The following is a 62,669-nucleotide window of genomic DNA, read 5'->3' as shown; positions in this document are numbered from 1 at the left end:
ATATATATATATATATGCTGATGATAATGGGGTGAGAAAGAATCCATACAAATTGTATCATCAAAAAATCAGTAGCAAAATGTTCTTCCTTGAGCTTTCAGATAGCAGCTTTGTACTTGATGATAAGGTTAGATAATTCGCAATGCATTTATTTTCTTTATTCTTAATTTATCATTTTTTTACTTATTTTATGACTGATAGATTTGTTTTATTTTTTGCCTTTTTATGAAGCATATTGACATTGCCCTATATTATCTGAGAAAGAAGGAATGCTACCACCCTCGCGACCATCCTTTTCGTTGCACAACTACTGATATTCTTTTTGATAACTATATGGTGCTTGGGTATAAAGATTTCAGTGAAGATGCTACTGATGACTTTTGGTGTGCTGGTGATAATCAGTTGTTTCTGACACCATATGTGTGGGGGGACAGCCGTAGATGTGGAATTGCTTGGACAGAGGTTGACAAAATCTTTTATCCATGTCGGTTTCCTTTAGAAGATGATAATGCTGTGACACACTTTCTTTTGGGGGTATTGGGCTTGAATCAGAAAAGATTGATGTATACGATTCCATGTATAGTGAGCCATATGAGGCAGGAATGAATCACATGGAAATCTATGCACGCATGATCCCCCACTTGCTAAAGTTCTCACAGTTTGACAAACATCACAAGTCGTTTGGAAATGCCTTCAACAAATTTGATATTCAGTGGCAAAGATCACCACACCAAACTGGATCGTACGTGTTGTTATTTGTTATATTATTTGTATGCAATTTAGATTTATTGTTTAACTCACTGCATATCTTACATTTTTCTTAGGACTGATTGTGGTGAATTCCTGATCAAATATGTGGAGTTGCTGATGATTGGAAAGGATGTGGAGAAATTCCAACCTGGAGACATAAAAGACTTTAGAAAAGAACTTGCCGCAAATCTTTGGGCACATGGTGAGTGGAAAAGAAATTCTGATTATGATACACCACCAGAAAATGTTGGCGATGATTATGAGAGTGAAAATGAAACTTGTTGTCCAAAGGAGTTGTAGTTTAGCTGTAAAGAAAGTTAGTTGTGGTTGATCTTTTGTATAAAATTGCTGTAAAGGATACATATGAATTCTGCAAGTTCAGAAAACTTCTGAAATATTCTGTAAATTCCTCAAAAGGCACTTATATTTTGTTTGCGTAGCATTATATTTTGTCACAGCTATGCAAAATTACAATTTCAGAAGTAATATCAAGGCATTATGTTATTAATTTCTTTGTTTCTCTTAAGTGTTGATTTGTCCATTGAGTTTGTTAGTATTAGTTCATAACTAAGTGTAATTGAACTTCAAATTCAAAGTTAAGGACCAAGTGTCCTTAACTTTTGAACTTTGAACACAAAGTTAAGGACTGCCTGTCCTGAACTTTTGAATGTGTAATTCAAACTTAAGGACTGCCTGTCCTTAACTTTTGAACCTGCATGTCACACTTAAGGACTCCTGTCCTTAACTTTTGTAAAGTTAAGGACATGCAGTCCTTAACCTTTGAACTTTGAATTCAAAGTTAAGGACTGCCTGTCCTTAACTTTTAAACGTGTAATTCAAACTTAAGGATTGTCTGTCCATAACATTTTAACCTGCAAGTCAAACTTAAGGACTCCTGTCCTTAACTTTTGAACTTGAAACTCAAAGTTAAGGACAGAAAGTCCTTAACTTTTGACCTTGAAACTCAAATATAAGGACAGACAGTCCTTAAGTTTTTAAGTTTGAACTATAAGTTAAGGACTGCCTGTCCTTAACTTTTGAACTTGAAACTCAAAGTTAAGGACAGACAGTCCTTAACTTTTGAACTTGAAACTCAAAGTTAAGGACAGACTGTCGTTAAGTTTTGAACTTTGAAATATAAGTTAAGGACTGCCTGTCCTTAACTTTTGAACCTGTAACTCAAAGTTAAGGACAGACAGTCCTTAAGTTTTGAACTTGAAACTCAAAGTTAAGGACTGCCTGTCCTTAACTTTTGAACCTGCAAGTCAAACTTACGGACTCCTGTCCTTAACTTTTAATCTTTGAACTCAAAAGAAACAAAAAGAAGGTAAGCAGAAAGAAATTTTGAAAATTCAGACATCTGCTCAAATAAGATAATCAAAATGAATCCAATTTATAGCAAAAACTTAAAAGAGTCGATAAACTTAAGTGGATATATCTACTATTCTCTATGCTTTCTTGAAAATGGATGGACTACCGGAGAATATATACAAGTTGTTCTATTATGACCAATTCTTCTGCAACAACCACATTTGAATGTTATTTTTTATGACTCAGTAGCTGGAATATGCCTTTTCTTCTGCCTTCTACCTGGTGGCACTTTGAAATCTGGAGGTTTAACAATTTGTGACTTAACACTCTCTGGTACAATCCAAGAATCAGTATGTCCTACAGGATGTATTTGTCTTTCATATGTTTTCAGCCAAGATTCCTTTAAGTACCAGTGTGAACAAAAGTTGGACTTCTGGATGTTTCTCTTCTCGATAGCTGCAATTGCATGTATGCATGGTAATTCATCAAATTGAAACTGAAAACAATCACATGTTCTTTTGTTTAAGTCCACCAAGAAAGTTATTCCTTCTTCTTCAACTCTAGAACGCCATAAATCAACAGGGAAGACCTTCAATGTTGAAAAATTATAAGTTAGTACATTATGTTAAATTATATTAAAATCATAAGCTAAACATAGAACATAATACTTACATTCAAAGTAAATGCTAAATCTATTTTTTCTTCAATTCCTCCTCTACCCAACAAGAAACATCATAAAAAGTTCCTTCTGCTTCATTTCTTCTTTCATAAAACCAACGTTGTAGCTTCACTTGAATGAAATCCATCATTCTTAATATAGGCAGCTCCCTTGCTTCTAATATGACAGAATTCATTGACTCAACTATGTTTGTTGTGAGCATGTCATATCTTCGTCGTGGACTACAAGAACGTGCCCACCTTTCCGGTGGTTCTTCCATCAAGTAGTCATAAGTCTTTTTATCTACTTTTGCTATATCTGACATGTATAGATCAAATTCTTTGCGCATGTATACTCTTGCAGCACTTTGGAAAAGTTTTATGACCTCACTTTTCACCTTCCTTCGCTTTAGGTTCTGCTCCAAATGATAGATGCAAATCCCATGATGGCTTTCAGGATATACCTTTGCAATGCCATATGCAATAGCTTGATGCCTGTCTGATAAAAATATTAAATTCTCACGGCTCCCAATTGCATTGCGGAGCTGACTAAAGTACCACTCATAGGAATTGTTATTTTCAGATTCTACTATTCCAAAGGCGTGGGAAAATTTGGTTATTTGCATCCTTTGAAACTGAAATCATTAAAACACCACGAAATTTTGACTTCAAAAAAGTTACATCAACAGCAATCACTGGTCTACAATGATTCCAACTAGATAATGATGATCCATATGCATAAAACATATAAAGAAACCTGAAAATATAATATAAAACAGGGTTAACAGAAGTTTAGGACAGGTAGTCCTGAACTTCAGTGTCACGATCCCAGCCCCGATCGTGATGGCACCCAACACACTGCTAGGCAAGCCCGACCAATTAAATAACCTTAACCATTTTACCCAGTTCATGAATTAATTAACACAGATGATTACCAAGTCAAAATACTAAAATCCGTGAATAGAGTTAAACATGCGGAAATCCCAAAATATAAAATAACTACACAGCCCGAAGAATCCGGTGTCACAAGTCTGAGCCTCTAATACATGAGTATCAACCTACTACATATCGTTCTCTAGAAATGCAGAAATTAAAATAAATAAGATAGAAGGAAGATCAGGACTACGAACGTCAACTGCAGCTACCTTGAAACTCCTAAATATGATGCTAGGCAGAGAAGTCCTCACTCAGCCTCAGTAGTACCTGGATCTGCACGCATGGTGCAGGGAGTAATGTGAGTACTCCGACCCAGTGAGTAATAAACATAAATATAGACTGAGAATAAGAAATCCTCAATAGGCACGAAGCAATTCTATAAATACAGCAACTTGAACCCAATAGCATAAAATCAATAAATCAGTGAAAACAATTATAGAAATATCACAACAGATAAATAAGTAAATGACAATCAAACTATGCAATGCAACACATAGACCGGTACTCTCCAGTACCCGCTGCGGCGTGCAGCCCGCTCCATTTATTTATCGTCGACGGCGCTCACTGGGGGTGTGCAGACTCCGGGAGGGGCCCCTTACGGCCCAAGCGCAATAATAAGCCATCTCGTGGCATCAACTAGGCCCTCGGCCTCATATCAATATCAATATCATACCACTGCGGCGTGTAGCCCGATCCCGTGCTCAGTCCAAACTCACATAAGCCCCACGGGCACAATCATATAGAAATATTCAGCCCAAACTTCATTAGAAATATTATTTAAGTTCCAAGTTTTGAGAAAAAGTGGCTGAGTTTGCAAAACAATATTAAATACTAGGACTGAGTTCAATTATCTGTAAATACGGTAAGAAACCAGTAAAAACAATCCCTGAAGGATTCAAGCGGTTGGCACGAAGCCCAATTATGATAATTAATTCATTTTTATAAGGATATCTACTAAGCTGCAATCAATTAGGTAGTAATTTTATTAAGCGGGACGGACCAAGTCACGATCCCCGACGGTGCTCTACCCCACGCCCGTTATCCGGCGTGCAAGTCACCTCAACATAGCACTACAATGTGCAAATTCGGGGTTTCAAACCCTCAAGATATCATTTACAATCATTACTCATCTCAAGCCGGCCAAAATCCTAGCTCGCTATGCCCTTGCCTCTCAAATCGACCTCCTCGTGCCGAATCTGATCAAAACCACAACGAATACGTCATAATATGCCAATGGAACAATACCCAAGCGAAAACAATCGAAAAATAGCTGAAATCTCGAAATTAGCAAAACCCGAGCCCCAGGCCCACTACTCAAAAATCAGAGAATTAAACATCAACGGATTCCTTATCTCGCCACGAGTCTATACATATAAAGATTACCAAAATCGGAGTCCAAATGACCCCTCAAATCCCCATTTAAACTCTCTTAAGTTTCAAGCCCTAACCATCATTCTAACTCCTTATTTCCTTGGTTTTTCAGTCTAAATTCACAATAAAAACGTGTTTTTGGTTCTTAGGACTTACCTCCAATCAATCCCCGTCGAAGTCATCTTCAATTCCCGTCCAAAAGCTCTCAAGGTTGCTCAAAAATGGTGGAAATAAGACTTGGTTCGCGGATGAAATATTATTAAAACCCTTCTGTCCATGCCTCTTTTCCTCTATGCGATCGCAGCCCCAGGCTTGCGATCGCAATGCACAAAATTCAAACTCCAAAATTTAACACTACGCGATCGCGTAAACATCCCTGCGATCGCAATGACCAAACATTTTACCTTACGCGATCGCAGACTCACCCACGCGATCGCGATGAACAAAAATCCAAACTCCCAAGATTCCTCTATGCGATCGCACTGACACTCCCGCGATCGCATTGCATGAACTCTCGACTCTACGCGATCGCGAACACAACCATGCGGTCGTGTTGAACAATTGACCATCCCCAAAAATCCTTCTATGCGATCGCGAAGCCTCTCCTGCGATCGCATAGAGCAAAACTCTGCAGCACTGACCTGCAATTTTCTGCAGCATCCAAAGTCCCAAAAACCTTCCGTTGGCCATCCGAAAATACCCCGAGGCCCCCGGGACCTCAACCAAAAGCATCAACGTATCCTAAAAAAATCATTCAAACTTGCTCCAATCATCAAAACACCTCAAACAACATCAAAACAATCAAAATACATCAGATTCAAGCCTAAGTTCTTCTAAAACTTCCGAAACACGCATTCGATCGAAAACACAACCAAATCACCTCCGAATGACCTGAAATTTTGCATACGCATCCCAAATCACCTAACGAAGCTACTGCAACTCTCGGAATTCCGTTCCGACCCTCGGATCAAAATCTCACCTATCAACCGAAATTCGCCAAAATACTAACTTCGCCAATTCAAGCCTAATTCTACACCGGACCTCCAAAATCACTTCCGATCACACTCCTAAGTCACAAATCATCCCCCGAAGCTAACCGAATCATCGGAATTCATATCCGAGCCCTCTAACACAGAAGTCAACGTCCGGTTGACTTTTTCAAAACAAACCTTCCTTAAAGAGACTAAGTATCTCATTTCCTTCTAAAACCAATCCAAATCAACTCGTTCACACAAGACTCTTATAATGAAGCATAAAGAAGCAGAAAATGGGAAAACGGAGCGGTTCTCATTAGACACGGGTCGGGGCGTCACATTCTCCCCAACTTAAACAAACGCTCGTCCTCGAGCGTACCCAGAGTTGTCCTAGAAGCCAACCAATAGTTGAATGACCTTACCAAGCATATACCTGGGGGTGATCCCACGTCACTGTGAGCACGTGATTTTTGCCCTATATGAATTACTCCCATCAATTCAAAACAAAATGATTTCTTTCAGTGTTTGCGATTCTGTGGAATTTTGTGGCATTTTCCGTTAATTGTTTGCATTTCTGTCTGTGCATTTTAATTGGTCAAAAATACAAAAAATATGATGCATATGCATTTAGGAGTTAATTTTGCATTTTTATAATTGTTTAGTAATTAAGTTGTTTTAAATAAAAGAAAATCACCAAAAATTAGGTTAATTTGCATTTTTCATTCCAGATTTTAATTTAGAGTGATTTTCCTTTTAGTTGTCTGATTAATTAATTTTGATAGTTCTTATTTAGGTTTAACTAGTGTATTTAGTTCATTTAGGTTGTAGCAATTAATTTAGTTTTTATTATTATTTCTGGAAAAAAAAAGAGAGGAAAAGGAAAAACAAAAAAAAAGAATTGATTTTGGAAAAAAAAAAAGGATTTTGATTAAGGATTCAATGAAAGAGAGTAAAACATGTCTGGGCCGTTTAATAGATTAAATTCCCCAGCCCAGCAATACCCGTTCAAACCAGGCCCAACGTCCTCCCCAAACCCGGTCCAAATGGTCAGCTGTGGAGACTCTTGAAACGACGTAGTATGGGGGAGATACTACGTCGTTTTGAGTTCATTAGGTTCAAATCAATCCCACCCCTTCATTTTCCCATCATCCAACGGCCAGGGGTTCGTCTCCAGTTTTAATTAAAATGTCTGAATTAGAGGAGACTTAAACTGAATCGCTCCTCGTATCTCACCTCTCCATCTCCTGCCACCGCACACCGCCGCCGGAAATTGCCCTACGGTGGCGGTGAGTCTTCAATTTTAACCAAAATCACACCACGAACTCACCGTGACCCCCTCTCCCCAAATCTCAAACCAGCTTTCATCAAATCCAGTTGAAACGTCTCGAATCTTAGATCCAAAATTCCAGCCCTAAAAGTCAAAGTCAAAACCCGTTCATGCAAGAGTACCTCTCCAGTGTCTAGGAGCATCCCAGGTTGGTTCTATCACAAAGCGATATTATTCGCCTGTTCTTGACGAAGAACAGTTGATTAATATCTTTTTGTGATTCAAAATCGGAGGGTCAGTTGAGGTCGGGCTTAAGCTTAGTAAGTGCTCTCTTCTTTTCTCTTTCGTTTGTTATTTTGGTTTCTCAGTTTTGTCCATTCCCTCCTTTCTTCTTTTTCGGTACGCACTTTAAAAGTTTGGAGAATTTTAGATAGAATTGATTTCTCCCTATTTTGTTTACTTTAAACCTTTCTCTTCCTAAGTTTTCGTTCTAACTAAGTTTATCGGCTGATTGTTTAAGTTCGTTTGGTTTAGCTTTGTTAACTTTGTGTTCCTTATTTGGATTGTTTCAATTTAGTTTGGGCTTGGGGGGGGGGGGGGGATTGTGTGTTGTTTGGGCCATAAGTTCATTTCACAGTTCTCTCTAAAGGAATCCGGATCAATTTGTGAGCCCAGGCCCGGCTTAATTGTTGGGTCAGTTGACCTGTGACCCATTAAGTTCTTGCAGTAATAACAGGGGATTGGAAGGGTGTTTTAGAAATTTTATTAGAGGGAATATTTTAGCAACTGATTTGGAAGTTTCTAGGGTGGGGTTTTAATTTGAATATCAGGATTTAGGTGTTTAAACTTGGGTAGCAAGTCAGAAAATCAGGGGCTAAGTAGCTATTTTGAAAATTAGAGAAGGACTAAAAAAGAAGAATAAAACCCCTAAGGCTGCCCTAGTAACTTGCCTATAAAGGCATAGTTACTTGGGGTTCAATGGAGGGAAGGAGCTGAAAATCCCTGAAATTCTCTAGACGGCTAAAGCTTCAAATAATACTGTTTATTTGATTTCTTCTACTAGTTTCTGAATTGCTTTTGATATTGAAACAAGTTCTGATTAGCTAACATTGGAAATGGATTAAAAGCAAGCTTGGTTGAGGTGTTTTGGTCCATTGTTTGGTTTGAATTTGAGTTTTGGACTGTTTAGCTCATTTTCTGGTTTCAAAATCTGGTGTTAAACTGCTGATTCTGCTGCCCTGTTACTGTTGCTGGATTTCTGATTATCCTGCTTTCTTTCGTTTCATTTTCCAGGTACACCCCTTTGTAACTTTGTTGATCATGAAGCTCGAATTTGAGAAAATGAATTGACGTGAAGAATTGAAGCATGAGATTTCTTTTGCTTTGTTTCCTGATTTGTTCTTGATTTACTGTGACCTTTTGCTTAATTTAGGCTTATATAAGTGGTTTCTAACTATTAGCATAAGCGACAATGGATTCATAAGTTAACTTTCATGTTCACCCTCCCCTGATTTCTTCAAGTTTTGAATGCCTTTTGCCCACTGGTAGTGATCTGATGAATTAGTTCCATTGTTATAGTATACATCGACATCATGTGTTGGAATACAGTCCATAAATGTCTCTATTAGGCTTTAAATGAGGTTTGTTCATGCAAAAGAAAGGTTTATGTTCAGGTTTATGCCTATTCGTGGTTTGTATGACAGTACGTGTTACATTTCTGGCTGTCAGCGTAGATGTATATGATTGTTTAGTGAAAAGGGAAATTCAGGATTTTAGTATTAATGGCTTCATCAAATTTGTCCGTTACTGTTTTGGATCTATCGCTTTGGGGTTGGAGTAATGTCAAGTATGTCTAGTGTGAGTCTGCACTGGTGATTGCAAGCATGCTGTTCTTTGTAAAATCTAGGGAAAACAAAGTATTTCTTTAAAATTTTGTGTCCTAGTTGTTGCGTTCTTTCACTGGTTAACAGAGAGTGATTTCATACTATTATGTTAGTCTCTATCTAAGGTAGAAAATATGTTTCAATGTGAAGAGTAATATGTGCACATGACACAATTTGGTTTAATCGCAATTTGATTTCAAATTTGGGCAGATTTCCTTTACTGATTTTCTTATTCCCGTACCGAATATTTGAATGACAAGTCAATTAAAATAATCAGTACCAAATATTTCTCCCATTTCACAATGTGTTTGAGGAATGAATGGAGTCGGTTGGATCATTGGAAATAAGCATGTCCAAAGTTATATTAGCTTGATCCCCACATACTGTACATATTTTTCTCTTGTTTTCAATTTGTGTATAAGTCATGGTTCTCATATATTGTAGCTTAGCTAATTAAAATAATGTTCGTAGAAAGCCTTTAGGGCCGATTAAAACACGATTGTGATTGCGTATACGTTCGCGTAACATCATCACAATTCTAAAAATCAATTTGGAGTATGCGTTCGCGCAACTTTGATTAAACTCTTCTTAATAGTAAAAATAGGTTTTCATGGGCTGTTAATTAGTTTTTATGGCCCTCGTACTAGCCTTATAACCTAGATATTAAAAATGACTAATATTTCGTAGAATATCCTTTAGGGCCGTTTAAAAATACTAGTGTGATTGTGTATACGTCCGCGTAACACAATTATGCTTCTAAAACAAAAACGGAGTATGCATTCGCGCAACTTCGGCCCAAACTTTCTTAATAATAATAAAGCGTTATTAATCGTGGACACGTTCGCGTGACATAATTTCTGACGCGCCAAACAAGCGGGTATACGTACGCGTAACCCGTTTCAAGATAATTTTCTCAATTAAAAGCGGAAAGCACATAGGTTCTAAAATCAGTAATTAAATAACTTAATAAGCCAAGTAGGATCAAAGCGACCGTGCTCGAACCACGGAACTCGGGAATGCCTAACACCTTCTCCCGGATTAACAGAATTCCTTACCCGGATTTTTGGTTCGCAGACTATAATAACAGAGTCATTCTTTTCCTCGATTCGGGATTAAAACCGGTGACTTGGGACACCATAAATCTCCCAAGTAGCGACTCTGAATTTTTGATAAAATGAATCCCGTTTCGATTGTCACTTCAAGTTGGAAATAACTCCCTTTACTTATACCCTCTTTCGGGGGTATAGTAAGTAAAAAGGAGGTGTGACAGTCACCCTATCTCGCATAGGTTCGATAACACAACATAGCTGAAATTTCACAATCCATCTAGTCCATAAACCATAGAACCACATTGCACTTTCTGAAATCATACACAAGATCAGAACCTCACATCTATACTCAGAATAAGCCCGAACCAACTGTAATAACCCATACCTGCAACCTCAGGTGCAATCATATGATATACTACATAACCCAAACACTCGAAACGATAACTTCTATTCACAGCAGTTGCCCACAACACCCGAATACCGGTAGAAAACCTCTTATCAACTAAGGTCTTATTCCAACACTTTCATATACTGCCAACGATAAATGAAACACGCAATAAACCGTAACCATTTCTCAGATCAACCATTCATGAAGCCACTTCCCTTTTGACTAATACCACAGCAGATTCCGAGCCGAACCTCGATATTATCCTTCCAACAAGCTGAAATCAAATCCGTTCGTATTCATTAGTGACCCCAATGATCACCTCGAATCTAACACACCACTCTGGTGATATGACACCTCAATACAGGCCTAAGCCACAACTTGCATAATACGCGCACCAATAAGAAACGGTCTGAACATACTCAAATCATGAAAAATGACTCAAACGAAAGAGCTGTACCTCAAGCTCATCGGTGCCATCACAACACAAGGCTGAGACCCCGTCTCACATCATAGAAATAGAACACCTGAATCTACCCCGAAAGGTCATATCTCCACGTGGCCTCGCTACAATGCGCGATCCTATCCAAACACTGTTACACATGAAACACCTCAAGTCACTATGCTCAAAATCGACAGCCACGCACAATTTGATGTCTGGAACCAAAGCAATTCATTACACCCACGGTGAAACAAATAACATACGCCACACAACCCGATAGGTCATAACCAATGCTCCATTTACCGAGCAACACCCAATTACTCTTCCAGCTCGACTTTCACTATGAATCCCCAATAGAACCGCACCACATGTGCCCATAACCAACAAATCATAACGTCTTACAACACCGAAAAGCAACTCATAGCTCTCCTCAGATCACTAACAAGCTCAATAACGATCGAATCAACCTATCCCTCAACAATACAATTCGGGGCCAACCAAGCCAACTCAAGCTAAACACGTATCCACGTCAGCCTACCAACGAACTCATTACCAAGAAAGCCTGAAGCTGCTCCTTCCGCTACTATAACTCCTGCCGGAGCCGTACGATACGGTGCCCGACACCAAATCAATATCGAAATCCACAACCTCGCCCGGCGACATGCCCGGCCACAAGAAACACATCCGAAAAGTCCCTTAACACCGGAACAGAACCAATGGTAGTAACCTATGCACTGACATCCATCACGAAGGCCCAACTAAGAAAAGCAATCCTTCCCAGCCGTCCCCTGGTCTTTGGAATACAAACCACTCTGCTAGAACAAAATCCGATGCACCTCGCCACGCAACCTGTGGCATTTTTCGGCATAGCCCATAGCACAATAGTCTAGAATAACCCAACACTGAGACAACCAGTCTACACCCCGATATCGTATCCAAAAATCTAATATACCAAGCAAAGAAAGATCCACTCGGGCCTCCAAATCCCAATAGCCGCTAAACGGTGCCGATACACACGATCCACAACCACTACATAGTTTGTACCTGAGAACTCCCAGTCTCCAACTCCATATAGCACACGAATCACTGTACCTGATCCCAAATTCCGCAGTATGAATACATATTACACCTCGAGTACCCAATCATTCCACGAAAGATATTCTAAAATTCCACTGTGCCATCAAACAAACTCAGACATCAGCAGTCGATCTAGCAAGAAAGCACCGCAATACTAACGTAGTATCATCAGTCTAATCACATTACCCTTTTTCCGAGACATTTACTATCGTCAAATCACTTCTGTTTAGTAGTATCATTTCCTTGATTACCTGAGGCTACCCGTTGCCTAAGAATTTTTATGAACTCCTTTTCAGAACTGAACTGTAACTCCTCTAATCAAGAACTTCCGTTGATCCCATTAGGAAGAAGAATCATTACACATTCCACGCTTCGCATGCCTGTAGAAAGATATATATACATCTCCAAACCACGGTAAAACCCAACAAGGACATCTCTGCCAATTCCATTCGCACAAGCTAAACTGCCAGGACTGAATCCTTCTATCCAAACCAAGCTGAGCAAGCTGTGAGAACAAAAGAGCATTGCTGCCAAATGCCTGTAAAAGCTCATTACCTCGAACACATATGAAGAATTAATCATACCCTTACCATACCGATTCGATCTACTATCAAGCTATTCCATCTATCTAATTTCCCTTCTGATTCATCATCAACTTGATATTTCTCCCTCGCTGTAGCATCACAATGCCTCAATCCAGGCTTACCACACGAGACTCGAACATAAGACCACACTGTCTAAGACCCATAGGCCTCTGAATACTCTCTCAAATGTTTCCCAGAAATACCACATTCCAGAATACTCTACTTGAAGAACTTCCTACGAATCTGAATTCGCTTCCTTTACTTTCCAGATACCGACACATAGGATCCCATAATCACATAAAAATACCACAAGCCTCGACATTTTCCGATGAAAACACGGTCTCTAACCACATACACAACCTTAAGACACCTGATTGTTACATGTAGAATCTTGAATACATTAAAATCATTCTCGAGAGTCATTTACTTCTTATTCAAACTGCAATTCACCTGATCAAACGAACATAACCACCCGTGCCTCATTAGCACTCTGACACCGCAGGATATGACCTCATCCCAATACAAACAAACATCTTCCTTCTCCATGCCCGAGCATTCTTTACCAACAACAGCTTAAGACATCCTGTGATTTTCACACATCTACGAAGCACCATATAACCTTTGTCAAAATTTTGCTTCACTCGTGCCATCCTCGGCTCAATTTCCACAACCAGAACTGATCCGCTAGCATACCTCGAAACGGAACCAACATAGCACATAACCGTGCGATCAGCTAATCAACAGTAACCTCCCCAACTTGGCTCGAAGCCATATATCAGGACACACTCAACAACTCATAATGCTTCTACTCTAATGATGCCACCATATCATAGTGAGATTGAACTCAAATCATCTACTAGTTTGTGAAAACACAGATCATCTGGTACTGTAATCCTCTACAAATCTCGTATTCATCCCCACATCAGCTGAGTCCACTCTCTTAACGATCCAATTTAGATGTCAACACATTTTCTTCACTTGTAAATGAGATCTTCTAATAGATAACATAAGGATCACACAACTTTAGAACACTCCGCAGGAGATGACCCACCTGCTTTGCCTCCAACTACCATTTCTGTATACCTTCCACCGTCCTAAACTATACACAGTCGCTTAGTCTTTCTGAGTCTGAATTCATACCGCAACATAAAATTTTTACTTCACTCTCAACTAGAAACATGAAAAGATTCTTCACACGCCCATAACTCGGGCTATACCTCGAATCGCAATGGAATTCAAACACCTAATAGTTCTTCTATCATCCAGTAGGCCTTCCTCATCACCTCCAAGTCACATAGATGCACCTTGCAGCACTAACATACTCACCATGTAGCTAACCAGCCATCACTCCCACTAATAGGGGCAATGCCGAACATATAAGTTCGAAACACTTGCTCACACAATCAGCACCTCAGTGCTCGAGCCATAGGAAAAGATCCGGCCTCAAGTCCTCCAGACTGGCCCAACATAAACTCACAGAGATTACATCTCGCCCCTCGATCGGGGGATCACAAGCCATCAAGGCACATCAGATACTGAGTGCTCACGCGCGCGTACGAACACGTGGAAGGAATTCCAAGAGTTTCTTTTTAAGCTGAATCAATGATGCACGATAAGAATTCAAGAATGTGAAGTTTTCCTAAAGGTTCTGCAGCCTCTCGAGGATAAGTACAGACGTCTCCGTACCGATCCACGAGACTCTACTAAACCGGCTCATGACTCGCTAGACCAAGTAACCTAGGCTCTGATACCAACTTGTCACGACCCCAACCCCGGTCGTGATGGCGCCCAACACACTGCTAGGCAAGCCCGACCAATTCAACAACCTTAACCCTTTTTATACAGCTCATGATTCAATTAACACAAATAATTACTAAGTCATAATACTGAAACTCTGAAATATAGTTAAAACATGCGGAAAACCAAAGTAGAAATACTACTACACAGCCCGAAGAATCCGGTGTCACAAGTCTGAGCCTCTAATACATGAGTATCAACCTACTACATATCGTTCTCTTGAAATACGGAAATAAATCAAATAAGATAGAAGGAAGATCAGGACTGCGAACGTCAAATGCAGCTACCTTGAAACTTCCAAATATGATGCTAGGCAGAGAAGTCCTCACACAGCCTCAGGTGTACCTGGATCTGCACGCAAGGTGCAGGGAGTAATGTGAGTACTCCGACCCAGTGAGTAATAAACATAAATAAAGGCTGAGAATAAGAAATCCTGAATAGGCACAAAGTAATTCTATAAATACAGCAACTTGAACCCAGTAGTATAAAATCAGTAAAATTAGTGAAAACAATTATGGAAAATCCCACAACAGATAAATAATTAAATGACAATCAAATATGCAATGCAACACATAGACCGGTACTCTCCAGTACACGCTGCGACGTGCAGCCCGCTCCATTTATTTATCGTCGACGGCGCTCACTGGGGGTGTGCAGACTCTAGGAGGGGCCCCTTACGGCCCAAGCGCAATAATAAGACATCTCGTGGCATCAACTAGGCCCCTGGCCTCATATCAATATCAATATAGTACCGCTGCGGCGTGCAGCCCGATCCCATACTCAGTCCAAAATCACATAAGCCCTTCGGCACAACAATATAGAAATATTCAGCCCAAACTTCCTTTAAAAATATATTAATTAAGTTTCAAGCGAGAGAAAAGGTGGCTGAGTTTACAAAACAATATTTAAAAACCAGGACTGAGTTCATTAATATGTAGAAAATGGTATGAAACCAGTAATAACAATCCTCGAAGGATTAAATCAACTGGCACGAAGCCCAAATATAGCAAGCAGCTCAATTTAAAATAATAATAAATGAATTTCAGTCAAATACGCAGTATATTCATCTACTGGGGTGGACCAAGTCACAATCCCCAACGGTGCTCTACCCACGCTCGCTACCCGGCGTGCAAGTCACCTCAGTATAGCACTACGATGTGCAAACACGGGGTTTCAAACCCTCAGAACAGCATTTACATCTATTACTCACCTCAAGCCGGCCAAAATTCTAGCTCGCTATGCCCTTGCCTCTCAAATCGACCTCCTCGCACGTCGAATCTGACGAAAACCACAACGAATACGTCACATTATGCTATAGGATCAATACCCAATCGAAAATAATCAAAAAATATCAATAATCCCGAAATTGACAAAACCCGAGCCCCGGGCCTACTTCTCGAAACTTAGAAATTTTTACAGAAAAGTGTTCTTCATCTTCTCCCGATTCCGTACATATAAAGAACACCAAAATCGGAGTCCGTTTGACCCCTCAAATCGACCCCTAAAGGTCTCATAATCTCAGGCCCCAAAATTCTATTTTTCTACTGTTTTTCATGAATTAAAGGCTGGGATTATGGTCTATAATCACCCATAAACGAGTTTTAATAATCAAATCACTTATCTCTGTGATACCCACTGATTTTCTCTCTTAAAAATCGCCTCAGAAGCTTCTTCCCGTTCAAAAATTGGAAGAAAACTCGACCTGCTCATTATAGGTATACTGTTCACGCATTTTACTGATCCCAATGGATTCCTTGTGAAATTCTAATGAATTTAGGCTTTTGAATCACTCAATTTGACCTTATAATGAAGGAGATATGTAGGTTTTAAGATTTGCAAATAGTGCAGATTTGTAATACGCCGTCAGGGGCAATTTCGTCATTAACTTGAAAATCTGGGCAACCTTGGTAAAATGGCCATAAAATCCTCATACGATGTCCAAATTCGACGATTCTTTTTGCTACGGGTCCGTAATTACGATACGGATCTAATGCTTCATTCAAAACAATAATCGGAGCTCATTTGTTCAATATGATATCATTAATGCTTGAAGAAACGACGTCAAAGCATAAGAAAAACGAGCACGACGCAGCCCAAACCTATCCGAAACTCACCCGAGCTCCTTGGGACCGCATACGATCATACTAACACGTCACATATGATCATTCAAACTTATTTGCACTCTCTAAACACTAAAACTAACATCAAAACACCAAATTTACATCGGATTCAAGCCTAAGTTCTTCTAAAACTTCCGAAACACGCATTTGATCAAAACCCCAACCAAATCACCTCCGAATAACCTGAAATTTTGCACACACATCCCAAATCACCTAACGAAGCTACAGCAACTCTCGGAATTCCATTCCGACCCTCGGATAAAAATCTCACCTATCAACCGGAATTCGCCAAAATACTAACTTCGCCAATTCAAGCCTAATTCTACACCGGACCTCCAAAATCACTTCCGATCACACTTCTAAGTCACAAATCATCCCCCGAAGCTAACCGAATCGTCGGAATCCTCATCCGAGCCCTCTAACTCATAGGTCAACATCCGGTTGACTTTTCCAAAACAAGCCTTCCTTAAAGAGACTAAGTGTCTCATTTCCTTCCAAAAATTAACCCAATTCAACTCGTTCACACAAGACACTGATAATAAAGCATAACGAAGCAGGAAATGGGGGAAACGGAGCGGTTCTCATGAGACGACGGGTCGGGTCGTCACAGTAGTTTAGGACCCACATCATGCCTAATTTGAAAGTATCTCTTATTTAAATTGCCACTATGATCATTCATGATATGCTACAGACTTAATGGAAATATGAAGTGAACGTATGAACTTGCTAAGCCTTGGTAAGAGCTTCCTGGTATATGTATGAATCTTCGTGTGCATTCTTGATATTTTCTTGATATATATGGATCGGGCCGATCGCCTCGGTGAGAATAGATGCATCTATGGTTCGTGCCGTTCGACCCTCGGTAGTGCACATCTTAGTTCTGTTGGAACGGGCCGTCGACCTCGGTGTGATTGCATAGGATATATATATATATATATATATATGTATATATATGTATATATATATGCTGATACTTGAACATGACATGCCTACTTGCTTAGAAATTGAAAATGAAAAAAATGGAAACTGAAATAAGGACAAGAACATGATTATTGCTCTTTGTTATAACTTGTTGAATATTGGTGACTTTCATGCTTAGAATAGCATAATTATATTATATTATCTTGACCCTAGTGAGTATCAAGTCGACCTCTCGTCTCTACTTCTTCGAGATTAGGCGGGATACTCACTGGGTACATATTGTTTATGTACTCATGCTACGCTTCTGTACTTAAATGTACAGGGTCTGAGGCAGGTGGATCCGGTTATTTCTCTGGTGCGCATTCGTGAGCAGGCTTGGGACTTCTACGGTGAGCTGCTTTCCTTCCATGTCGATCCGCAACCGAAGAAGTTTTTCTTTTGTATTGTTATTTTCTGTCTATTCGGATCCAGACAGTAGGGTAGTGTGGTATTCTTTTGGATGTATATTCTACTAGTTGCCCGTAGCTTGTGACACCAGGTTCTGGCACACACTTTGGTAGACGATCATTTTTGGGTTGTGTAGTCATATTATTACAGTATTCAGTTCTTCTGGTTTAAATTCCACTTTGAGTGTTTATTTCACTTATTTTTAATTAAAAGCAACATAGGTATTTAGAAATGTTTCCGCAAATGGCTTGCCTGACAAGGGTGTCAGGCGCCCTCATGACCTATTGTGAAAATGGGTCGTGACAATTGGTCACCATTTTTTTTAACTTAACCATCCCATTCTTCAAATTTATCAATTAATATTACGGTCTAAGCAGCAATGCTCAAGGAAGCAGGGTGCAACAACTAGGGATTCAACAAAAGGATCAAGGCAAAACAAAAGGCTACATGCTCAAAGGGCTAACTAGTGGTACAATATCTGAAAAAGCAAAAATTCACAAGACATATCAAAGAAAGCCTATTATCATCTTCTAAACAGAGCAACACTTTTATTTCGCTTCAATATCATGCAGGGCAAGTTCTAGACTAAGATGCAAAATATGGAATATATGTAAGAAATCCTCACCCCACATGGAACAAGTATCAATCAAGATGGATCAATTCCACTCAAAGACATACAGGATCATCGCGAACCACAAAATAAGAATAAGTTATATACAGAGTCACAACTCTGAGTTTGGGTGTCAGAAAGTCTGCTATTTATTCATTACTCAAGCACTCAGAGGAAAGTACGACTCAAGCTTAGGCCTAAATATGCTAGTATCAAACAAGTAACGATAGTTTTTTTTTCTTCTCCCTCTTTTACTAGTCCTAAAAAAAATCTAATCCTAAAAATAAAAAAATTTACCCGGTTCAAGATACATCCCGTGGAAAAGAACCGATGCACAAAGAAAAACCAAGGGGGATTATTATCTAACTAAAACTAACTAGAAACAACAATTAAATTTTTTTTTGATTTTTTTTATTTGACCTTAATCCCTCAAGAAACCTGTCCACAAAATCCATCGTCGGAAAAAGTCCCAATTTTCTAAAAAAATTTCTTTTTTCATTTTTTTTCGTTTTTTTAATTTTATTTCTTAACACAAATAACTACTCTAAGAAAAAGTACTACAACAAATCTAGGATAGCATAGAAAATCACCCAGACAATCTCCTCACCCCACACTTAAAACTGTGCAATGTCCTCAATGCACTGAAAATAACAAGAGGGTAAAAGAAACTCCCTGGTAGGCCAAAGGCCGAAGAATTAGCAGCTCACGGGATACTCAGACTTCTCCCAGGTATGATCCCTTGTGCGGGTACCTCACACTTAGTTTCAACCACCTGCACGCTTTTGCACATGCCTATTGGCTTTGACTCCATGCTCCTACTCCTACAAAACACAAAAATAATACTACAAAATAATAAAAATAAATTAAATAAACAAAAATAAAAGAAATCAGTAAAGCCGGGTTGCCTCCCAACAAGCGCCTCATTTAACATCGCGACACAACGTAAAACACTTTTTGCCTCCACCTTGAACTTATGAATTGTACCCCTAACATGGCATCCAGTCTGTGGCTATGCTCCTTTGGTGGGTATACAAAAATAAATAGGCCAAGTAACAAATTTTTCACTCTATACTTCTCGGCCTTTATACGAGGAATGTAATTTTTTCTCTCTGGCACGACAAATCCAAGAATGTAAGCAGCTTGTTCCTCTTCCATTGACTCCTCCAGAAGCTCAGATGACTCGATTTCCATGTCATCATCCAAACACAACGTCGAAAAATATTTAGAATGAGGACCAATACGCCCCAACTTTGGAATTGTGTTACTATTTATATCCTCGTCATATTTACATGCACTAGAGTCTTCAAATGTAACATTATCTACTCCCTCATATGACTCTAGAACACTCTTCCCAACATTGACATCCTCAAGAAAAATATGGTCTAATGATTGGTATTCTCGTTTTAGCTCTTCAATTTGGTCTAGAAGATTTTTTTCTGCTTCACATAACTCATCATTAAATTGTTGGGCGTTACACGCATCAACCTTTGCACTCAAATCTGCATCTAAGTTGTGCACATCCAAGCCAAACCTGTCAATATCTTGTGCAAGTTCAACTCTCTCCTTAGACCAGTCATTCACCAATTTTGTTAGAAGATAACGACGTTCCTCGTATTCCCTTAATCGTGAGTATTCTTCCCAATACCAACCCTTACTCCCATATTCAAATTCAGACCTCCCAGAAATCAGGTCATGACAAGCCCAAAAAGACGGGCCACAAAAGTCATCCGTCAACCATGCTTCTTCATCAATAACCTTACCTCCGGATATTTCATCCCCATATGTCATGTGGAGAGAACTAGAAACAGACTAAGAGAACGATCAAAATTGTTATAAAAATAAAAATATTTACTAAAAGAGAAGAGAAAAATCAAAACTTGTAAAGATAAAAGTAAAGTCTAATATAGAAAAATAGTTAATTTCTAAGTCCCTGGCAACGGCGCCAAAAACTTGTTGCGGCCAAACGCACACGCAAGTATACGCGGTCGTCAAGTAATAAAGTGACTAAAAGTCGGATGTCGAACCCACGAGGACTTGTGATTAACTATTAACTAAATTAGACTGTCCTAATTATCTAAACAAGAATTAAACCTAGAAATATTTGATTCTAAACTAATTAAATAAAGAAATATAAATAATGAACTTTGAACAGAAAAAGAGAAGATTTTTATGATATCAATGTAATGAAAACGATTTAGGGTTATGGGCTATCTAACATTCCTATTGTATTCTTCAATTGAATTGACTAACTAATTTATCTAGTTTATTGGTTAACAGGGTTAATATTGCTCATAAGAATCTGTCGAGTTCTTACTCGCCTATTCAAGCTAACCTAACTCCTATATGTCTATGGAATTAGAACTAATAAGAACGCATTTATAATTCCCGTAAATTAACCAAGCAAGGCAATTAGGTATATGTCTATCCTAACCGCGAATCCGTTCCCCGATGCCCAGGTTCAAGAATTTGCTCTACTCAATCCTATATGCAATCTAGAATTCCCACTTTCGAGTTCAATTCAAGATTCGTAGATAGTATTCAATTGGTGATCAATCAATCAAATAATTAAGTGCAGGATTAAATAAATAAACCAATATGATAAACTAAGAAATCAAAACCAATATCCCAATAACAATAGTCATGAAAGAACCACAACCCTAGAACGTGAAGTTTAGCTCCACATAAACATGGTAGCAAAACAACAAATCATACGAAGAAACATAAAAATTACTAAGTTTGATGGAAGAAAGATGAAACCCGGCCTCCACGGCGGCTCTGTGCTTGTGTTTGGTCAAAAGTTCCTCTCAAAAACGTCCTCCCTCTTCAAAATAGGTTTAGGACCCCTTTTATACAAGTTGGGACCGTGTAGGACCGAAATAACCTTGTCCCAAACAAAGTAGGAAAAGCCCCGCAATACAACATCCAGGCCAGCGCCTAGCGCTGGCCGTGGCGCTGGAAGCAGTAGCGTTTCACGATTTTAATTTTTCCTCCCCAGATCGTTTTTGCCTTCATTCCTTTTAAGTTGTATTTCTCTTGTCTTCACTTGGGAGACAAAAAAACAAAGGGTGTCCTCCTTTTGTCTTCTTCTTTATTTTGTTTTCCTTTTTTTCTTCCGTGTTTTAATTAATTTTGCTCTAAATTTCTTCATTTTCATACCACTTTATTCCTATACAATTAAAGTATAATATTAAGCACAAAACAATATAATTAATGCTCAAAAGACGATTAAAAATACTAGAATGTGAGATAACAATGGGTAAATATATGCATTTTGGCCGAACATCACTAATCTTAATTATAATTTTATCCACCATAAATTTTATTTTCAAAGAGTAAAATATTGATATGACATCTCACCTTTAGATTTTTATATTTGTAGAATCATTAGTGGTAGTGACTATTACCAACTATTTTTTCTCTTTATCAAACAATTCTTACATATTTTCTTAGTTGTTGTTTAATAATTGAGTATTTTTCAGCAATACACGAAAAATTAATTACAAGAGTATTATTTGAGTAGAAAAATAGTTCAAATATAATATAAAAATATATTATTGTGGGGGTATTTTTTCCTCTATGTTAACTCTTTATGGAGTTCATTTATTATTACTTTTATTTTTTTTAATATTGGACATTATGGAGTGGTAATGTATTGCCAATACGGTGGATTCTTATGAAATTAATTTTATTAAACCTTCCTACATATTTTTAATAATAATTTAATAGACAAAATTATATTAATATTAAAATCTTCAATATTAAAAATTAGCATAGAAGGTATTGTAGTCCAAAAATAGGTTAGTGCAGTTATGTCCTCTGCCTATGAGTTCTTTCGTTTAATAATTTAGGGCTATTTTGGTATATTAATATTATAGTTATGCTTTTATAATATAATATAGGCTCTCGTTTTTCTAAATAAATTTGGACAATATAATACTTTCTCAAGTTAAATTAGTAATAGGACATTATAATACGTTTTCGAATTAAATTAGTAATAGAAATTTTTAAGAAGTATATCATAAAAGTAATAGGGTTACATGACTAAAGTTATTTACTTATTCAAGTTTATATGAATTAGACATCCCGAAAATAATTATAGTAATAGAATTTCTAAAGGTAATCATGTAGGATCCTAACATATAGTATTATATCCTAAAACTAATAGAATTATAAGGCTAATATCTAAAATTTCGGTTATGTCCTTTTATTATGAGTTATTATGCTTAATATTATAAGGTTATTTTTTGTATTCATGCTTTTTATAATAATACTAGTCTCTATAGACGTGCGTTGCCACGTCATCTATAGAATTGTTGTCATTTAGTGAAAACTTTGTGTAAGAAATCGTAATGTTTTTAACCACATTAATATTCAGAACATATTTTGTTGAACTATGACATAAAAATTAAAGTAGTAGAAATCTAACTGCATAAATTTCAATTTGCTTTCATTCATCAAATTGATGTCATAAAACATGTGCTTGCTCCCTTATTTGTTATAGTTCGCCGTGCTTATATCTATTCTATCTTTGTTTTCAACCGAATATGGCTAGTTTTAGAAAGACATATATAGATAGGAGTGTAGATATCTAATTTTTGCACTTTCTATTTCTCCTACATTACATTGTTTTCTAGGTTTATTGTGTATGGTCATAGACTTTAGCATTAGATTATTAATTAATTTGTTAAGGAGTTTAAGGGATTGGATTAATGCCCATTTTAGTTGAGTTATGCAAAAATCAGGCCCAACTTTTGAGCCCAATTCGGCTGACCCAGTCCAGTTGATGGTTGGCCAAGACCTGGTTCAAAAAGGGCGTAGTTTCATGTTGAAACTACGTCGTTTCATTAAGTGAAACCAAGACTCAATCTCATCCATCCATTCCCTCATGATCCAACGACTCTAATTCAATGCCCTCCCTAGGTATTTAAAGCTTACAATCCCTGAAAATTGCCCCCATTTCCCCTTATTTCCTTTCTTCTTCCTCTCTTTTCACTCTCCTCCTCTCCTTTGAGACCTCGCCGCCCGCCGCCCTGCTCTGCCGCCGGAAGTCGCCCACCGGCGGCTGTCCTGCAAACACCCCCAAACTACCCCAATCTTCTCCTCTCTTCATCATCTACTCATATCCAAACACCAAATCACCGAAATCATCCTCAATCTCACCAAATCTACCTAAGTTCGAAGAAACCCTAGCCGCCGCAACCCTCAAATCTGGCAAGATTTAACCCCACACCCCGCAATACATAAATAAATGGATAGATCAGATCTATCCTTTCCTACCTGTTTCACCCCCAAAATCCTCGTCACCGCCGGCCAGCCACCCTCACCGCCGACCCGCCACTACCACCGCACCGCTCCTCCTCTGTTTTAGCCTAATTCCGACCCAAGAACACTCATTTCCTTTTGGTATGACATCAAGTACATTGAATTTGGTGTCTACCAAAATTAAATAAGTGTTCCATGGTCGGACATCCACTTCTTGGCATCTCCGACGACTTCTCGGGCTCGAATAGCTTCAAGCACGCTCGATAGGTATAACCGTCATCTCTTTACTTAATTTCTAATTTTTTTAGTAGTAATAGGTTAGTTCCTGATTTTAATTTTAGTTTCTAATTTTTGATTTTTATGTTTTGGTTGTTTCTTGTTAGTTAGAGTTTCAAGTTAGATTTATTTGAATAGTTATCTCTATTTAGTTTAGTTATTTGTTAGATTGTTATTGGTTAAACGTGATCTTTAGTGTATTAGTTAAATCGTTTACTTAGTTAATCGATTGTTTAGTTGTTGAACGTCGTCCTCCGATTGTTAGCGATGCTCGTCTAATTTCTGTTTTGAGCATTAGTTTGTGAATTCAGTTGCTTGTTCTATGGTTAGTTTGTACAAATCAATTTGTTTTAATCTAGTTAGTTTGGGTTTTAGTTCCATTTGAAGTCTTGTTTTTGTTTCGTCAATTGTTAGTTGTTTGAGTTTTTTTGGTTCAAAATCAATAGGGTGGTATTGATGTTGTTAAATTCTGAAGTTTAGATGGGTTTGATCATGACATAGAGTACTAGTAGCTTACTTTTTACTAGTAGGGTGGCTGAAATTGCTCTTTGCTTTTGATACAATAGATTTTCAGGATGTCCTATCACCTTTTGGACAACCACTGAACAGTGTTTAGCACACAAAGTCCTTTTTGGACCGACTTTTGGTGAACCAAAATCTATCCAAAAGTGGCTTTATTTGCCTATTTAAGGGGAATGCTCTTTCCTCACTTCACACACACTATATCTTACACTTACTCACATCTTTAGAGTTGCTTGAACACACATCTTTGAACAAAAAATCACCAGCTGAACACTTTAGTAAGCTGAAATTTGTGAGCTTTGTGAGTAACTCCTAGAGTGCAAAATCATTAAGAAAATAGAGCAATCGTTTGGCTAAGTCTGAGTTTGTTAGTTACTAGTTTCAAGTGTCTTCGCGGGATTTTCTGGGTTGTTTTTAACACTGATTTGCTGCTGGTTGTTACTGTTTTTCTGCTATTTCTGCCGCTGTTTCTGTTCACTTCGCTACTATTTATTTTTCTTCTATCCAGGTAATCCTTTAAGACTCGTAATGTATATCTTCTCAGCAATAGGAACAACTTGAACCTGCTGCACTATTTAAACGTGTTTGATGTGATGATAGTTTGACAGCAACAGAGCTTGGATGTTATCGTTATGTATCAAGCATGTAATAATATGAATATAGTCCTTTATGATACTTGAATATCGAGTTGTGAGTTTTTGAGTTTGATATGTAAGTCGTTTATGGGGTTTTTAGCATGCTTTCAAGCTATTGTATCCGAGTAACAATGATAAGTATGCGATGAAAGACTTTAGGGGTATGACACATAACATGATTTCGTTTTAGTTGCTGAAATTACACTGCCGATATACGTTTCTAGGAATGCTGTAGTGATATCCTTGTGAATCTGACCATTTTGCCGGATTTGCAAAAGTGACTATTTTTGTAAAGTGGACATTTATACAATTGTGACTATGTAGTTAGTGGTCATGAATGTAAACTGAGTAAAGAGCTAAGATTGTATATAGTCTGGGCCTTATTGAATCAAATAAAAGCTGGCCCATTTATCTTTAAACAACAAAATTGCCCCTTTTCTTCTATATAGCTAATTGGGTCAAATGAATCCATTTCATTGGCCCATTTTCAATAATAATTCAGCTAGCCCATATCTTTTAGTAATTCCAGCTGGGCTAATAATATCTAGTCCACTAGCTTCCCATTCTTTAATGAACCATGAAACTAGCTCAATGCCTTGCAATAGCCAAATCTCTAAAGCTACTCATTCTTTAAAATTGAAACGTTGGCCCAACTTTTATATATATATATATATATATATATATATATATATGTAAGGGGGCTGCTCTTTCCTCACTTCACACACACTCTATCTTATACTTACATACATCTTTAGAGTTGCTTGAACACACATCTTTGAACAAAAAATCAGCAGCTGAACAGTTTAGTAAGCTGAAATTTGTGAGCTTTGTGAGTAACTCCAAGAGTGCAAAATCATTAAGAAAATAGAGCAATCGTTTGGCTAAGTTCTGAGTTTGTTAGTTGCTAGTTTCAAGTGTCTTCGCGAGATTTTCTGGGTTGTTTCTAACACTGATTTGCTGCTGGTTGTTACTATTTTTTTGCTATTTCTACCGCTGTTTCTGCTCACTTCACTACTATTTATTTTTCTGCTATCCAGGTAGTCCTTTAAGACTCGTAATGTATATCTTCTCAGTAATAGGAACAACTTGAACCTGCTGCACTATTTAAACGTGTTTGATGTGATGATAGTCAGCAACATAGCTTGGATGTTATTTTATGTATCAAGCATGTAATAATGTGAATATAGTCCTTTATAGTACTTGAATATCGAGTTGTGAGTTTTTGAGTGTGATATGTAAGTCGTTTATGGGATTTTCAGCACACTTTCAAGCTATTATATCCGGGTAACAATACTAAGTATTCGATGAATGACTTTAGGGGTATGACACATAGCATTATTTCTTTTTAGTTGCTGAAATTACACTGCCGATATATGTTTCTAGGAATGGTGTAGTGATATCCTTGTGAATCAGACTATTTGGCCGAATTTGCAAAAGTGGCTATTTTTAAAGTGGACGTTTATACAATTGTGACTATGTAGTTAGTGGTCATTAATGCAAACTAAGTAAAAAGCTAAGATTGTATATAGTCTGGGCCTTATTGAATCAAATAATAGCTAGCCCCATTTACCTTTAAACAACAGAATTGTCCCTTTTTCTTCTATATAGCTAATTGGACCAAATGAATCCATTTCATTGGCCCATTTTTAATAATAATTCAGCTAGGCCATATCTTTTAGTAATTCCACATGGGCCAATAATATTCTAGTCCATTAGCTTCCCATTCTTTAATGAATCATTAAACTAACTCAATGCCTTTGCAATAGCCAAATCTCTAAAGCTACTCATTCTTTGAAATTGATACGTTGGCCCAACTTATATACATATTATATTTGTTTAGTCAACTAACCCCGATAAAAATTAGATTTTTCTTTTATGAGATAACTTAGTCTCTTTTATAATTAATTTAAACGGTAGGCAATTAGTAGGCGTGCTTTAACTTCACGAAATCGCTTGCGTAGTGTGATATTTAACACTCAATAAATTAATTCAATAATCTCATGCCATACCCATTAGTTTTAATTAATTTTTAGTTTAACTAATCCTTCGCTAAAATCGTGGATTCGCTTGCTTAACGCGATAGTTGACTTTTAATAATTTTCAAGAATTAATATTTTCAAATGTAGTAATTTCTCAAAAGTACCACAAATAATTGATTAGTATGATTTCGGATTCGCTTGCGAGGCGCTGTAACGACCCGACCAGTCATTTTGAGCAATTGCACTTCGCTTGATTGTTTGAGGGCATGAGTATATCCGTATGATGTATTATGACTTATGTAAATCATCGGTTTTAGTTTTCAGGTTATCCAGAATTTGATTTGGGAGAATGATTCTCAGCTAGAAGCTTTAAATTTGAAAGGTTTGACCAAATTTTGACTTTTTCGTATTCGATCTCGAATGTGAATTTCGATGGTTCCGTCAGCTCCGGTAGGTGATTTTGGACTTAGGAGCATGCCCGAAATGTAGTTTGGAGGTCCGTGGTAGAATTAGGCTTGAATTGGTCAAATTGAAAATTTGGTGATTCTCGGGCGGCAGTGGAAAATTTGATATCGAAGTCAGAATGGAATTCCGAGAGTTGGAGTAGGTTCATAGTGTCATTTTGGACGTGTGTGCAAAATTTGAGGTTATTCGGACGAGGTTTGATAGGTTTCGGCATCGGTTGTGAAAGTTTGAAGTTTCAAGTCCATTAAGCTTGGATTGGTGTGCGATTCATGTTTTTGTTATCTTTTGAGGTGATTCGAGAGCTAGATTCAGTTGGTATGGTATTTTAGGACTTGATGGCATATTTGGTTGAGGTTCCGGCGGCCTCGGGTGAGTTTTGAGCGAGTCCGGGCATTATCGGAACTCAGGCATGGTTCTGGTGCTTAATTTTCGCTGAGGGTGAAGGAATTTCGCTGAGGGCAGAGTAGGGGGCACGGACAACATAAATCTGGTCGCGGAGGCGCTCCAGGGAAGTTATGCAGATCCGCTGGTCCGATTTCAGAAGCCTTTAGCTTTTGATCTACAAGAAATGTTGAGATGATTCAAAACCAAAAGTTGTAGCCCTTCGTGTCTAGTTTCCAGAAAGGTAAAGAAATCATCATTTGGATATCTGTAGAGAAAGTTATAGCCAAAATAACTAAGGCTTGTCATTGCAGCCACCAGAAGCGCGGACAGCTACTTTTTCGCGGCCGCGCCTGGATTTTCGCGGTCAGTGTAGTGGAGACCAGAGGCTGCACTATATATACGTGATTTAGGGTATTATTACACATTTGGATCTAGGGAGCTCGGCTTGTGGCGATTTTTCGAGGGGTTTTCAAGAAATTCATTGGGACAAGTGATTCTAACTCGGATTTGGTTAGTATACATGAATATATCACTGATTTCATCATTTGATTAGTACTTTGAGGTGGAAATTTGGGGAAAACTGTGGAAATTTCATAAAATGAATTTTTGAATTTCAATGTCGATTTGGAGTCGGATTTGAGTGAAACTAGTATGGTTAGTCTTGTAATCGAATGCGTTGTCGGATTTTGTGACTTTGGTCGGATTTCGAGACGTGGGCCCGGGGCCTGACTTTTGAGTTGACTTTTTGACCTTTGGTCTTAAGCTTAGCATTTCTTATGGGATTGATTCCTTTAGCTCGTGTTGATTGTATCGAATTGTTTATGGCTAGATTCGGAGCATCTAGAGTTTGATTTGGAAGGCAAAGGCATAGCGGAGTAGGAGTTTGCTTGGTCGGAGGTAAGTAACGCTTCCAAACTTGGTTCTGAGGGTTCGAAACCCCGAACTATGTGCTATATGATGGTATTGAGGTGACGCACATGCCAAGTGACGGGCGTGCGGGCGTGTACCGTGAGAATTGTGACCTGGTTCATTCCATGGCATCGATTAGTAATTCTATCTTGTTGATATCTGTGTTTCTTCATGTGATGAAGTAAATGGACTGTAAGCCATGCTAGTTATCATGCTAGGGCTTTACGCCGATACTGTTGTGACCCTTAGTGGTCGTTTCTTGCTGTTATCTCACTGATTTTATTGATATTCTGTACTCAGTCATGTTTGTGCATTTCATATCACATCTCAGTCTCAACTGTTATTTATTTGCACATGATATCATTGTTCCGGGCTAGTTTTCATGGCACTGTGAGCCCGTGGGAGAGACTGGAGAGTGATGACTGAGTGAGGTCGAGAGCCTGATTATGAGTGACAGTTATGGGTCGGGCTGCACGCCGCAGTGGATTATTGATGTATGCCTTCGTTGGCTTGTGATAGCGCTTGGGATGAAGGAGCCGCTCCAGAGTCTGTAACACGCCCCCGGTGAGCGCGGTTGATTATATTCAGGGATGGATCTTCCCTTGGTATAGAGATGGATCTTCTCCATGAGGCTGGATTGGCCTATTCCTCGGTACTGGAGACTGATAGTCTGTGATGTGTATATATTCCGGGATGGATCTTCCCTGGGCCATGTGAGCCATATATAGTACCGAGTGGTTGCGAGGTTTTTGTTATTATTATTTGGAGATGGACCTTCTCCATAGGCTGGATTGGCCTTCCTCATTACTGAGTGACTGCTGTCAGAGATGTATATATTCCGGGATGGATCTTCTATGGGTCGTATGAGTACAGTACTGAGTGGACGAGCATTTGAGATTGTGGGCACATGAGGCACTTAGCATGGTGCATTCATACCACATGTGCATTGGCATGTAGATGTAGTAGAGTTACACTTCTTTACCTTGTTCATACTTGCTCTGTTGTACTGTTCGAGATGTTTATTTAACTGAAAGCATGCCTACGTTTCTGTACGTTATTTCTGTTATCTTTGATGAGGTTGAGTTCGTCACTACCTATCAGTCCATAGGTTGGACTTGTTACTTACTGAGTTGGTGTACTCACGTTACCCCCTATACCTTGTGTGCAGATCCAGGTACTTTTGGTTCCAGTGGCAGTCACTAATCGAGGTTGCAGGCTTAGGAGATTGTTGAGGTTTCTGCATGGCATTCGCAGATCTCGACTCTCCTTCTCTATTCTAGTTGTGTTTCAGTTATATTCAGTAAACATTGTAGTAGACTATGTTATTTCTCTAGATGCTCATGTACTCTGTGACACCCTGGTTTTGGGCGGGTTGAATCATGTTATGGATTTTGCTTATATTATGAACAGTTTATTTTCCTTAAATGATAAAAGTACTCTCCCACAAATGTTCTAAATTTTAGTATTGTGGTTTGGATTACGTTGATTTGAGGCTGGACTAGTTCCACGATAGGCGCCATCACGACGGGTTGAGTTTGGGTCGTGACAAGTTGGTATCAGAGCCTAGGTTACATAGGTCTCACAAGTCATGATAGGGTTTAGTAGAGTGTTTCGGATCGGTACGGAGACGTCTGTACTTATCTTTGAGAGGCTACAAAACCTTTAGAAAAACTTCACATTCTTGAATTCTTATAGTGCGACATTGATTCAACTTGAAGCTTAACTTCTTGAATTCCTTCCACGCATTCGTGTGCGCACATGAGCGCTCGGTATCAGCTGTGCATCGACAGCTTGTGAGTTCCATGGTTGAGGTGCGAGGTGTGATTTTGGCATGTTGATGATGGACCGATCTGGAGGACTTAAGGCTAGGTTTTTCCTATGGCTTGAGTACTGAGATTTCGATTGTGTGAGCACGTGTATTTGGGACTTATATGTCCGTTTGTGTCCTTATTGGTGGGATTTGTGACTGGATGACTATGGGGTGAGTATGATTTGATTGCGAGATGTGTTCAGATTGTTTGAATGTGACAAGAAGAGTTTGTTGGAGATATAGCAAGGATTATTGGGTGTTTGACTTCCGTCTTGAGTTGGCGTATGGCCTCGAGCTATGGGCGTGTTGAAGGATCTCTCGTGTAGTTTAGTTGTGGAGTGGAGTAGATCTTCACGTTGTGTCATGAGTTTAGACTCAGAAGGGGGATTAAGTGATTGCGCAATAGTTATGATTATGGAAGAATGTAGAGAGATACCAGTTTGAGGCTAAGCAGGTGGGTTATCTCCTGCGGGGTGTGTCGAGGTTTGTGTGATCCCGATGTTGTTTGTTGGGAGTCCTCTTTTACCAGTGAATCATATGTAGTACAATTTGTGTTTGGATCACTTATGAGAATGGGCTTGTCTATTATGAGGCTAAATGCGAGATTTGCAAATGGTTTGAGGTATTAGATGGGTTGTGTTGCATGAGCTTATGAAGGATTTAGCTGAATCCCTATAGGGCATTATGACAGTAATAGAGTATGGGCATTGCGAGTTATTATGTGTTTTTATCTATGGCTTTGAGCCAAGTGGGGGAGTCTGCTATTGATCAGTTGATTGCACAATTATGTGTTGTATTGGTTTCAGTTTGAGGTATAGTGGTGAATCAATTGTGACTTATAGGGGTTTAGATAGAGGATGACTCGAGTAAAGGAAATTTTGAATGAGGGTTGTGTTATGCTTTACGGATGTATGAGAATCACAGGATGACTTGAGTTGTTATTGGTGAAGAATGTAATGTGCATGGAGCAGGAATTTATTTGGTTGCATTAAGGTGTGGTTGCTTCCTAGGGTGTTGGAGTGCTAATAGAGCACAGGTCGTTCGGATCGTTTGATCAGTCTAATTGAGGTTTGAGCAGAGTGGATAACTCCCGAGAATGGTTCTAATGGATTCAAGATCTATATGTAACAATTGGCGATCTTCAGGATGTGTATTTGGCTAGAAACTATGGTTTACATTGGAGGGTGTCAAGACTTGTGGCATTTCTATATCGGCATGGATTCTACATATTAGTATCAGGAAGGGGAAGGTCATTGCTTTAGGTTCGCAGAAAGTCTTTTTAGGATAAGTACTTTGAATATGGTACTTTTGGGGATATTTACAAGAGTATTCAGCGACTTATGAGCTTTAGGGCGGTGTGGTTTTATGCTTGAGTCTCGTGTGGTGATTCAAGGTTGAGGATTGTGGTATCACGGCGAGGAGAAATATCAATTTGAAGGTAATTCAGAAGGAGCTCGGATAAATAGAACAACTTGGTAGTAGGGTGGATCAGTATGGTTAGGAATATGATTGGTTCTTTGGATGCTTATGAGGAAATGAGTTTCTATAGGTGTTTTGTGGCAATGCTCTTGGGTTTTGATTGCTTGAGTAGCTTGGTTGAGTTAGAAGGATTCAGTCCTGACGGTTTGGTTTTGTGCAAATGGGATTCGGAGAGTTCTTGATAGTTTCTACCACAGTTAGAGATGTGTATTTTCTACTGGCGTGAGGAGTGCATAGGATGTATAGTGATTTTCTGCTAGATGGGATCAAATGGAAAGTTCTTGGCTAGTTGAGTACGTAGTTGCTTGTGACTCCAAATGGATTATGAAGTTCTCACATTTATCATAGGATGGCATGGTATATGCGGTATGTTGTGTAGGATTGAGATTGGTATGAGTAAGGTCACGATTCAGTTCTCAAAGGAAGGTCGTAAATTCTTAGGCAGCAGAGACAGTTTCAGATGACTAGGTATATGATATTACTAATTGGTATGGTTTGATGAGAGTATACATTCAGAAAGGGGCAAAGTGTTTGAGTCATGGATACTTCACTGGTATTGCGGTACTCTCTTGTTTGATCGATTGCTGGAGTTCAGATTTTGCCTTGTGGCACAGAAAAATTTCAGAAGTATTCCTCGTGGGATGACCGTGTAATTGGAGAAGTGTGGACATTCAGGCGGTGGAGTTGAGACCAGAGATGGTGATTCATATGTTCTATGAATTTGGAGACAGAGAGTTTTCGTGAGTAGATTGTTTCGTGGTTGTGGACTGTGAAAACGTAGCTAAGGTTAGTCAGAGGGTAGTGTGTGTTGTGGTTTAGTCACTGTGGACTTTCAGAGGGTTATTTATCTATCGTGGGTGTCCAGAGCTGACTTGGGGTTCATTTGTAGGTCCAATATGGATGTGTGTTCTACACCGGGTTGGATTAGTTAACTCTGAATTGCTATTTTTGAGGGGTGTGCCATTCGATTGCAGTTGAGATTTTGTGTTCTGGAGTGATCTATGAGTTACCCTTCTGTGTTACGAGTAGTTATGACTTGTTGGTTATATGCACATAGGGTGCGTTTCTATTGGGGTCATATCGCAGAATTTGAGCGGGAAGAGTATTGGGTATTGCTTGGTGGATGGCGTATTGGTTATGTTCTTTCAGGTTTTGTGTGGTGTTGTGTCATTTTCTTCTCCGTGGTTATGGTGATTCAATTTTGGTACTAGACTTCAAGTTGCGCGTGGTTGTTGATTTTGAACATGGTAACTTGAGATGTTTCATGTGGACCAGTGTTGGAATAGGGTTGCGCATTGCAACAAAGTTATGTAGAGGTATGATCCTTTGGGTTAGATTCGTATGTTTTGGTTCTATGGTGTGTGATGGGTTCTTAGCATCGTGTTGTGGTGGTACTGGTGAGCTTGCGGTACAACTCTCTCATTTGAGTCATTTTCCATGATTTGAGTACATTTGGATTGTTGCTTATTGGTGCGCGGATTGCACAGGTTATGGCTTTAGATTGTATCAATGGGACATGTCACTAGAGTAGTCGTGTTGGATGAGATGAGGTCATTGGACCTAGAATGGATACTATCGGATTCTATTTCAGCATGTTGGAAGGATAATATTAAAGTTTGGCTTAGCAATTTACTATTGTCCTTGCCGAAGGAGAGGGAGCTCCATGACTGGTTGATCTGAGGAATGGTTATGATTTCTGGGTGTTTCTTTCATCATTGGCAGCATACGAAAGTGTTGGAATGAGGCTTTACTTGATAAGAGGTCTATTACAGGTATTGGGTTGTTTTGAGCAACAACTGTGATTAGAAATTGTCGCTAAGAATGTTTGAATTATGTGGTATATCATGTGACTACATCTTGGGTTATGGCTATGGCTTGTCACAGCTTGTTCAGACTTATGCAGTGTGAAGATGCAAAATTCTGGTCTTATAAAAATCTCGGATATGGAAATTGGATTCTAAGGCTTATGGGCTAGGTTGGATTAAGAAATTCCAGTCATGCTGTGTTATCAGACCTATATGGGATAGGGTGACGTGGGATCACCCCCGGGTATTTGCATAGTGAGATTATACAGCGATTTGATGGCTTTTGGAACCACTCTGGGCACGTTCGAGGACGAACGTATGTTTAAGTGGGGGAGGATGTAACGTCCCGACCGGTCATTTTGAGCAATTGCACTTCGCTCGATTGTTTGAGGGCATGAGTACATCCGTATGATGTATTATAACTTATGTGAATCGTCGGTTTTGGTTTTCAGGTTATCCGAAATTTGATTTGGGAGAATGATTCTCAGCTAGAAGCTTTAAATTTGAAAGGTTTGACCAAGTTTTGACTTCTTAGTATTCGATCTAGGATGTGAATTTCGATGGTTCCGTCAGCTCTGGTAGGTGATTTTGGACTTAGGAGCGTGTCCGGAAGTGTATTTTGGAGGTCTATGGTAGAATTAGGCTTGAATTGGCCAAATTGGAAATTTGGTGATTCCCGGGCGGCAGTGGAAAATTTGATATCGGAGTCAGAATGGAATTCCGAGAGTTGGAGTAGGTTCGTAGTGTCATTTGTGACGTGTGTGCAAAAGTTGAGGTTATTCGGACGAGGTTTGATAGGTTTCGGCATTGGTTGTGGAAGTTTGAGGTTTCAAGTCTATTAAGCTTGAATTGATGTGCGATTAATGTTTTTGTTATTGTTTGAGGTGATTCGAAAGCTCGATTGAGTTGGTATGGTATTTTAGGACTTGATGGCATATTTGGTTGAGGTTCCGAAGGCCTCGGGTGTGTTTCGGGTGAGTTTTGAGCGTGTGCGCGCATTACCGGAACTCAAGCATGGTTACGGTGCTTAATTTTCGCTGAGGTCGAAGGAATTTCACTGAGGGCGGAGTAGGGGGCACGAACGGCGTAAATCTGGTCGCGGAGGAGCTCTAAGGATGTTCTGTAGATCCATTGACCTGACTTCGGAAGCCTATATCTTTTGATGTACAAGGAACTTTGAGATAATTCAAAATTGAAAGTTGCAGCCTTTCGTGTCTAGTTTCCAGAAAGGTAAAAAAAATCATCATTTGGACATTTGTAGAGAAAGTTATGGCCAAAATACTAAGGCCTGTCAGTGCAGCCACCAGAAGCGCGGACATCGCTACTTTTTCGCGGCCGCGCCTGGATTTTCGCGGTCAGCGTAGTGGAGACGAGAGGGTGCACTGTATATACGGGATTTAGGGTATTATTTCACATTTTGGACCTAGGGAGCTCGGCTTGTGGAGATTTTTCGAGAGTTTTTCAAGAAATTCATCGGGGTAAGTGATTCTAACTCGGATTTGGTTAATATACATGAATATATCACTGATTTCAGCATTTGATTAGTACTTTGAGGTGGAAATTTCATAAAATGAATTTTTGATATTTGAATGATGATTTGGAGTCGGATTTGAGTGAAACTACTATGGTTAGACTCGTAATCGAATGGGTTGTCGGATTTTGTGGCTTTGGTCGGATTTCGAGACACGGGCCCGGGGCCTGATTTTTGACTTGACTTTTTGACTTTTGGTCTTAAGCTTAGCATTTTCTTATGGGATTGATTCCTTTAGCTCGTGTTGATTGAATCTTTTGTTTTATGGCTAGATTCGGCGCATCCGGAGTTTGATTTGGAAGGCAAAGGCATAGCGGAGTAAGAGTATTGACTAAAAAAATCTTAAATTAATTTTGGACAAAATGTGTTTTATTGATTTTCATGCTTGCCTATATCCACTTTTATTTATTAAAATTGTTAAAGAATGATTTGAATAATATTAAGTTTTCCTAAACGCACTAAGCAAGCGAATGTGCGACCGAGATGAATTTTATTAATTTTTTTTCATAACAGCTCTAGGCATGCGAATCCGCAGTCATGACAAATGATTGTTAGTGTGCTATTACTTTCGGAAAAAATTACTTTATTTGTGCTTTGAGAAAAAATATTTTTTGAAAATTATTAAAAGTTACTATCGCGCTACGCAAGCGAAATCCGCGATTACGGGGATTAAATAAATTAAAATTAACTAAAACTAATGAATATTGTATTAGATTATTTAGTTAATTTATTTAATGTTAAGCATCACGCTACGCAAGTGAGTCCGTGAATGAAAAGTCGAAGCCACCTATTAATTGCCTAGCAGTTAGATTAAATATTTGGATTACTTGTTCTGATTTATTATTGTAGGAACATGACACTTTAAAGTTTGGGCTAGCTTGGATAAGTAGTAGATGATAAAACTATTGGGCCTGGCCAAGTTCTTTTGGTCCAATTTCTTTTTTTAAAATGCCATCCTATTGCCTAATGAAATTAACGATAAGCAGATACTAAACTACTTCGATTCCAATGTCCAGGTTATTAGACTTTCTAAAAGCTCAAATTTGTCTTATTTAGCCAATGACGTTGCCTTATCAAACAAACCTAGTGAATACTACACAAGGATAACCCCACATTCTTAAACACTCAACATTCTTAAACAAGTGAAGATTAATAAAATATTGGCATAAAATGGCTAAAATAATATGTATGAAGCCAACTCTAGTTTCCAAAGGACTAATGTTTCGACTCAGTTAATGAACAAACTTTACTTTACAACTTAAAATGAATCACTGCCTCCACTTAGTTCTTTGTTCTAAAACTACTTTTCATGAAGTCAACCAAAGATTCATATATTATACGAAAGACTAGCATACATGGTTACACTAACAGAAACTAAACTTCACAAACTAATAAGATCTAGCACTGGAAGAGATCAACATAACCAGGCACAAAACTACAAAGAAAATCTTAACGCTTATCAGTTAAACAAAGATAGAGGAGGAATGAAACTCAAACAACTTCTAAAACTGCAACCTTTTCTCATGCTTATTTAGATGTTAACCCTTTCTACCAACTGGACGTAACTTTTTTACTAATTAATCTTACTTGCAGATATAATAAAAATAAGCTATACTATCTAATCTACAGAATATGAAGATAGAATTTTTAGTACTCGACCATTCATCTCTAGACAAGTTAGATAAAAAAAAGCTTAACAGAAAAAGAACACATCAATAACAGTCAATACAAGCAACATTCCTTCAAAATAACATGTCATTGTCATTTATTGAAGCTGAAATTTAATGACATGATGAAAAGTTACCTAATTAGCATAAACGCGTGACTTAGCTAGTGATGAACTCAGGTGTTCACAACTATTAAACTATATACTTTCTAGCCAGCAACAGCAACACAACCTGTGAGGAAAACCAGAGAAAATGAGCACCAAAACCTAGAAGAATTCCATTTGAATCAAGAAAGAACATAGAAAACTTTTATGAAGGGCTTTTCTAAGTAAGAAAGGCCTGCCAGAGATACCCTTTTTGAGGCTCTAGCTGCTGCGTTTTGTGTATGTAGTTGTGTTCAAAACTTCCTCAGATGTGTGTAGTGTGTAATGATGTTCTTTTGGGTGTTAGAGTGTTCGAAAAATCTCCCCCAAGTTGAAAGAAAGACCCTCCCTTTACAGGAGAGGGCAGCCTTGAGTCCATTATGAAAATCTATCCTTCGGATATTTTTTTACAAAAAATCTATCCAAACAATTCAAAGGATAGATTTTTGGTTAAAAATCTGTCCAAGAGACAGTACTTCACCAAACACGGACAAGACTTTTTGGGTTTTAATACTCCCAATAGTCTTTGAACAGTAAAAAGTGACCAACTATGTACCCTATACTCAAGTATTCAGCTTTTTTCCAACACGTGACTGAAATTCATCTTATATACTCAAACTCAAACCAACTACGAACTAGCAAAACAGAAACAAGACTTAAAATGTAATCGAACTAAATGTTCAAGCAAACTAAACTAAAGCCAATCGATTTATGGGAACTAAACAGTAGACGATTGTAATCAGGAAACCCTACCTATAATACAACTTAAATTAAGCTATCGAACAACGATTAATAGCAATCCTAAACAAATGACTAAGTCCTTGATTTGAAAATATTAAGCAACGACCAACATTAAAGAATGTTAATGAAAGTAAACACGAGCTAACTATCACGGATTAACAATCGATTGAAAACAAAAAATTAAACTAAAACCTAAACTTAAATGGGGAAAAAATAGAAATTACGAAAAAAAGGGGAAAAGATTAGGGTGCGAGCTTATACCAAACTCCGGGACATTCGACGTCGAATCGAGCAATGAGACAATGCCGAGGATGCCAAGTGGTGGTTGTCCAACCCCAAGGCGCATGTTTCTTTTTGGCAGACGCTGAATCAATAGGTCCCGGCGTCTTGCCAAATGGAAACAAGTGCCTTTGGATTGAAAGGAAAGAAAGAAAAATAAATAAGACGGAGAAGTAGTGGCGATAGAAGCGGCGGGCATTGGTGGGCGCCGGAATTTAGGGCTCAAAATAATACTATGTGATAGATCAAGGAAATAACAACACACTCATGTAGGGTATTAAATGATGGTGAGGTCTCAAACCTGACCAATTTGAAGAGAAATGGGTGGCTAAGGTTTTGGTTTTTTGGAGATTCGTGGTGTTTGAGAAGGATTCGAGGGATTTGAGGCTTGGATTAGGGTAGAGGAGGAGGAGAGGAAGTGATTGGCGTTGGTTGGAGGGTGTTTGGTCATCGGAGGACGGCGCTGCCGCCTTGGGGGACGGGCAACGGCGACAGGAGGAGAAGAAAAGAGGAGAGGGGCTTCTAGGGTTTGGTTATGGAGAAATGGCCAATTTTTCTGATTTTAGAGGGCTTATATACCTCTTGGGAGATGAAATGAGGGCCATTGGATCAAATACCGTGGATGGATGAGATTGATCTTTGTCACTTAACCAAAACGACGTAGTTTTGATCCAAAACTACGTCGTTTGGACCCTCCCTTGGCAGCCCCATGTGGACGGGTCTGTGAGCTCTTCGGGCTTCTAATTTTGGGCCGATTTGGCTCAATTTCAATTAAAATACTGTTGATACCCAATTTTTCCTCAAACTATTTTTAAATTTGCATATATGCCTTCAAAATGACTTTTTATAATAATTGGTATTTTTCTATAGTTTTTCATATTATTATCAATTCATTTTCTAATTTATTCAGTATTTTATATCCAATAATTATTCATAAATTGCATTACAAGTAATTTCAAAGTATTTCTTAACTCAATATATCATTTTTTATCCTATTAGGATTTAATTGTTTCACAATTAGCCAATTCGGCATTGTTTGACTATTATTACAACAATTTTACAATTATAGCCTAATTGTGCACTTTATGCTATTTTAATTCGATAATCAGTCATTTCATATTTTTAATATTAGTTAATTACCTTAATTTCACCTATTTAGCTTTAATTTCATTTTTATCTAATTATTAGCTATTTTTATTAATTATTTGTCTAATTTAGTTGGGTATTTAACAGGTAGCCACTCTTATTTAAATTATAACCTAGATCAAACCAACCCCAAACCAAATTAAATAACCCATCAGACCCAAGCCCAAACCCAAACCATACCCGACCCAATCCCTGGTCCAATCTGGACCGTTGATCAATTCTATTCAACGGTCCAGATCCCCCTTACCATATTAAACCTAATGACTACCCCCCCCCCATCTCTCATTTCCCCCTCTCATTTCTCTCTCAACCGACCTCTCTAACTCCCTCTCTCTATCTCTGGTTCTCTCTAGAACCTTCTCTTCTCTACTACTCTCTGATGGACCCTGTCCACCTTCTCTGGTCACCTCCCTTGCCGGAAACCATGGACTCTCGTCATCTCCTGGCCTCTGCTTCACCCCATACCGGTTTAACACTACCCTGAGGTCCTCAGGTGAACCTGGAGCGGTTCAAATCCTATCCATGGTCTTTCACGTCATTTTCCGGCCATCCATGGCTGTTTGAGTAAGATCTATGGCTTTTCCGGCTAAAACCGGTAACACTTTAGGGTTTTCTCATCTTCTCTGGGTTCTCTGAAACCCTAACTCTTAATATTTTCCGATTTCTTTCAGATCTGTCTTAGATCTGTGTATATTATGAGCTTTTGTTGTTTTCCTCAAAGTTTTTTCCGATTTTTCTAAAATAACTCCTCACCTTCGAACTAGGGTTCTTATACACCTTTCGAAAACACTTCTTTCTTCTGATTTTTGTATTAATCTGCAAACGTTTGTTTAAGTTTTTTCCTCTATTCGAGTTATTCTGATAAAAACCCTAATTTCGTCTCTTAAACTTCGTAGATCTGTACAGATCTGAGAAGGATCAAACTTATTTTACTTGTTTTATGGAAAATCTCCTGATTTTCGAGTGGTTTGTCATCTTCCTAAACTAGGGTTTTTGAAAATCTTTTTCTTCGAAACATTTTCCGGTTTTAAGTGTATCTATGTGTTTTGACTGATTTTGTTGAGTTCTTGCTTGACCCTAACAAGCCTACGTCGAAAACCCAAAGTTTTAGGGTTCTTCGTTTGGTTGTATTAGCATGACTTACTGATTCTCATATTTCTTTTTGAGTTCTTGTGAATTTCTTGTGACTGCCTTGCCTTGATATGCTTCTACTGAGTTTCTCAGCCTTGACTTACATCAATTCTATATGTTTGTGTCCATCTTGACTGTTCGCATCAAGACTTGCATCTTTCTTACTGATTCAGTATCGTTTTATCTTCTTGTTTTGCTAGAGTTGTGTTCCAATTCTTGACTATCCATGTCTTACTCTATTTATATGTTAAACATGCAGACTCTTTTCCATGATTTGCTTTTTGATTGATTCTAAATTCCTTATTACTTGGTGTGATTTGAACATTTCCCTTTAGACCCCCCGACCCCTACCTTTCCACTTAATTTGATTAGTTGCTTGCCTTAATTAATTTTTCTTGCCTTGTCTACATTGCTACTGATTGTCTCCTTAGTTTGAAAACTAAAAGAACCTGGCCTTAATTACCTGTTCTATACTGGTACTATTTTTGAAATCTTTCCTTATTTGTTATACTCCAGTCGTGTATGATTGCTTTCCTTACTTGCCACCTGCTCTTTACCATTTACACTGACTCCCTTAATTAAAGAGAGATTCGAACCAATTTTTTATACTGAGTTCTATAATTGCTGAACAATTGATTCTTGCCTTATTAGAACCAGTTTTCAAACTACTATATAAATGACTCTCTTCTACAGTTTTAAGACACGAACACAGTTCAGAATACACACACACACACACACACACTCAAACTCTATCTTCTTTCTCTGCTAATTGTGCTAGCTGCTTGTCTAGCCGGCTGAAAGCCAAGGCTAGACTGTGGAACTCTACTTGCTTTACTTTCTGCACTTTGCTTCCTTAACTGGCATGTCTCTAGTTTAAATTTGAAACTCAACTGTATGTGTTCCATGCCTATACATCCATGCTTGTTCCCGTACTAGTTATTCAATTAGTCTCTGTGTTTGCTGTTATTAAGCATGTCTAAAGTCTGCCTTATGTGTAATCATCATATCCGACTTTACTTAGTTCTTTGATACTTGTCCAGCATGTTCACTTAGTTCCCTTACCGCTCCCTTAACTGGTAGGACTATGTAGTTACTTAGTCTCCTAGTGCATTCTATTGGCCATAATGGTATGTCATGTTTTGTTCAACAAAACCCTTGTCTTCAACATGATCCTGCTGCATTCTTCCCTATGTTTTAAATGTTTGTTACCATGACTGATTTTTTCAATAGACTCATAGCTGTTCTGTATATTTGCTGTATCACATTTTCCCCTATTTATGTGGTTTCAAACCTATATGTTCCCAATCCCTTCACCCCTGTTTGTAAGTCTGCTTGTCAAGTAAATCTGAGTATTCTATGGTTAATTGGGTTGTTCGCTGAGTATGCTTTTCTCAAAGAATGATTTCAAAACTGTTGCTCCTACTCATAGCATTCTTCTCAAAACTGATAACTCCTAGTATCTTTAAAAACACTACTTCTGAACTTTTTCACTTCTAAACTGCTTTACTAAGTCTTTCATCACTATGTTAAAGCACTCTCATATACTCTTAGACCACCATGTTCTGCCCCTTTTGTATGAGCCTTGCCTTGGGACCCTTGAGTTCCCTTTGAACTTGGACACATAAAAGCTGGCCTTTCCACACTGCACTCACTTTGTCTTGGCTATGAAGCCTGGGTGTGAGCACTGCCCGGGATCCCTTGAGGTCCTTAGGGAACTCTGACACACCCAAATATGAGAAAGGCTATGGAACAATCTTGGCACTTGAGGTGGTTTATTACATAACTCAAGGAGGAAGTCCTAATCAGGTGCTGAAAATCTGGGCATGTTTCAGGCTCTCTATAGTATAATTTTTACTTTTCATATGCAATTCATTCACATGGTCTGTAATAACTTGTAAACGAATATTGGGGTAACTAGTGAAAAGGGCGAGTATTTACATGTTTGTGGGGTAAGGCGGGTAGAAACCATGCCTATAGGACTTTACATTTTACTATGTTTGTCCTTACCATATTAGAAACCATGCCTATAGGACTTTACATTTTACTATGTTTGGCCTTACCATGTTAGAAACCTATAGGGTTTTACTATACTTGCCTTACCATGTTAGAAATCATGTTTAGTAGGATTTTACTGTACTTGCCTTCATGTTAGAAATCATGTTTAATAGGTCTCGAAATCAGTTCCACAAATAGATACCACACCTAAAGGATATAATTTAATCCAACTTCTGTTATAACAAGTGTTACATGTTTTCTTTCATTGGTCATCATGCCTGCAAAGTTTCTGAAATCGGTGTTAAACAACTAGATGTCATGCCTATAGGGAATAGCTCTGAAATTCTACCTATAGATCTTAACTAGTTTAGTTAAATAAATCAACCCAGTCCACGTTTTAGTTCGTTTCAAAACTGGTTTAATTAATGGTTTATTTTCTCTAAAACAAGTTCTTTCAAAAACTGCCTTGATTTGTCATTAGATATCATGCCTATAGGGATTTAAGAGTCCGCTTAAAAAAACCTGCCTTGTTTCACTATATAAAATGTAGTCATCTGTATTCCGCGCCTAGGCAAGTCTTAGGCAATCAACTTTAAAATAAAACCAGAACCGTCTTTGTGATTAGTGTTTAACTGTCAACGTGTTAAAATCAGTAGGCGCGCCTGATTCAGACTTCTTTTCTGAGTCATATAATAAATCTGACTCTCCTGTTATCACTTAGATACCATGTTTAGGACCTGAATTTGGACCTTAACTGTGTATGAGTCATGCTGTTTATGTGCATTACTTGTGGAGGTATATCTGAGCCTTCTATCTGATTTCTGTGTTTTACCCTTAAATGCAGTCCTATGTGTTTTTATTTGTCGCCTAGTATTTTGCCCTTTAAACCTGAGGATCTGCCTAGAACCCCCCTCCCCCCCCCTTTATAGGATAGGAGTCCTAAATTCCTCCGGGACTTATAGGAAGGGACGGGTAACAGCATGCAATAGGGGTCGAGACCAACCCTCGCTTTAATTACCTTCACGGGGCGGGAAAGGGTAGATATGGATATGACAACCGGTGCGCTAATGCCACGCGTAGCCCCTTTCTAAGGAGTGATTACTGGGTATTGTACTGATATGATCCTATAGGCTAACAAACATAGGACACCCCTTTATATTCATAAAACACGCTTAGAGTGAACTTCTTTTCAAAATCTTGTTTTTTTTCATTAACTGCTTTTTTTCAAACATCTATGCATTTAAACTTAAATCCCCTACTATTTGAGCCATGCTTGTTTATTTGCTAATTGTACAAATTCACACAAAAACTGTCTGGCCGGGAACCATACTAGTGGATCCTGAGGGGCGCCTAACACCTTCCCTTAGGATAATTTCAAGCCCTTACCCTGTCTCTGGTTATCAAAAGTAGTTATAAATGAACCCTATAGGTGCCCTAACGCACCTTAAATCGTTAGGTGGCGACTCTTCAAAAAATGCAAACCCCTTTCCCAAAAGGAACGAGTTGTCTTAACCAAAATATCATAAACCCGATTTCGTGAGAAAAAGGGGGCGCGACAGCATGACGACTCTGCTGGGGATTTTTTTGGCTTTTACCATTTCATACAATTTTTGAATTTGTATCCTCCTTATGTGCAGTTATTTGTTTAATTCCTTTAAGCGTTTAATTTCTTCTTCAAAAGAAAATCTGACATGTCTTTCTTGTTTCCTCCCTTTATAACTGCTTTAAATTTTTAAAACTACTGTATTTATCGCTTTCTTAACGTGCAAATTCATGTCAACATGCTTTTAGTTATTTCATAATCACGCTCAACATCATACTCCACTCGTGTCAAACAAAATACTATAGCAACGCTTGATGAGTGGTTGCGCCCTTCCTTTAATTATTACCCCCTAAATTCGGAAAGGCTTATTTACGGTAAAACTAGTCGATCAGCGGTGCAGTCGACGGTTCCGTGCCTTCCCCCTTGAGTTGTCCGCTCAAGGGTACCAGTCTAAAACCCCATAGAAACCTTACTCTGTTTAAATTATGCATGCATCATGGTCAAACCTAGCCGGGTCAGTTATGTTGTCCACATAATGAGCCTTTAAGATAGCCTTGTCCAAAAGTCCACTGGTTTCCCTAAACCCAAACGGACATCGTCACATTTTGTGCATTTATTTGGAGAACTAAATACTTCATGCTAATTGTTGATGTTAAATAGTCGAGTCTGCAGGGGGGTCAGGGCCTAACCTTGTTTGCCTTGCAGAAATATGAGGCACGAAGTCCCTAGATTCGGTATGGTCACCAATATCCACTCAAGATTGCTGAGTTGGTGGGAAGATTTGCATTCTAGTGACAAAACCCTCATCAGAAAATATCTGGGTAATCTACCATCCCTCCTGGAGATCCAGCCTAACAACATGATAATAGAAGCTGCTACCTTATTTTGGGATAGTGAAAGGGCCGTGTTCCGCTTTGGGGACGTAGAAATGACACCTTTGCTAGAGGAGGTATGAGGACTGGCTGGTCTAGCGTGGGAAACCCCGGGTTTGCTAATGCTTGAGAACCGCACAGGCAAGGGTTTCCTGAAAATGATGGATTTGAAGAAGAAAGCAGAATTGGTATGCCTAAAGGAATCGTACATCCCTTTTGACTAACTGTATGAAAGGTACGGTCACGGCAAATCATACCGTACCTACCATGACGAGTTTGCCATCACGTCCTTGGGACATATAGGCTAGGATACTTGGAGCAAGGCATAGTAGAACTAGAGGGAAAATTTCTCAAAAGGGTTGAAGACTGTGAGAAGGCTGAAGGGACCGAAGGTGGATATCTAGCCAGAGCATACCTGTTGCTGGGACTTCGCGAATTGGGGAAGCTGTTCGACGGAGCCAAGGATGCGGAATCTGGGGAAGGTCCTTCTGGGACAATAGATAGGAATTTACTTTTTCGCTTTATGAATGTAATAATGCCAATGGCTATTAGTGACTTTTATTTCTTGTTTATTTAGTGTCGTTTTGGGACTCGCCTATTTTTTTATCAATAAAATAAGGCATTTAGCATTAAAAGTTCTCCAAGTCAATTTGTCGCTAGGCCTTCCTTGGGCACAAAGAGGTTCCCAAATTAGGACACGCTTTACATTCCCACACTATGTGTTTAAATATTGTAATACTTTTTATAATCCTCACTGACTTGATTACCTTTTGTTTTTGTTGTTTTCTTTATTTTTATTATTCCCCTCCCCAAAGGTTAGTTCGTGCACTCTGGCATCATCATCTTATTTCACAAGATCCAGGGGCCCTCCACCCACTCCTCCTCTTAGTCCCATTAAAGGCAAGAACAAAGGCAAAATGGAAGATTTAAACAACATCAGGAAGGAGAACACAACTGCATGGGTAGAGGCCACTGATGGCCAGGGTATTCGGGTTCCTAATGAGAATGCGTCACAACCTGAATAGAAACTGTTGAAATTCCAGGAAGAGCTCGATCATGTTCGAAATCTGGCAAACCTGTCATTTTCCCTCAACACCCCAGATATCAACTTCCCCAACACTCAAAACCCTACACCTCCTCAAAATATCCCAAAACAGCAGAATCATCCCGCACCTCACCATCACGCTGCTCCACCATAGATCCAATGTAACACCTGCCATACCCCAAACAACGCTCCACTACTCATCCCAGAACCTCAGAACTCCACAAACGACCATTTCCACACCCATACACTAGGCCTCCATAACAATCCTATCTACGTGGAGACCATGCCACACTCCACCCAACCTATCTCATGCACATTTGAGTCTGATGGAAAGGATCTGATTATCAGAAACTTGGCCGAGGAACTTAAGAAACTGACCAGCCGGATTTAGGGCGTTGGGAAGCAAAGGAATCGAGGGGATAAACTATGAGGACCTTTGCATACAGCCTGATGTCGAACTTCCTGAGGGGTACAAACCTCCTAAGTTTGAAATGTTTGATGGTACGGGTGATCCAAGGGTCCATCTGAGGACATATTGCGACAAGCTGGTTGGAGTAGGGAAGGATGAAAGGATCCACATGAAGCTGTTCATGAGGAGTTTGAAAGGAGATGCACTATCTTGGTACATCAGCCAAGATACCAAGAAGTGGTCAAGCTGGGTAGGCATGGCATCTGACTTTCTGGACAGGTTTAGGTTTAATACAGAGAATGCACCAGACGTGTTCTATATCCAGAACTTGAAGAAGAAGCCCACGGAGACGTTTCGTGAGTATGCTACTCGCTGGAGATCCGAAGCTGCTAAGGTCAGACCCGCCTTAGAAGATGAGCAAATGAATAAGTTCTTTGTCCGGGCTCAGGACCCGTAGTACTATGAACGACTGATGATGATTGAGAACCACAAGTTCTCCGACATTATCAAGTTAGGTGAAAGAATTGAAGAAGGTATTAAGAGTGGTATGGTTACAAATTTCAAAGCCTTGCAAGCTACGAATAAGGCTTTACAGTCCGGTGGTGTGTCCAAGAAAAGGGACGTAGGGCCGTGATGGTTGCACAAAGGACCAAGTCTCCCCTTAAATACCAAGCTTACCCAACACTTCCACTCGCATATCAGCCAACCCCAAATTACCAAGCACCCTCGTACCAAGCTCCACCACCAACTTATCAGTCATCTCCACCTCCTACATATCAACCTACTTCACCGAGATACTCCCAACCCGCTCATGTCTACCAAACTTATAATGCTCAACCATCCCATTATCAATCACCCCCTGCACGCCAAAATTTCCAAAGACTCCTGCCCATATCTCTTTAATATCTCTACTCATACATTCAAAAGAGCATGCCTGTGTACTAATCAAGATCCTGAACGAGGTACATGTCTCAGAGAAGACCACTGTGAATCAGTTAGAAAAGATGGCTAGCAGATTTTTTGAGGTGAACAAGATCTCCTTTACTGATGATGAGCTCCCGGAGGAGCCAGGCACAATAGGGCTTTGCACCTAATTGTCAAATGTGAGGGGCACTATGTAAAGAGAGTCATAGTTGATTGAGGCTCGAGTGTAGATGTATTCCCTCTCTCCACCTTGCAAAGCATAAAGATCAATACAGATAGAATCTGACCCAATAATGTCTGCATCCGGGCTTTTGATGGCACATCAAGAGACACCATTGGGGAGATCATCCTCACCATGACAATTTGGCCGGTTGATTTTGAAATTGTCTTCCAAGTAGTGGACATGGAAGCTTCTTATAACTTCCTTCTTGGAAGGCCATGGATCCATACAACCCGAGCTGTGCCATCCACCTTGCATCAGATGCTCAAATTCGAACATGACATGTAAGAAATTATTATTCACGGAGAAGACAAGTCATCCATTTATAAAGACCCGTTAATCCCGTGTATTGAGGCCAAGGAAGGGTGTAAGTCTATTGTCTATCAGCCTTTTGAAGTGGTTGCGGTGGACCATGTTTAGGAAAGAAAGCCCATTAGGCATCATCGTCTTTCCGCCACATCTATAACAGTGGCTGCACTTATGCTGAGACAAGGTTATGAGCCAGGAAAAGGCTTGGGGGCATCATTGCAAGGAATTTTGGAGCCCATTTCTCCGTTCAGTAATCAGGGTACTTTTGGTTTAGGCTTTAGGCCAACACAAGCAAACGTAGATAAAGCCAAGTACCGCAAAAAACATGGATGGGTCTTGCAACAACCTATCCCTTACATTTTCTACACTTTGGTCAAGCCACGACTCCAAGAGGGTCAAAATCCCTCGGTGCAGGCAAACATTGATGAGATTTGCCATGGCCTCAGCCAGATGTTTTCTTAAGTGAATATGATCCAGGCTGGTGAAGGCACTAGTTGTGCCAATATGTAACTAATTGGCCCAGACACCGTGTTCAACAATTGGGAAGCAACTCCTCTTCCCACAAGAAAGGAGTCTTGGTAGTTTCTTTTTGCAGCTTCTTTTATGTACTTTGGGTTACTTTCAGGGTTGTAATCCAAACATCTCAGTATGATTGTTTTGTTTTGATGATAGCCCTTCTATCTTTTCAAATTCAATGAAATGTAGTTCAGTTTTGTATCTTTTCCTTTTCCTAGTTCCTGTCATTTTGTTTCCATTTCAATTTTGTTAATGCCAGCTTTAATAACATGACATGTATGCAGAATTCACGCCCAAATCTTAAAAACCTGTCTAATTTCGAAATAATGCATCAAGAGGTTGAGTATGATGGAGATGAGGCTATTGAGGAAATAAAAAGAGAGTTGGAACAATTTGAAAACAAGCCTAAGACCAACCTCAATGAAACTGAGCCAATTAATATCGGAAGTCAGGAAGAAGTTAGAGAAACAAAGATAAGCATTCGCGCTGAACAAAAAATAGAGATGCCTTGATTCAACTTTTATTTGAATACAGAGATGTGTTTGCTTGGTCTTATGATGATATGTCGGGATTAAATTCTGATCTGGGGGTTCATAAGCTTCCCACGTATCCTAATTTTCCACCAGTTCAACAAAAGCAACAAAAATTTAAAACGGACATGAGTGACAAAATCAAAGAGGAAATAATGAAGCAACTAAGCGCCAATATGGTCATAGTTGTACGATACACCACCTGGGTGGCAAATGTTGTGCATGTGACAAATAAGGATGGAAAAACTAGAGTCTGTGTTGACTACAGAGACCTGAACAAAGCAAGTCCAAAGGATAATTTTCCTTTGCCAAACATCCACGTTCTTGTAGATAATTTCTCAAAGCATGAGATAAAGTCGTTCGTGGATTGCTATGCTAGGTACCACCAAATTCTAATGGATAAGGATGATGCAGAAAAGACCGCTTTCACCACTCCATGGGGTACTTATTTGTACAGGGTAGTGCCATTAGGTTTAATGTAGGGGAAACTTATACGAGGGCCATGACCATCATTTTCCACAACATGATGCACAAAAAGATTGAAATATATGTCGATGATATCATCATAAAATCAAAGACAAAGGCTGATCAGCGCGATTTGAAAAAGTTCTTTGAACTTAATCCAGCAAATTGTGCATTTGGGGTTCCATCTAGGTAACTCCTCAGTTTTATAGTCAGCCGGAGAGGCATCGAATTGGATCCATCTAAGGTAAATTCCATCCGAGATTTTCCACCCCCGAAGAACAAAAAGGAAGTCATGAGTTTGATCGGGAGGTTGAACTACATCAGTAGGTTCATTGCTCAGCTCACAACCACGTGCGAGCCCATCTTTAAGTTGGTGAAAAAGGATGCTGCTATCAAGTGGACGGACGATTGCCAAAAAGCTTTTGAAAGGATCAAAGATTATCTGTTAAAACCCCCTGTATTGTTCCCACCTGAACCTGGTAGGTCTTTGTTTCAATATCTATCGATGATGGATAATTCCTTTGGATGCGTTCTAGGGAAACATGATGCAATAGGCAAAAAGGAACAGGCAGTCTATTATTTGAGCAAGAAGTTCACCAATTATGAGGTTAAGTACACCCTTTTAGAAAGGACATATTGTGCCTTGACTTGGGTCACTCAGAAGCTGAGACATTATCTTTTGGCCTATACTACTTACCTCATATACAGATTGGATCCTTTGAAGTACATCTTCCAAAAGCCAATGTTCACCGGCAGGCTCGCAAAATGGAAAATCCTGCCCGCAGAGTTCGACATCGTCTATGCCACTCGCACCACAATGAAAACATAGGCTTTGGCAGATTACTTGGCAGAGAATCCAGTTGATGATGAGTACATGCCACTTACCACATACTTCCTAGACGAAGAGAAACTCAATAGAGGAAGTAGTTCCAGACAACAACCCTGTATATAAAATGTATTTTGATGGGGCTGTCAATATCAAAGAAGTTGGGGTCGGGGCCAATCCTCATCTCACCTATTGGAATACATTATCTTGCAACGACCCGACTTTAGTTCTTCTGTACCAATAATACGGCAGAATATGAAGCTTGTATCATGGGTCTGAAAATGGCCCTCGATCAGGATGTGCATGAACTATTGGTTATGGGAGATTCCGACTTGCTTATCTGGCTAGCTTAAGGCTAATGGGAGACTCGAGACATCAAGCTTATTCCATACAGACAATGTGTGCAAGACCTGAGCAAAAGATTTAAATCCATCGAGTTCAGGTACATTCACAGATTTCACAACGAGCTAGCCAATGCCTTGGCTACTTTAGCCTCGATGCTCCCTTATCCAGGCAATACTCATATTGATCTACTAGAAATCCAATTCTTGAATCAACACGGTTACTGCAATACTATAGAGACAGAACCAGATAGTGGACCATGGTATCATGACATAAAATGATTCCTAAAAACAAGGGAATAACCCGAGCATGCCAAGGGAGATCAAAAAAGAACTATAAGGCGGCTCGCCGGCGGTTTCTTACTGAATGGAGAAATTTTGTACAAAGGGACCCCAGATTTGAACTTGTTGAGATGCATAGATGCCACAGAAGCTGAGCGGATCATGAGTGAAGTTCATTCGGGGGTATGTGGACCTCACATGAATGGATATGTTTTGGCAAAGAAGATTCTGCGGGCAGGGTATTATTGGCTTACTATGGCGCGAGATTGCTTTAGTTTTGTTCGCAAGTGTCACCAATGACAGATTCACGATGACCTGATTCACTCACCACCTTCGGAGTTGCATCCCATGTCCTCTCCTTGCCCTTTAGTTGCTTGGGGAATGGATGTTATTGGGATAATCGAGCCAAAGGATTCAAATGGGCATAGATTCATTTTGGTTGCAATTGATTATTTCACCAAGTGGGTGGAGGTCATCACTTTCAAAGCAGTTACCAAGAAAACAGTGGTAGACTTTGTTCATTCAACATCATCTGTCGCTTTGGTATCCCAATGACCATTATCACTGACAATGCAGCCAATCTAAATAGTCATTCGATGAAGGAGGTATGCGAGCAATTTAAAATTGTGCATTGCCATTCTACCCCTTACCGGCCAAAAGACAATGGAGCCGTTGAAATGGCAAACAAGAACATCAAAAAGATTCTTAGGAAGATGATCCAAGGTTCCAGACAATGGCATGAAAAGTTGCCTTTTACTCTTTTGGGATACCGCACGACTGCTCGCACATTTGTTGGTGCAACTTCTTATCTGGTGGTATACGAAACGGAAGCTGTAATACTGGCCGAAGTAGAAATTCCCTCTCTTCGAATCATTGTGGAATCGGAGATTGAAAATACTGAGTGGGTCAAGACCCGATTAGAACAACTAATGCTGATTGATGGAAAACGGCTAGCAGCAGTGTGTTTTGGCCAATTATACCAGCAATGAATGGCCCGCGCTTATAACAAGAAAGTGCGCCCAAGACACTTTGGGGTAGGTCAACTTGTTTTGAAACGCATCCTTCCGCACCAGGTAGAAGCTAAAGAAAAGTTCTCCCTGAACTGGCAAGGACCCTACATCATCAAGAAAGTGTTACCAAAAGAGGCCTTGCACTTGATAGATGAAGAAGGACGGGTACCAGACATGACAATTAACGCATATGTAGTCAAAAGATATTATGTTTGATATATACCTACCTTAGAACTTTCACGCATTATTTTCTCAAATCGAGATGACGAAGGCTATTATTGGTGTCCCAAATAGGTGTCACCCTTTTGTTAACCCTTTTTAGTTGTATTTGTCTTCTTTGTTTTCCCTCTTTTGGAATCTGTGTACTTGTAAAAGCAAAAACGGGAAAAAAAAAGAAAGAAAAAAAAGGAAAAAAAGATCAAACAACAAACCTTCTAAGTTCATTGAACTACGTCCGACCTGATTCCGAAAGGATACGTAGGTAGCCTTAACCTGGTTTCTGTCCCATCACAATAAAAAATCCATATTCCCAATACTCCAAAACTGGGGCAGAAGATTGTTTTATTTTACGGTCTTTTTCTGTAGAAACAGTTCCAAAAGTTGTAATTCAGTTCAAGGTTCTTTTCGCCTTTTCCCTGTTAAGAACTTCTGATCAGTCTTTGTACATATTTGAAGTCCCCACACCAAGGGCATTGGGCAACTTTCTGCATGTCGTATCTTAGTAAAGAAAATGGACAAAAAATGAAAGAAAGAAATGAGAGAGTCTTATTGGTGAAAACCCGTATGGGCACTATAAGGCAACGGTGAGCAGAGAAATGAGAGAGTCTTATTGGTGAAAACCCAGATGGGGACCATAGGGTGATAGTGAGTAGAAAAATGAGAGAGGCCAGTTAGCGGAAACCCGCAAAGGGCGCTACTAGCCGAATAAGGGTCTTCGATACCTTGGCATGAGCACAACAAAGACAGTTTCAAGATGAACATCTGCGACGGATTTTGAGAATTACACAGCTCACACGGATCAGGCATCTAGTCCAAAATGAATGTCATGATTCATTGAAGTCGGCACACGCCTCCAGATAAGTCTCCATATTCCTCTCTCCGAAAGGGACACCTTTTGTTTAGACATAATTCCTTTTTTGCTTTGAATTGCTCTTCTGCTTTTTTCCATAAATTTTCTTTGAGTCCTTTTCGGTCTAATCTTGCATCAAAAGCAAAGCAAAGAAATGGCTGCAAAACCAGCTATAGTTTCCTTGTAGTACCGTGCACAATTTAGAGCATATGCGGCATTGACGAAGGCATGAATCCACCTGTGATCTCTTTTGATAAGGCAGACAAAGTGTCTCAAAGAAACTGAAAAGGTCGCCTAAGCAAGACTTGCTTCATGGGAAAAGTTGATAAGCATTAGGGACACAAACTGGTTCTGGGTGCAAGACAACTAAGTTTGATTTTAAAGGAAAATTGCATTACCTTAGGGACAAGGGTTAACGGTACCATGGACATCCGGGTATGAAACAACCAGGGGCAACGTCAGAAAGACAAGGTCTCCAGAAAGCGATACAGAGAATCCGGGTACCTCGGTACCACACTGAAGAAATCAGTTCTTCGACAGCGGAGTGGTTGTGAATTCAAACTACTACCGACCACCACTTTGAAAGCTCACAAATTTTTCTTTGTTTCAAAGCAGGAACAAAGCAATGCAGAATGGCGATTCTTAAAGGATGAATGTCACCAAACGTAAGCTCCTTAAAATCCCCATTTTCTTTTATTTTCAGCATGCATCACTATAGTTCATACCTCTCATTTTACGTCGCTTAACTCAGGTAGAACCATTTCGCCTAGGGGGATCGACCTCATAGTTCCGGGAAGAAGTACTCTTCACTTAGGGTGTTTTACGTAGCTTACTCAGGTAGAACCGCTTCGCCTAGGGGATCCAGATCATAGTTCCAGGTAGAAGTACTCTTCGCTCAGGGTGTTTTACAAAGCTTAACTCAGATAGAACCATTTTGCCTAGGGGGATCTAGCTCATAGTTTCGGGTAGAAGTACTCTTCGCTCATGGTGTTTTACATAGTTTAACTCAGGTAGAACCGTTTTGCCTAGGGGGATCTAGCTCATAGTTTCGTGTAGAAGTACTCTTTACTCAGGGTGTCTTATGTAGCTTAACTCAGGTAGAACCATTTCGCCTAGGGGGATCCAGCTCATAGTTTCGGGTAGAAGTCCTCTTCGCTTAGGGTGTTTTACGTAGCTTAACCCAGGTAGAACCATTTTGCCTAGGGGGATCCAGCTCATAGTTCTGGGTAGAAGTACTCTTCTCTCAAGGTATTTTACGTAGCTTAACCCATGTAGAACCTTTTTCGCCTAGGGGGATCCATCTCATAGTTACGTGTAGAAGTACTCATCGCTCAGGTTGTTTTATGTAGTTTAACTCAGGTAGAACCTTTTCACCTAGAGGGATTCAACACTTCATCCGTAATACAGGGCGCCAACCCCTGGTTATATTCCTTTTAGTAGTACAGGGTGCCAACCCCTGGTTACATTATTTTTTCCATAATACAGGGTGCCAACCCCTGGTTCCATTTCATTTCAGTAACACAGGGTACCAACCCCTGATCACATTCCTTCCTAGTGTTACAGAGCGCCAACCCCTAGTTACGTGCCTTCTCAGTAATACAGGGTGTTAACCCTTGGTTACATTCCTTCTAGTAATATAAGGTGCCAACCCCTGGTTACGTTCCTTTCCAGTTATACAGGCTGCCAATCCCTGGTTACATCCCTTTCCAGTAATACAGGGTACCATCCTCTAATTCCATTTCCTTTGGTAACATAACGTACTACCCCTCGTGGTTGTATATCCTCACATATCTAGTTTATACTACTGCCTTTGTCTTCATTTCAATAAATTAGATACTTTATAGCTATCTCTAACTCACAAAATTTTCCTAGTGCCAAACTGGGGCAGAAAATTTTTATTCGTTTTGTTCGTCTTTGATGGCTTTGCAGGCTCCGCCGTATAGCACAAGTGACGACTAAAGCTTGCAACTTCAGTTTCTCATCAGAAGAAAGAAGCCTTTCGATCACAAGATAGTTGGAGTTAGCTTTGATAATGTGTCAGCAAGCCCAGCTTCTCAAGATCCATTTTCTCAAATTCTGATCCGGAAAGCCGGCAATCGAGAATGAGCCCTAATCTTTTCTTCAAAGAGAATCAAGATCCAATCTAAGGTCAACACAAGCGAGCAGGTCAAGAATCAAGATTTGGCTCCACAAGACATATATATAGGAATTTTGTAACTCTTAGCTTGCAGGCATATGAAGTTCTCTTCTCTTTTCCTTTTGATGTAAGCAGCAAGTAATGGTAACAGCAGCAACAATAGTCTTAAATCTAGTGTTCGGTAGTCCCAGCTACCAAATTTTCTCTGAACTACACCGACCTGATTCGTTTATAGCCAGGGATACGTAGGCATCCTCGGAAGCAAGGTTCGGTCACGTTTTTCAAAAATGCTTTCATTGGAGTGATACACGAGCAAAATTAGCTACGACATTCACTTTCTTTGCACGAAACTCTTCATGTTCTCGAGCAAAGAGGGCAGCTGTAGATATCTAATTTTTGCTCTTTCTATTTCTCCTACATTACATTTTTTTCTAGGTTTATTGTGTGTGGTTATAGACTTTAGCATTAGATTATTGAATAATTTGTTAAGGGGTTTAAGGGATTGGATTAATGCCCATTTTAGTTGAGTAATGCAAAAATCAGGCCCAATTTTTTAGCCCAATTCGACTGACCCAGTCCAGTTGATGGTTAGCCAAGACCTGGTTCAAAACGACGTAGTTTCACGTTTCATTAAGTGAAACCAAGACTTAATCTCACCCATCCATTCCCTCATGATCCAACGACTCTAATTCAATCCCCTCCCTAGGTATTTAAAGCTTAGAATCCCTGAAAATTGCCCCCATTTTCCCTTTATTTATTTTCTTCTTCCTCTCTTTTCACTCTCCCCCTCTCCTTCGAGACCTCGCTGCCCGCCGCCCTGCTCCGCCCCCGAAAAGCGTCCACCGACGGCAGTCGTCCTCCAAGCACCCCCAAATTACACCAATCTTCTCCTCTCTTCATCATCTACCCATATCCAAACTCCAAATCCCTAACATCACCCTCAATCTCCCAAATCTACCTAATTCAAAGAAACTCTAGCCGCCGCCACCCTCAAATCCGGCAAGCTCTAACCTCCCACACCCCGTAATACATACATAAACGGATAGATCTCGTTGAGATCTATCCTTTCCCACCTGTTTCACCCCCAAAATCCCCATAGCCGCCGGCCAACCACCGACCAGTCACTACCGTTGCACCGCTCCTCCTATATTTTAGCCTAATTCCGACCCAAAAACACTCATTTCCTTTTGGTATGACACCAAGTTCATTGAATTTGGTGTCTACCAAAATGAAATAAGTGTTCCATGGTCGGGTAGCCACTTCTTGGCATCTCCGACGTCTTCTCGTGGCTCGAACAACTTCAAGCACGCTCGATAGGTATAACTGTCATCTCTTTAATTAATTTCTAATTTTTTTAGTAGTAATAGGTTAGTTCCTGATTTTAATTTTAGTTTCTGACTTTTGATTTTTCTGTTTTGGTTGTTTCTTATTAATTAGAGTTTCAAGTTAGGTTTATTTAATTAGTTATATCTATTTAGTTAAGTTGTGTGTTGGATTGTTATTGATTAAATGTGATCTTTAGTGTATTAGTTAAAATCATTTACTTAGTTAATCTATTGTTTAGTTGTTGAACATCGTCATCCAATTGTTAGCGATGCTCGTCTAATTTTTGTTTCGTGCATTAGTTTGTGAATTCAGTTGTTTGTTCTATGGTTAGTTTGCACAAATCAATTTGTTTTAATCTAGTTAGTTTGAGTTTTAGTTCCATTTGAAGTCTTGTTTTTGTTTTGTCAATTGTTAGTTGTTTGAGTTTATTTTGGTTCAAAATTAATAGGGTGGTATTAATGTTGTTAAATTCTGAAGTTAGATTTGTTTGATCATGGCTTAGAGTACTAGTTGCTTACCTTTTACTAGTAGGGTGGTTGAAATGACTCTTTGCTTCTGCTACAACAGGTTTTCAGGCTGTCCTTTCACCTTTTGGACAGCCTTTGAACAGTGCTTAGCACACAAAGTTAGTCCTTTTTGGACAGACTTTTGGTGAACCAAAATTTGTCCAAAAAGTGACTTTATTTGCCTATTTAAGGGGGCTGCTCTTTCCTCACTTCACACACACTCTATCTTACACTTACACACATCTTTAGAGTTGCTTGAACACACATCTTTGAACAAAAAATCTGTCACGACCCATTTCCACTATAGGTCATGAGGGCGCCTGACACCATTGTCAGGCAAGCCAACGCGGAAACATTACTAAATTCTTATGTCGCTTTTAATCAAAAATGAGTGAAATAGGTACTTAATTTGGAATTAATCCAGAAGAGCGAAATACTGTAAATAACATAATTATACAACCCAAAAAATAAATGTCTACCAAAGTGTGTGCCAGAACCTGGTGTCACAAGTATGGGCATCTAGTAGAATATACAAAAGACATCTCTATCCTACTGTCTGAAATAGGGAAAGACAACAAAAGTAAAGGAAGACTCCATCCGGCTGCTGAGCGGCATAGGAAGGAAGAAACTCACTGTGGAAGTCTCTGCCACAAGCTCAAGGGCGCGCACCGGGCTGGTAACCAGATGTATCTGCCTCAGATCCTGTACAATTAAGTACATAAGCGTAGTATGAGTACATAAACAATATGTACCCAGTGAGTATCCCGTCTAATCTCGAAGAAGTAGAGATGAGAGGTCGACTTGATACTCACTAGGGTCAAGATAATATATCAATAATGTGCTATGATAAGCATAAAAGTCTCCAATAGTTGACAGATTATAATGAGAAGCAAAATCATGTACTTAACCATATTTCGATTAACCATCTACATTACTTAAACACTTAGCAAGAAAATATGTCATGACTAAGCCTTAGCATATATATATCATGCGCAATCATGCCGAGGTCGATGGCCTGCTCCAACAGAAAGTAAATTGTGCACTGCCGAGGGTCGAACGGCACGAACCATAGATGCATCTATTACACCGAGGCGATTGGCCCGATCCACAAATATCAAGAAAATATCAAGAATACACACAAAGGCGCATTTATACGCAAATAAATTCTTATAAGGGTTTAACAAGTTCACATGTTCACTTTTATTTCTTCCAAGTCTCTAGCATATCATGAATGATCATATTAACAAGTAAATGTCGAGATAATCATAAATTGGGCATGATGTGGGTCCTAAACTACCCAGGCAATTAATGTCATAGTAGCTACGCACGGACTCTTGTCACCTAGTACGTACGTATCCCCCGCATTTAGTAGCAAATTCTCAATTTTTATACCTATGGGGACAATACCCTCTTACAAGGTTAGAAAGGAGACTCACCTCGCTCCAAGGCGCACTTCCAATACCAAGAACAAGTCCAAGCCCTCAATTCGGAGCCGAACGATCACAAACTAGTTAAACAAAGTAAGAACTAGTCAATATAGGATTACAAGATCGAATTCTAACTATTTAAGAAATTTCTCAACCTTTTTCACACGTTTCCTAAATTTCGACCCCGGGCCCACGTGCCCGGATTCCGAGATTTTCCAAAGAAAGTTGTTCTCTACAACCCAAGAATCAATAATATATGATTTCTAGCTCATTTCATGACAAATTTCGTGGTCAAATCTTAGTTTTATTAAAGCCCTAGGTCTAGCTCTAACCCTTTGATTTCACCAAATTTTTAGTGTTTAATCTACCTAATATACATGTATTTAAACTAATAATGAGTGGAAATAACTTACCTTGCAATGCCAAGTAGAAACCTTTTCTCGAGAGCCCCCAAATCGCCCAAAGGTTGAGTGTAAAATGATAAAATGGTCTTTGAGCTCGAATTAAATGAAGCCTACTGCCCAGCGACTTCCGCTTCTGCGGCTAGGGGACCGCATTTGCGATCCCGCACCTGCGAAATGAGAGCCGCATCTGCGGAACTGGGCAAAAGGGGCTGGACCGCTTCTGCGGTTAGGGGACCGCATCTGCGGTCCCGCACCTGCGAACGAAGAGCCGCATCTGCGGAACTGGGCAAAAAGGGCTGCATCGCTTCTTTGGTTTGAGGCCCGCATCTGCGGCTAGGAAGCCGCTTCTGCGGTTCTGGCCTGGATTGCCCTTGGCCGCTTCTACGGAGTCATGACCGCACCTGCGGCCCTAGGACCGCAGATGCGGTTATGACAGAAGCAGAAAACTCAGCCCTTTCTCCAAAATTTTACATCACTCGGGCCTGGTCCGCTTGACGCTCGGGGCTCCCGGGCCCTGCCCGAACATACCGACATGTCCAAAATCACGAGGCGGACCTACTCGAACCCTCGGAACACTCAGAACAATGCTAAATCTAGGAATCACCCCTTAAAACCAAATGAATCAAACTAATGAACTTCAAGTTCTTAATTCTCCTCTAACGGGTCAAAACGCCCTTAAACTACTCGGATTGACACCAAATTTTACGGGCAAGTCTTATACGATGTTTCGGACCTGTACCAAACTTTGGAACCAAGATACGAGCCCGATACCTAGGAAATCAATGATTTCTAAGTTTCTTTAATTCTTTAAAACTTCAATTTAACAATTTCTAATAAAAATTCATTACCCGGGCTAGGGACCTCGGAATTCGATTCCGGACACACGCCCAGGTCCCATATTTTCCCACGGACCCTCCGGGAAAATCACGAATCCGGGTCCGTTTTCCCAAAAGGTTGACCGAAGTCAAACTTGGTTTTTTTAAGAGAATCTAAAAGAAACAATTAGATATATTTCACTCAAAACTCTTCCAACTCCCGAATCAACCATCCCCGCAAGTCGTAAATTAGCTAAAGCAAGCACAGGAAGTTTTAGTTAAGGGAACGGGGTTCTAAAAGGTAAAATGACCAGTCGGGTCGTTACATTCTCCACCTCTTAAACAAACGTTCGTCCTCGAACGGACATAGAAAAGTACCTGGACTTCTGAATAAGTGGTGATATCTGCTCCGCATGTCCTCCTCGGACTCCTAGGTCGCCTCCTCGACCGGTTGGCCCCTCCACTGGACTCTCACTGCAGAAATCCTCTTGGACCTCAACTGGCGATCCTGCCTATCAATAATAGCAACTGGCTCCTCCTCATAGCCCAAACTGTCATCTAACTTAATGGTACTGAAGTCCAACACGTCGGATGGGTCGATATGATACTTCCGAAGCATCGGAACATGAAAAACTGGATGAACTCCCGATAAACTGGGGGGTAAGGCGAGCTCATAGGCAACCTCCCAACTCGTCTCAATACCTCAAAGGGGCCAATAAACCTTGGGCTCAACTTGCCCTTGTTCCCGAACCTCATAATGCCCTTCATGGGCGAGACTTTCAAGAGAACCTTCTCGCCAACCATAAATGATACATCCCGTGCCTTCTGATCCGCGTAGCTCTTTTGTCTGGACTGAGCTGTGCGAAGCCTCTCCTGAATCAACTTTGCCTTATCCAAGGCATCCTGTACCAAATCTGTGCCAAGTAACTTAGCCTCACCAGGCTCGAACCACCCGATAGGAGAACGACAACGTCGACCATATAAAGCCTCGTACGGGGCCATCTCTATGCTGGACTGGTAGCTGTTGTTGTATGCAAACTCCGCTAAGGGCAAGAACTGATCCCACTGCCCCCAAAGTCAATCACACATGCTCTAAGCATATCCTCCAAGATCTGAACTGTCCCCTCTGACTGTCCGTCGATCTGAAGATGGAATGCTGTGCTAAGCTCTACACGAGTCCCCAACTCACTCTGAACGGCTCTCCAGAAATGGGAAGTGAACTGAGGGCCTCTGTCTGATATGATGGAAACCGGCACACCATGCAATCGTACTATCTCCCGAATGTAAATCTGAGCATACCTCTCCGCTGTATAAGTAGTTGCCACTGGAATGAAATGGGCCGACTTGGTCAACCTATCCACAATGACCCACACTGAATCAACCTTCCGCAAAGTCCGCGGCAACCCAACTACGAAATCCATGGTGATGCGTTCCCACTTCCACTCTGGTATAGGCATCTGTTGAAGTAGGCCACCCGGTCTCTGATGCTCATATTTGACCTCCTGGCAATTCAAAAACTTAGTCACACACTTCACTATGTCTTTCTTTATTCCCCGCCACCAGAAATGCTGCCTCAAATCATGATACATCTTCGTAGATCCCGGGTTGATAGAATACCGCGAACTGTGTGCCTCTTCTAGGATCCTCTCCCTCAGACCATCGACATTAGGAACACATAGACGACCCTGGAGTCGCAAAATACCATCCTCGCCAATAGAAACCTCCTTGGCACCCCCCTGAAGCACCGTCTCTCTGAGGACCGCCAAATGTGGATCATTGAACTGTCGGGCCTTTATCTGCCCCAATAACGAAGACTGAGCAACCACACATGCTAGAACTCGGCTGGGCTCTGAAATGTCCAACCTCACAAGTTTATTAGCCAAGGACTGAGTGTCCAAAGCTAGTGGCCTCTCCTCTGCTGGAATGAAGGCCAAACTACCCATACTCTCCGCCTTTCTGCTCAAGGCATCCGCGACCACATTCGCCTTGCCCGGATGATAAAGAATAGTGATGTCATAATCCTTTAGTAGCTCGAGCCACCTGCGCTGCCTCAAATTGAGATCCCTCTGCTTGAACAAATGTTGTAAGCTGCGGTGATCGGTATAAACCTCACAAGTCACCCCATACAAATAGTGCCTCCATATCTTAAGAGCATGAACAATCGCTGCCAACTCCAGATCGTGCACAGGGTAATTCTTCTCATGAATCTTCAGCTGACGCGAAGCATATGCAATAACTCGCCCCTCCTACATCAATACACATCCCAAACCAACGCGTGAAGCGTCGCAATATACCGTATACATCCCCTTACCGGAAGGCAATACAAGAACTGGTGCCGTAGTCAAAGCCATCTTGAGCTTCTGAAAGCTCTCCTAACAATCATCGGACCAATGGAATGGAGCACCCTTCTGCGTCAATCTAGTCAAGGGTGATGCAATACATGAAAGGCCCTGCAGAAATAGCCGGTAATAGCCTGCTAACCCCAGGAAACTCCTGATTTCGGTCACTGAAGTAGGATGTGGCCAACTCTGAACTGCCTCAATCTTCTTGGGATCCACCTTAATACCCTCTCCGGACACAACATGCCCCTAGAATGCCACTGACTTAAGCCAAAACTCACACTTGGAGAACTTAGCATATAGCTTCTGCTCCCTCAAGGTCTGAAGCACTACTCTCAAATGCTGCTTGTGCTCCCCCAGGCTACGTGAGTATATCAAGATGTCGTCAATGAAGACGATAACAAAGGAATCAATATACGGCCTGAATACCCTGTTCATCAAATCCATAAATGCCGCTGGGGAATTAGTCAAGCCAAAGGACATCACCAGAAACTCATAATGGCCATATCTAGTCCGAAATGCAGTCTTCGGAACATCTGCGTCCCGAATCTTCAGCTGATGGTACCCTGACCTCAAGTCAATCTTAGAGAACACCCTAGCACCCTGCAACTGGT

The 62,669-nt window shown here is 39.8% G+C and overlaps 1 protein-coding gene across 1 annotated transcript; it reads right to left on the bottom strand.

Moving 5' to 3' along the window:
* Positions 1-2,296: 2,296 nt before the first annotated feature.
* LOC109212874 lies at positions 2,297-19,772 on the bottom strand. Its single transcript, XM_019376573.1, has 5 exons — positions 19,654-19,772; positions 7,327-7,410; positions 3,400-3,475; positions 2,781-3,353; positions 2,297-2,650 (listed from the first exon to the last, which is right to left on the bottom strand). The coding sequence occupies exons 1-5, from the start codon at positions 19,770-19,772 to the stop codon at positions 2,297-2,299; spliced, it is 1,206 nt and encodes a 401-aa protein (XP_019232118.1).
* Between the last annotated feature and the right edge of the window lie 42,897 nt (positions 19,773-62,669).

This window comes from Nicotiana attenuata, unplaced genomic scaffold, assembly GCF_001879085.1.
Source record: "Nicotiana attenuata strain UT unplaced genomic scaffold, NIATTr2, whole genome shotgun sequence".
NCBI lineage: Eukaryota > Viridiplantae > Streptophyta > Magnoliopsida > Solanales > Solanaceae > Nicotiana > Nicotiana attenuata.
This window is presented reverse-complemented; position numbering and strand designations above follow the sequence as displayed.

Excerpts from the sequence above, each read along its gene's own strand:
- LOC109212874 (XM_019376573.1), bottom strand. The coding sequence starts at position 19,772 with ATGGAAATCGAGTCATCTGAGCTTCTGGAGGAGTCAATGGAAGAGGAA. Across the intron at positions 7,411-19,653 it reads CCTCGTATAAAGGCCGAGAA|GGCTGGAATTTTGGATCTAA; the intron begins GTATAGAGTGAA and ends TTTGACTTTTAG. Across the intron at positions 3,354-3,399 it reads GACCAGTGATTGCTGTTGAT|TTTCAAAGGATGCAAATAAC; the intron begins GTAACTTTTTTG and ends TAATGATTTCAG.